This window comes from Zea mays, chromosome 6 (assembly GCF_902167145.1).
Source record: "Zea mays cultivar B73 chromosome 6, Zm-B73-REFERENCE-NAM-5.0, whole genome shotgun sequence".
Taxonomy (NCBI): domain Eukaryota; kingdom Viridiplantae; phylum Streptophyta; class Magnoliopsida; order Poales; family Poaceae; genus Zea; species Zea mays.
Genome location: NC_050101.1, coordinates 8,146,465 through 8,217,623, shown reverse-complemented (window position 1 = coordinate 8,217,623; position 71,159 = coordinate 8,146,465). Strand labels below are relative to the sequence as shown.

The following is a 71,159-nucleotide window of genomic DNA, read 5'->3' as shown; positions in this document are numbered from 1 at the left end:
TAATGATTTGAACGACCATGATGTAAACTATCAGTATCATATTGCCAAGGTCGACCCAATAATAAAGAGCATGCTTCCATAGGAATAACATCGCAATCAGCATAATCAGAATAAGAACCCAGCGAAAAGGGGACACGTACCGAACGTGTTACCTTTATTTTACCACCATCATTAAGCCATTGAATGTGATACGGATGTGGATGTGTGCGAGTGGGCAAGGATAATTTCTCTACCAACGCTGTACTTGCCAAATTGTTGCAGCTGCCACTATCGATGATGATGTGAATCGACCGTTCGTGCACGACGCCCTTGGTATGGAATAGAGTGTGTCGCTGATTTTTTCGGCCTGGGCAACCTGTGTGCTGAGAACACGCTGCACAACAAGACTCTCATACCTATCGGCGTCGATGGGATCAACGTGGACTTCCTCATTTTCTGCATGGTTAGTGGCAATCATAGCATGACTAGTTTCCTCAGAATCACTAGCTGAAGAGTACTCACCATTGTCACGTATAAGCAAGGTACGCTTGTTTGGGCAGTCCCGAATCATATGCCCAAACCCTCTGCAACGATGGCACTGAATATCCCGTGTACGTCCTGTGGAAGAAGCGGCGCCTTTGGCAGGGGCGCCACTGGCTTGGTCGTCCCTGTGCGCGATGTAGTGCTAGGCGTAGAAGGTGCAGGGTTGGAAGGAGTTGAGCTGTGTGTTGGACCCCGGCCTGCAAGAGAGTTAGTATATGTCTTTGATCGTCGTCCCTGCACTTCACGTTCAGCTTTGCAAGCATATTCAAACAATGTGGTTATATCAAAATAATCCTTATAATCAAGTATATCCTGAATTTCCCTATTCAAACCACCACGAAAACGCGCCATAGCAGCATCATCCGACTCAACTAAACCACAACGAAGCATACCCTTTTGTAACTCCTGGTAATATTCCTCAACAGACTGTGAACCTTGTTGAAAACGCTGCATTTTGTTAAGCAAATCACGAGCATAATAGGAAGGAACAAATCTGTGGCGCATGGCAGTTTTTAATTGGGTCCAAGTAATGACACTGTTAATGGGAAATTTTTGTTTATACTCACGCCACCAAATTAAAGCAAAATCAGTAAATTCACTAATGGCAGCCTTCACTTGGCTATTAGCAGGAATATCATGGCATGAAAATTTCTGTTCTACCTCTAATTCCCAATCAAGATATGCAGCAGGATCATATTTACCATTAAAAGATGGAATTTTAAATTTAATCTTAGAAAATAAGTCATTAGGGGGATGACGAACCACACGACGTGCACGACCACGGCGATCTCCATCGTCCTGCTCAGTGTCACCGCCGTATTCCTGCTCCATCTTTATGGTCAATGCATCAAGGCGTGCCAGGATGGTGTCGAGTGTGGTGCGAGTCGCCGTTTGAGCAAGGTCAAGTTGGTTGAAACGTTCGGTCGTCGAAGTGATCGTTGAATCAAGCCGTTCATGCATTGTCCTAATGTCAGCAGCAAGTCCATCAACTTGTCCCCTTACTTCCTGCAACTGGGCATCCACCATGTCGTGTGCTCCTGCCATAGTTAGCGCAAACACCAAAACACCAAAAGGAGAAAAACCAACGACAAAAACATGGGTGTACTGCTCACAAGGCGCTCACACTAGTGCTGTTATCAAGTTCTTATCCGTTCTTACCAAGCCACAGTGGTGAACTACAATCAACAGGTGGAACCGGTGAAAGATTGGATGAGCGATTGCGTGGAGAAACAGAAACTTGCTCGTCGTAGAAATATGTGGAGTTGTGGGTAGGCTGCATTCAAGTCAAGGATTAGCACGATCAAACAATAATGCAAAGTTGAATTATAGTGCAAAACACGAAACTATATTGCTGGCCACAGGTGCAAAGGATGGATGGAACTAGCAGAATGGCAGTACCGTAAATATTGTACTAGTGATGCCAAAAAGGCACTAGTAGAAATCACAGGTGATTTTGTTTTTCTTTTTTGTATGATTTTTTTTGATATTTTTCTCAGCACAAGAAGCAACAAGATAGGAGCTACACGAAGTTTCACCTAAAACAGATATAAGATGTGGTCTATAGAAAATCAGGAAGTTCTCTGAAAAGCGTGCGAGAACTTTGACGAATTTTTTTATTTTCCTGAATTTTTTTGACAATTTTGTCGAACCCCAAACAGACCGTAGGTGAGTTTGGCCGGCCTCAGAATGGTGTCAACAAGCTCCTGTAAAAATTTCAGATTTTTTGGACACCCGAGCGAAAAGTTATGCCCGGTTTACGGAAGGTTCCTCAAGTTATGTTTTAAAAACGACCGGGATGAAACAACCGTATCCTTTCTCCTTCGTTATCTTTTTTTCTGTTTTTTTTACGTAACCGAAGGAGAAAAACAAGGAAGCGGCCGTTGACTCGGTTTGTTTTTTTTCTGTTTTTTTTTCGTAACCGAAGGAGAAAATCAAGGAAACGGCCGTTGACTCGGTTTGTTTTTTCTGTTTTTTTTTTGACGTAACCGAAGGAGAAAAATAAGGAAACAATGTTGACTCAGTTTGTGGCGTGATCAAACGGGAGATGGTGGCGGCGCTAGGGTTTGATTGGTGGAAGAACACAATGCAACCAGCAACAAATGACGCGAAAGCACACAAATTCAACAATGCAGATTATTGAAAGAAAGTGCGAGGCTCAAAAGGGTGCTGGGATAAGATCTAACCTGAATTTTTATGTGGTTTTGTGGACTGTAGGAAAAAAACGCTCGATAAACTCACCGATCAACCTGGAAATCTGATACCAATTGATGAAGCTGAGGTGCCCGATCTTTCGGCGAGTAGAGATAATTCCTATTTGGCGGAAGATGACCCTTGCGATCCGACTACGACGAGCAAGCCCGAGGCGCCAATGCAATCGCTGAACCAACTCCCTGTGGTTACCGACCTTGCTGATGCGAGATCGGCCTGATCACGAAGATCGTTTCCTGTGCGCAATCGAAGAACGAACAAGAAAAAGATGCGAGCAATCTAATCTATTACTCGAGGGTGGAGTTCTGAATACACGAAGACAGCACAGATTTGCGCGTGTTCAAGAGTAGCTAAGGCTAACGTAAAACAAAACTCGAAAATAAAGGAGACGCAGCTCCTGGATAAATAGAGGGGGCGCAGCCCCTAGGGGCGGCCAACCCTAGGTCGTCCACTATGGGCCGCAGTTGGGCTGGTCGTCTATTCTTCTGGGCCCTCATTCTTCAGTAGCATGACGAAGTTAAGATCTCTGGCACGGGCCCGAGTGATTGGCCCAGCTAATGAAGGAAGTGGCGCTTGATGTGGAGGTGCTGCTGGTGTAGTCGTACTCATAGTGATGTCCTCATCAGTCCCTAATTAATTTTGGTGGTTGAATTGCCCAACACAAACAATTGGACTAACTAGTTTGCTCTAAGTGTATAAGTTTGTGGGGGATAGATATCCCCCGGGTCCACTAAAAGAGTAAAAGACCTCACGAAAGGCCCAAGGGCCCAATAAATCGTAAGGTCATTCTTTCGTGGGCCTGGGGAGAGACAACCAGCAAAGCAGATCGACATGAGGCCGGATTGGTGCAAACCCGGACGACCCACAACGTCGAGCGAGCGACCACAACAGAGATCCGACTTTCTCGCGCTGGAGCCCCCATGCAATGGAGCCATGCGAGGATAAGTCGGCAGAACTACAGGGAGATAAACTCAAACAGTTCACTATCTTTTAGCTACACGTTGTTATCATATCCACATGTATTGCCCCACGGTCGAATATATAAGGCCTAGGGGGCACCCCTTCAGAACGATCGACCCTATTACTTAGCCACCCACATCAACTCTCTGCATTCTCTAGTTCAGAGAGCTCTCTTGTAACCTTGTCCACCAAGCATACTCACCAGGACGTAGGGTGTTACGCATCTCTAAGCGGCCCGAACCTGTAACCCTTGTCCACTGTCCCTCGTGCAATCGGCACGAACCATTTTTCTACAGTCGTCGACACCGTCCTACTCCTAAAAACACCTTGAGGGGCAACCCAGGGTGTGCGGTCAGACCCGAAACACCGACAGCTGGCGCGCCAGGTAGGGGGTGTGTCGACGATCCAAGCTAGCTCAATGGCCATCACCTTCTACAGCAAGATCACCCTGCGTCCCGGATCCATATTCTGCTTCGGAACAATCTCATACGTGGCGGATGAAGAAGGAACTCTATACCGCATCGCGGATCCGCCGGAAAAGAAGTCTCCTCCAACGAACTCCGAAAATGCCGGAGAGGCGCAACCTCCAGCTCTCCAGAAAAAGATCGTCTCTGGAAAGTCGGGGGCCGAGGGCCCGCTGACCCGGAGAACTCCACTGTCTACTTCCCCGACAAAAGAATGGACACAGATCGCGAGGAAGAAGGAGACCAAGGGGAAGCAAGTTGTTCTTTCCGTATCTCCGCCCTCAAAGGAGAACGGAAAGAAGGTCGCCACGACAGCAGCACCATTCTACCCCGACGTCCTCTTCATCGGGAGAGTGGAGTCGCCTACCGTCTCCGACGACGAGCCGACCGCACCCGGAGAAGAACCGCCTCAACGAGAATCCCGTCGACGGAGGAACCGGCGCAGGAACATTTGACGACATCACGCGGCCAGAGAACGGGATCCGGAGCAACCCGTCTCACGAGACGAGGTCTCAGAGATAAGAGAAACTCCGGAAGAACGTGTCTTCAGAGAACGAAGGAACTCCCGACGACGTGATCGCCGCCGGGCTCAGGAACAAGCCGAGCAAGATGCAAGGCAACGTCGGGAGAATCCGTTCTTTGGGCGCAACCTGAACCCCGACTTTGCCCGAGCCATGAACACGCCGACCGAAGTCGGAGGAGTATTAGCTCGGATAGCTGATGGACTCTCTCGGACTCCCGACGCCGAGGGCTACCGATGACTGTTCACCCAGGCAGCCAACCATCTTCTGACGCTCGCTCACCCGCCGAACGATCTACGACACGCCATCAACAGTCGCCGAGACGCGCGAAGCTCCATCAATGCTTCGCGTGAACGGCGGCATGAGAACGAGATCCGCCGCCGGGAGGAGTACGACAGGGATCATGGCATCCCAGCTCGGAGCCAGGCCACCAGAACTGAGTCGGCAACGGCCTCAACTGGCGGTACTGCCCGGGAACGGTCGAGGAACCACAACAACTACTCCCCTCCCCGGGACAGGCATCATCCCCGACGACAGGAGGACACCCGCGGAGTGTCTGCTCTTACTCCGCGCCTTAGGGCCATCCAATGGCCTCCCAACTTCAAGGTATCCAATGTCGACAAGTATGAACCTAAGCAGGATCCAGGAGGTTGGCTAGCCGTCTACACCACCGCTGCTCGAGCTGCCGGGGCATCCGAAGACGTGATGACCGCGTATTTACCCATTGTCCTTGGGCAAGACGCGCTGCAATGGCTGCGACATCTACCCCAACACTGCATCGACGACTGGGGCGACTTCAGTCGACGTTTCACCGCCAATTTCCAGTCCCTCTCCGACAAACCGGCGCAACCATGGGACCTCAAATCCATCAAGCGCCGGGGGGACGAAACTCTTCGGTCGTACCTCAAAAGGTTCTAGACCATGAGAAATCGTATCCCCGAGGTCACGGAGGCGGCCGTGACCGAGGACTTCTACAGAGGATCCAATGACTCGGCTTTCGTCCGAGCCATACTGCAGAAGGCGCCGACTACTTCCGAGGAGCTGTTCCGGGAAGCCGATCTCTACATCACCGCCGACGAGCGAGCTCAGGACCTCATCGGAGGAGCAAAGCCTGCACCGGCAGCACCACGACGCGACGCGAACCAGCAACCCAACAAACGCTGGGAGAAGAGGCCTCGCGAAGAAGTGCACGCCGCCGGACCACCTGCCTCTCGTGCCCGAGGAGGACCTCGCGGAGGCGAACGCACGCTGGACGACATCCTCGACGCCCAGTGCCCGTACCACAAAGACATGCGCCACACTCTTCAAAACTGCCGGGACTTCAAGCACTCCGTCGGGCACGGCCGACCCTTCCAACCTCTACCTCCTCCTCCGCCGAGGGGAGGACCAGATGAACCACGACAACCCCACCATCAGGAGGGGGGAGGAGGAGGAGCTTTCCCGCGCGTTGACAGGGAGGTCAACGTCATTTTCGGTGGACACGGGTCGCAGGAGAACAAAAGGCAACAAAAGCTCAACGACCGCCAGATACTGGTGGCGACCACCGGTCCTCCCGCCCCATACCGGTGGTCAGAGCACCCGATCATCTTCACTCGGGAAGATCAATGGCTCAACTTCGACCATCCAGGCAAATACCCGCTCCTCGTCGATCCGGTGATCCGAGAGAGCCGGGTGAAGAAGGTGCTAGTGGACGGGGGAGCAACATCAACGTCACCTTCCCCCGGACGCTCCAAGGCTTGGGAGTTCACCTCAAAGAGCTCCACGAGTCGGACACTCCTTTCTTCGGCATCGTGCCAATGGAAGGGGAATACCCGCTGGGCCACATCTACATGCCGGTCACCTTCGGAACTCCGGAGAACTACAGAACCGAGTTCCTGAGGTTCGAAGTGGCGAACTTCGACTGCGGGTACAACGCCATCATCGGGAGGCCGGGACTGGCCAAATTCATGGCCATCCCTCATTACACGTATATGATACTGAAGATGCCAGTACCGCAAGGAATCATAACCGTGCGCGCCGACTTCCAAGGCGCCGCAGAGTGCTTCCGAGTGGCCATCCAAGCAGCCCTCACCACCAAGCCGTCGACGGTTCCTTCTACACTGGCGAACTCTAAGCCTGAGGAGGACCTTGCAGTACCGACAAACGAAGCTCAGGCCGCGACCTCTATGCGGCCGACTGAAGAAACCAAGAGGATCAACCTGGGGTTCGCTGATGAACGCAAGACTGCCATCATCAGCTCCAGCTTGGACGACAAATAGGAAAGCGCGCTCGTCCAGTTTCTGCAAGATAACCGAGATGTATTCGCATGGCAACCTGCGGATATGTCGGGAGTCCCAAGAGAACTGGCCGAGCACAAACTGAAGGTCTATCCCCAGGCAAGGCCGATTCGACAAAAGCTACGTCGTTTCACGCCCGACAAGAGAGAGGCCATTCGCGCCGAGTTAGCTCGCTTGGTCGCGGCTGGATTTATTAGAGAGGTGTTACACCCCGAGTGGTTAGCCAACCCTGTTCTTGTACTCAAAAAGAATAAAGTGGATTGGCGCATGTGCGTCGACTATACTGATCTCAACAAACACTGTCCGAAGGATCCCTTCGGGCTCCCAAGGATAGATCAGGTGGTGGACTCCACCGCTGGATGTTCTGTGCTGTCTTTCTTGGATTGCTATTCCGGATATCATCAGATTAGTTTGGCGAAGGAAGACGAGGAAAAAACGGCGTTCATCACTCCGTTTGGTGCTTTCTGTTATACCTCCATGCCGTTCGGCCTCAAAAACGCTGGAGCGACTTATCAGAGAGCCATTCAAACATGCTTAGCCGATCACTGGGGCAAGCGTGTGGAGGCCTACGTAGATGATGTGGTAATCAAAACGGAGAATTCGGGAAACTTCATCGAAGACTTACAGCTAGTTTTCAATAGTCTGAGACGATATAGATGGAAGCTTAATCCCGAAAAATGTGTTTTCGGAGTACCAGCAGGAAAGTTGCTCGGGTTTATCGTCAGCCACCGAGGAATTGAGGCTAATCCGGATAAGATTGAAGCTATCATGAAGATGGAAGCACCTCGATCACAAAAGAAGGTTCAGCGACTTACTGGATGTATGGCAGCTCTGAGCAGATTTATATCCAAGCTGGGGGAAAAAGGTTTGCCATTTTACAAGCTACTCAAGAAGGTGGATAAGTTTCAGTGGACTTCAGAAGCACAGGAAGCTCTACATGCACTGAAGAAATTCTTGACAACACCACCAGTACTGAAGCCACCCCGGCGAGCTACGTCAACTCAACCAGCTGAAGATCTGCTACTGTATATCTCTTGCACGACTCACGTGGTAAGCACCGCGTTGGTAGTCGAGCGAGTAGAAGAAGGACATGCCTATCCAGTACTTCTAACTGCCTGCAAGCTACGTCACTACTTTGATGACCACAAAGTCATAGTAGTCACTGGTTTTCCAATAGGGGATATTCTTCACAACAAGGAAGCCATTGGCCGAATAGCCAAGTGGGCTTGCGAGCTGGGATCTCATGACATCGAGTTCCGACCTCACACTGTCATCAAAACTCAAGCACTGGTTGATTTCGTATCAGAGTGGACTGAACAACAAGTACCAGATAACCCAGAGACTGCAGAAGCATGGCGAATGTATTTTGACGGCTCGTTGAAGCTGCAAGGAGCAGGAGCAGGGATTCTCTTCACCGCACCTGGAGGCGAGCACCTCAAGTACGCCCTCCAGTTGCTATTTCCGGCCTCCAACAATGCAGCCGAGTATGAAGCTCTGATCCATGGATTGAACATCGCCATATCATTGGGCATCAAGAGATTGATGGTATACGGAGACTCCCTGGTAGTCATTAGCCAGATAAACAAAGAGTGGGATTGTTCAAGCGATTCAATGGGAAAATACTGCACTGCCGTCCGAAAGCTGGAAGATAAATTTGAGGGTCTAGAATTTCATCATGTAGAAAGAGATCGGAACACAGCAGCCGATGCACTGTCCAAGCTAGGATCCAGTCGAACTCAGGTCCCACCCGGAGTCTTTGTGCAAGAAATTCTACAGCCGAGTATCTCAATGGATCAAACAGAAGAGTGCAACATCATAGATCAACCCGAGTCAGACTCTGATGACTGGAGAAGGCCGATCATCAAGTATATAAAGAATGAAGAAGAACCAGACGACAAGAACTCGGCAGAGCGCATTGCCAGACAGTCGGCTCACTATACACTCATTGGGGAGACATTGTACAGAAGGGGTGCATCAGGCGTCCTCATGAAGTGCATTCTCCCGTCCACTGGGAAGCAACTTCTGGAGGAGGTCCATGCTGGGCAATGTGGAATACATGCAGCCTCCAGAACACTAGTCGGGAAGGTCTTCAGGTCAGGATTCTATTGGCCAACAACAAAGAATGATGCAGCCGAGTTAGTTCAGAGGTGCGAAGCTTGCCAATACTTGTCAAAGCAACAACATCTGCCAGCACAGCAACTGCAGACCATACCAGTAACTTGGCCTTTCGCATGCTGGGGACTGGATATGATTGGACCTTTCAAGAAAGCTCAAGGGGGATACACTCATGTATTGGTAGCGATCGACAAATTCACTAAATGGATAGAGTTCAAGCCCATTGCTTCTTTAACCTCTGCTAAGGCCGTGGAATTCATACAAGACATAATATTCAGATTCGGGATACCAAACAGCATCATAACTGACTTAGGATCCAACTTCACAAGTTCAGAATTCTTTGACTTCTGCGAGCAAAAGAGTATTCAGATCAAGTATGCATCTGTAGCACATCCAAGAGCCAACGGGCAGGTTGAGCGAGCCAACAGGATGATATTGGAGGCACTCAGGAAAAAGGTCTTCGATAAAATAAAAAATTCGCAGGGAAGTGGATAAGGGAATTGCCCTATGTTGTTTGGAGCCTAAGAACCCAACCTAGCCGAGCTCTGCATGGAAACACTCCTTTCTTCATGGTCTATGGGTCAGAGGCAGTGCTACCCGCCGATCTCAAGTTCGGGGCGCCAAGATTAATCTTCGAAAACATAACAGAAGTCGAGGCCACCAGGCTGGAGGACATCGATATACTTGAAGAAGAACGGCTGAATGCGGTAATCCAATCAGCACGGTACCAGCAGACTCTAAGGCGCTATCACGACAAGGCCGTGCGACAGCGATCCTTTTCAGTAGGAGATCTCGTCCTCCGCCAAATTCTAACGAGGGAAGGACGGCACAAGTTGTCGCCCTTATGTGAAGGACCCTTCATAGTAGCAGAAGTCACTCGGCCAGGATCATATCGTCTCACTCGGATGGATAGCACAGAAGTCGGGAACTCCTGGAACATAGAACACCTCAGGAAGTTTTATCCCTAGCTGTATTTCAGAAGCTATCGGGACGACGATGTACTCCGTAAAGTGGAAACATGCCATCAATAAAAAAGGGGTTTTTCAAAGATACTCAGTTTGTTCACAATTGACTTGCTTTCTTACTTAACTCGGGGTGACCACTATGCCCTACTAACGGAGCAATCGGCTTAAGTCGGCAACGACTTAAGGTGGTGCGACATGCTCACACTTACTTAACTCGGGGTGACCACTATGCCCTACTAACGGAGCAATCGGCTTAAGTCGGCAACGACTTAAGGCGGTGCGACATGCTCACGCTTACTTAACTCGGGGTGACCACTATGCCCTACTAACGGAGCAATCGGCTTAAGTCGGCAACGACTTAAGGTGGTGCGACATGCTCACGCTTACTTAACTCGGGGTGACCACTATGCCCTACTAACGGAGCAATCGGCTTAAGTCGGCAACGACTTAAGGCGGTGCGACATGATCACGCTTACTTAACTCGGGGTGACCACTATGCCCTACTAACGGAGCAATCAGTTAAAGTCGGTGGCGACTTAAGCCGGTGCAACACGCTCACGACTACGCAATTCAGGGTGACCACTACGCCCTACTGACAAAAGCAAGCGACTTAAGTCAGCAGCGACTTAAGGCGATCCAACGAGATTACAATTACTCATATAAGGATGACTTCTATACCCTGCAAACAAATTTCATAACCATCGCGCATCATTTTACTACTGCGAATTTACAGACTGATGAATTCTGAAACAATGCGAGAATAACAATGTCGTTTAAGTACTGAAATGACGTCCTCTAACAAATACTCGATCATGCTAACCGCGCGCTCAAAGCACGCAAAATGTTTCTCTATTTCGCAATGTCTTTCTCAGGAGCGACCGATGAGGAAGGGCGACTTGAGGAATCAGGGGCAGCATTCACATCAGCCCTTATGTCTTCAGTAACAACCACGTCGGGTCTCCTCATCAAGATTCGCCCCGCCCGAATAGCCTTGTCCATGGCTCTGTCGCGCTGGGCTCTGAGAGTAACAGAAGTTTCTTCGGCAACCTTGGCAGCCAGTCGAGCAGTTTCTAACTCCTGGACAATGGATTTCTTGGAAGCTCGGAGTTCTTTGATGGTAGCATCCTTTGCTGATATCAACTGCTTGAGGCGGGTCACTTCATCCGCGGATTCCTGTAGCTTACAGCGTTGATTGTCCAACTCTTCCATTGTAAAGCGGTGACTCCTCTCCAAGATGGTCAGCGAGTTGCTAGAATCACGATACAATCTGTCAAGACTGTCACGAGAAGCAGCAAGGATACACTTTTCTTCCTGCGAGCAAAAGTCAACTCCCTCAAAAACCAAGCAAGTAATATGAACACAGCAAGGCAAAAGCACAGTTTTGTAGATCACCTTTTCAGAATTGAGTTGAGCATGGAGAGAAGAACTGAGTGCATTGGCGTCATCCAAGGCAGCGGAGACCTGACCCAGTTCAGTTTGGCTCTGAGAGTACTTCTCCTCAAAGTCAGCACACCGCTGGACCAATTCAGCCTGATCTCGGGAATGTTTTTCCTCAAGAGTCGAAATCTGCCGAGTCATTCCTAGCAGGAGATAATCAAACAAAAAGGGGTCAGAATGTAAAGCAGTCCACAGTGAAGGCAAAGAGAAGCAAAAAAGCACTAACCAGCATTGGTTGCCTCCAATTCAGAGACGCGATGTTGAAGTGACACTGGATTCCAACATGCAAGAGACGAAGCTACTTCTGGGACAGAAGCACCCTGTAGCCTCAGCTGGCTAGCCATCCCGTCCACCAAAGCCTGATGAGGAGAACAGATGAGTGTAATGGCAGCAGTTCATGCAATGTAAAAATCAAGCTAAAATATATCACGGTACCTGGAGGTTGGAAAAGAACGAAGGAATCCCCAAATCAGGAGAGATCAGTTGATAATCAGGCGTAAGGCCACTGAAAGGGAATTAGGCTTACACCTAGTTCCTAAATAATTTTGGTGGTTGAATTGCCCAACACAAATAATTGGACTAACTAGTTTGCTCAAGTGTATAGATTATACAGGTGTAAAAGGTTCACACTCAGCCAATAAAAAGACCAAAAGTTGGATTCAACAAAGGAGCAAAGGGCCAACCGAAGGCACCTCTGGTCTGGCGCACCGGACTGTCCGGTGTGCCACCGGACAGTGTCCGGTGCACCACCGAACACGTCCGGTGCACCAGAGGACTCCAACGCAAACTCGCCACCTTCGGGAATTTCCAGAGGCACTCGCGCTATAATTCACCGGACTGTCCGGTGTACACCGGACAGTGTCCGGTGCGCCATGGAGAAGCGGCCTCAGGAACTCGCCAGCTTCGGGAAACTCCAACGGCTAGTCCGCTAAAATTCACCGGACTGTCCGGTGTGCACCGGACTGTCCGGTGCGACTCCGGAGCAACGGCTATCTCCGCGCCAACGGCTCTCTGCCGCGCATTTAATGCGCGCTCTGCGCGCAGAAGTCAGGCGCGCCCATACTGGCACACCGGACAAGGAACAGTGCATGTCCGGTGTGCACCGGACACCCAGGTGGGCCCACAAGTCAGGAGCTCCAACGGTCAGAATTCAACGGCAGTGATGACGTGGCAGGGGGCACCGGACTGTCCGGTGCGCCATCGAGCAGACAGCCTTCCAACTGCCACTTTTGGTGGGTGGGGCTATAAATACCCCAACCACCCCACCATTCATTGCATCCAAGTTTTCCACTTCTCAACCACTTACAAGAGCTAGGCATTCAATTCTAGACACATACAAAGAGATCAAATCCTCTCCAATTCCACTCAAGGCTTTAGCGATTAGCGAGAGAGATTTGCCGTGTTCTTTTGAGCTCTTGCGCTTGGATTGCTTCTTTTCTTTCTCACTTGTTCTTGAGATCAAAACTCCATTGTAATCAAGGCAAGAGGCACCAACTGTGTGGTGGCCCTTGCGGGGAAGTTTTGTTCCCGGCTTTGACTTGAGAAGAGAAGATCACTCGGTCCGAGGGACCGTTTGAGAGAGGGAAAGGGTTGAAAGAGACCCGGCCTTTGTGGCCTCCTCAACGGCGAGTAGGTTTGCGAGAACCGAACCTCGGTAAAACAAATTCGTGTGTCACACTCTTCATTTGCTTGAGATTTGTTTTGCGCCCTCGCTCGCGGACTCATTTATATTTCTAACGCTAACCCGACTTGTAGTTGTGTTTATATTTGTAAATTTCAGTTTCGCCCTATTCACCCCCCTCTAGGCGACTATCAATTGGTATCAGAGCCCGGTGCTTCATTAGAGCCTAACCGCTCGAAGTGATGTCGGGAGATCACGCCAAGAAGGAGATGGAGACCGGCGAAAAGCCCACTACAAGCCACGGGAGCACTTCATCGGAAGAGTCCCGCACCAAGAGGAAGGAGAAGAAGAAGGACTCCTCCAAACGGAAGGAGAAAAGATCTTCTTCCTCACACTACAAGGAGAAGAAGGAGAAATCTTCTTCCCACAAGTCGCATCGGAAAGGAGACAAGCACAAAAGGATGAGGAAGGTGGTCTACTACGAGACCGACACTTCATCAACATCGACCTCCGGCTCCGATGCGCCCTCCGTAACTTCTAAACGCCAAGAGCGTAAGAAGTTTAGTAAGATCCCCCTACACTATCCCCGCATTTCTAAACATGCACCTTTACTTTCCGTCCCATTAGGCAAACCACCAACTTTTGATGGTGAAGATTATGCTAGATGGAGTGATTTAATGCGATTTCATCTAACCTCACTCCACAAAAGTATATGGGATGTTGTTGAGTTTGGTGCACAGGTACCATCGGTGGGTGATAAAGACTATGATGAGGACGAGGTGGCCCAAATCGAGCACTTCAACTCCCAAGCCACAACCATACTCTTGGCCTCTCTAAATAGAGAGGAATACAACAAGGTGCAAGGGTTGAAGAATGCAAAGGAAATTTGGGACCTCCTCAAGACCGCGCACGAGGGTGATGAACTAACAAAGATCACCAAGCGGGAAACGATCGAGGGGGAGCTCGGTCGCTTTCGACTTCGCCAAGGGGAAGAGCCACAAGACATGTACAACCGGCTCAAGACTTTGGTGAACCAAGTGCGCAACCTCGGGAGCAAGAAGTGGGATGACCACGAGGTGGTTAAGGTTATTCTTAGATCACTCATTTTCCTTAACCCCACTCAAGTTCAATTAATTCGTGGTAATCCTAGATATACTCAAATGACCCCCGAGGAAGTTATCGGGAATTTTGTGAGCTTTGAATGTATGATCAAGGGCTCCAAGAAGATCAACGAGCTTGATAAACCCTCCACGTCTGAAGCACAACCGGTGGCATTTAAGGCGACGGAGGAGAAGAAGGAGGAGTCTACACCGAGTAGACAACCAATTGACGCCTCCAAGCTCGACAATGAGGAGATGGCTTTAATCATCAAAAGCTTTCGCCAAATCCTCAAGCAACGGAAGGGGAAGGATTACAAATCCCGTTCCAAGAAGGTTTGCTACAAGTGTGGTAAGCCCGGTCACTTTATTGCAAAATGTCCATTATCAAGTGACAGTGACAGGGATAACGACAAGAAGGGCAAGAGGAAAGAAAAGAAGAAGTACTACAAAAGGAAGGGCGGCGATGCCCATGTTTGTCGGGAATGGGATTCCAACGAAAGCTCAAGCGACTCCTCCGACGACGAGGACGCCGCCAACATCGCCGTCACCATGGGACTTCTCTTCCCCAACGTTGGCCACAAGTGCCTCATGGCAAAGGACGGCAAAAGGAAGAAGGTAAAATCAAGATCCTACACTAAATATGAAACCTCTAGTGATGAAGATGCTAGTGATGAGGAAGATAACTTGCGTATCCTTTTTGCCAACCTTAACATGGAACAAAAAGAAAAACTAAATGAATTGATTAATGCTATTCATGAAAAAGATGACCTTTTGGATTCCCAAGAGGATTTTCTAATTAAAGAAAACAAGAAGCATGTTAAGGTTAAGAATGCTTATGCTCTAGAAGTAGAAAAATGTGAAAAATTATCTAGTGAGCTAAGCACTTGCCGTGAGATGATTGACAACCTTAGGAATGAAAATGCTAGTTTAAATGCCAAGGTTGATTCACATGTTTGCAATGTTTCAATTCCCAACCCTAGAGATAATAATGATGATTTGCTTGCTAGGATTGAAGAATTAAACATTTCTCTTGCTAGCCTTAGAATTGAGAATGAAAAATTGCTTGCTAAGGCCAAAGATTTTGATGTTTGCAATGCTACTATTTCCGACCTTAGAACTAAGAATGACATGTTACATGCTAAGGTCGTAGAATTAAAATCTTGCAAACCCTCTACATCTACCATTGAGCATGTCACTATTTGTACTAGATGTAGAGATGTTGATGTTAATGCTATTCATGATCATATGGCTTTAATTAAACAACAAAATGATCATATAGCAAAATTAGATGCTAAAATTGCCGAGCACAACTTAGAAAATGAGAAATTTAAATTTGCACGTAGCATGCTTTACAATGGGAGACGCCCGGGCATCAAGGATGGCATTGGCTTCCAAAGGGGAGACAATGTCAAAATTAGTGCCCCTCCTAAAAAATTGTCAAACTTTGTTAAGGGCAAGGCTCCCATGCCTCAGGATAACGAGGGTTACATTTTATACCCTGCCGATTATCCCGAGAGCAAAATTAGGAAAATTCATTCTAGGAAGTCTCACTCTGGCCCTAACCATGCTTTTATGTATAAGAGTGAGACATCTAGCTCTAGGCAATCAACCCGTGCTAAGTTGCCTAAGAAGAAAATTCCTAATGCATCAAATGAACATGCCATTTCATTTAAGACTTTTGATGCATCTTATGTTTTAACTAACAAATTCGGCAAGGTAGTTGCCAAATATGTTGGGGGCAAGCACAAGGGATCAAAGACTTGTGTTTGGGTACCCAAAGTTCTTGTGTCTAATGCCAAAGGACCCAAAACCATTTGGGTACCTAAAGTCAAGAACTAAACTTGTTTTATAGGTTTATGCATCCGGGGGCTCAAGTTGGATACTCGACAGCGGGTGCACAAACCACATGACAGGGGAGAAGAAGATGTTCTCCTCATATGAGAAAAACCAAGATCCCCAAAGAGCGATCACATTCGGGGATGGAAATCAAGGTTTGGTCAAAGGTTTGGGTAAAATTGCTATTTCACCTGACCATTCCATTTCCAATGTTTTTCTTGTTGATTCATTAGATTACAATTTGCTTTCCGTATCCCAATTATGTCAAATGGGCTACAACTGTCTATTTACTGATGTAGGTGTTACTGTCTTTAGAAGAAGTGATGATTCAATAGCATTTAAGGGAGTGTTAGAGGGTCAGCTATACTTGGTAGACTTTGATAGAGCTGAACTCGACACTTGCTTGGTTGCTAAGACTAACTTGGGTTGGCTCTGGCACCGCCGACTAGCCCATGTTGGAATGAAGAATCTTCATAAGCTTCTAAAGGGAGAACACATTTTAGGATTAACAAATGTTCATTTTGAGAAAGACAGGATTTGTAGCGCATGCCAAGCTGGGAAGCAAGTTGGAACCCAACATCCACACAAGAACATCATGACGACCGACAGGCCGCTTGAGCTACTCCACATGGATCTATTCGGCCCGATTGCTTACATAAGCATCGGCGGGAGTAAGTATTGTCTTGTAATAGTGGATGATTATTCTCGCTTCACTTGGGTGTTCTTTTTGCAGGAAAAATCTCATACCCAAGAAACCTTAAAGGGATTCTTGAGATGGGCTCAAAATGAGTTCGGCTTAAGGATCAAGAAAATTAGAAGCGACAACGGGACGGAGTTCAAGAACTCTCAAATTGAAGGCTTCCTTGAGGAGGAGGGCATCAAGCATGAGTTTTCTTCTCCATACACCCCTCAACAAAATGGTGTAGTAGAGAGGAAGAATCGAACTCTATTGGACATGGCAAGAACCATGCTTGATGAGTACAAGACTTCGGATCGGTTTTGGGCCGAGGCGGTCAACACCGCTTGCTACGCCATCAACCGGTTGTATCTACACCGAATCCTCAAGAAGACATCCTATGAACTCCTAACCGGTAAAAAGCCAAATATTTCATATTTTAGAGTTTTTGGTAGCAAATGCTTTATTCTTGTTAAGAGAGGTAGAAAATCTAAATTTGCTCCTAAAACTATAGAAGGCTTTTTACTAGGATATGACTCAAACACAAGGGCATATAGAGTCTTTAACAAGTCCTCAGGACTTGTTGAAGTTTCTTGTGACGTTGTGTTTGACGAGACTAACGGCTCTCAAGTAGAGCAAGTTGATCTTGATGAGATAGGTGAAGAACAGGCTCCATGCATAGTGCTAAGGAACATGTCCATTGGGGATGTGTGTCCTAAGGAATCCGAAGAGCCTCCACATGCACAAGATCAACCATCCTCCTCCACGCTAGCATCTCCACCGACTCAAAATGAGGATGAAGCTCAAGTTGATGAAGTAGAAGATCAAGCAAATGAGCCACTTCAAGATGACGGCAATGATCAAGGGAGAGATGCAAATGATCAAGACAAGGAGGATGAAGAGCAAAGATCGCCACACCCAAGAGTTCATCAAGCAATCCAACGAGATCACCCCGTCGACACCATCCTCGGCGACATTCATAAGGGGGTAACTACTAGATCTCGTATTGCACATTTTTGTGAACATTACTCGTTTGTTTCCTCTATTGAGCCACACAGGGTAGAGGAAGCACTACAAGATTCGGATTGGGTGGTGGCAATGCAAGAGGAGCTCAACAACTTCACTAGAAATGAGGTATGGCATTTGGTTCCACGTCCTAATCAAAATGTTGTAGGAACCAAATGGGTCTTCCGCAACAAGCAAGATGAGCATGGTGTGGTGACAAGGAACAAAGCACGACTTGTGGCCAAGGGATACTCCCAAGTCGAAGGTTTGGATTTCGGTGAAACCTATGCACCCGTAGCTAGGCTTGAATCAATTCGTATATTATTGGCCTATGCTACTTACCATGGCTTCAAGCTCTATCAAATGGACGTGAAGAGTGCCTTCCTCAATGGACCAATCAAGGAAGAAGTCTATGTTGAGCAACCTCCCGGCTTTGAAGACAGTGAGTATCCTAACCATGTCTATAAGCTCTCTAAGGCGCTTTATGGGCTCAAGCAAGCCCCAAGAGCATGGTATGAATGCCTTAGAGATTTCCTTATTACAAATGGCTTCAAAGTCGGAAAGGCCGATCCTACTTTGTTCACTAAAACTCTTGCAAATGATTTGTTTGTATGCCAAATTTATGTTGATGATATTATATTTGGGTCTACTAACGAATCTACATGTGAGGAATTTAGTAGGATTATGACAAAGAAATTCGAGATGTCTATGATGGGGGAGTTGAAATATTTCTTAGGATTCCAAGTGAAGCAACTCCAAGAGGGCACCTTCATTAGCCAAACGAAGTACACTCAAGACATTCTAAACAAGTTTGGGATGAAGGATGCCAAACCCATCAAGACACCCATGGGAACCAATGGGCATCTCGACCTCGACACGGGAGGTAAGTCCGTGGATCAAAAGGTATACCGGTCAATGATAGGTTCTTTACTCTATTTATGTGCATCTCGACCGGATATTATGCTTTCTGTATGCATGTGTGCAAGATTCCAAGCGGACCCTAAGGAAGCTCACCTTACGGCCGTGAAACGAATCTTGAGATATTTGGCTTATACTCCTAAGTTTGGGCTTTGGTATCCTAGGGGATCCACATTTGATTTGATTGGTTATTCGGATGCTGATTGGGCGGGGTGCAAAATCAATAGGAAGAGCACATCGGGGACTTGCCAGTTCTTGGGAAGATCCTTGGTGTCTTGGGCTTCAAAGAAGCAAAATTCGGTCGCTCTTTCCACCGCCGAAGCCGAGTACATTGCCGCAGGCCATTGTTGCGCGCAATTGCTTTGGATGAGGCAAACCCTGCGGGACTACGGTTACAAATTAACCAAAGTCCCTTTGCTATGTGATAATGAGAGTGCAATCAAAATGGCCGACAATCCCGTCGAGCATAGCCGCACTAAGCACATAGCCATTCGGTATCATTTTCTTAGGGATCACCAACAAAAGGGAGATATCGAGATTTCTTACATTAATACTAAAGATCAATTAGCCGATATCTTTACCAAGCCTCTTGATGAACAATCTTTTAACAAACTTAGGCATGAGCTCAATATTCTTGATTCTAGGAACTTCTTTTGTTAATTGCACACATAGCTCATTTATATACCTTTGATCATACCCCTTCATATGCTATGACTAATGTGTTTTCAAGTCCATTTCAAACCAAGTCATAGGTGTATTGAAAGGGAATCGGAGTCTTCGGCGAAGACAAAGGCTTCCACTCCGTAACTCACCCTTCACCGTCACTCCGAGCAACTCTCCATACTTGGGGGAGAAAGCATGAGCACCACACAAAAGGACTCCATCTTTGGTATAATCTTAACTCATTTATTTATGACCAAAGGGGAAGATAGCACTTTAAGGGCTCTAATGATTCCGTTTTTGGCGATTCATGCCAAAAAGGGGGAGAAATGAGCCCAAAGCAAAAGGACCGCATCACCACCAATTTCAAAAACTTAGTATTGAATATTTTTCAATTGGTATTCTATTGTGTTCAAAAAGGGGGAGAAAGTAGTATTTCAAAAATCTATCAAAACCCTCTTGAACACTAAGAGGAGGATCTCTTTTAGGGGGAGTTTGTGTTTAGTCAAAGGAAAAGCATTTGCAACAGGGGGAGAAAATTTCAAATCTTGAAAATGCTTTGCAACTCTTATTCATTTACCTTTGACTATTTGCCAAAGAACTTTGAAAAGAATTTACAAAAGAATTTTGCAAAAACAAAACATGTGGTGCAAGCGTGGTCCAAAATATTATATAAGAAAGAAACAATCCATGCATATCTTGTAAGTATTAATATTGGCTCAAATTCCAAGCAACCTTTGCACTTACATTATGCAAACTAGTTCAATTATGCACTTCTATATTTGCTTTGGTTTGTGTTGGCATCAATCACCAAAAAGGGGGAGATTGAAAGGGAATTAGGCTTACACCTAGTTCCTAAATAATTTTGGTGGTTGAATTGCCCAACACAAATAATTGGACTAACTAGTTTGCTCAAGTGTATAGATTATACAGGTGGAAAAGGTTCACACTCAGCCAATAAAAAGACCAAAAGTTGGATTCAACAAAGGAGCAAAGGGCCAACCGAAGGCACCTCTGGTCTGGCGCACCGGACTGTCCGGTGCACCACCGGACACGTCCGGTGCACCAGAGGACTCCAACGCAAACTCGCCACCTTCGGGAATTTCCAGAGGCACTCGCGCTATAATTCACCGGACTGTCCGGTGTACACCGGACAGTGTCCGGTGCGCCATGGAGAAGCGGCCTCAGGAACTCGCCAGCTTCGGGAAACTCCAACGGCTAGTCCGCTAAAATTCACCGGACTGTCCGGTGTGCACCGGACTGTCCGGTGCGACTCCGGAGCAACGACTATCTCCGCGCCAACGGCTCTCTGCCGCGCATTTAATGCGCGCTCTGCGCGCGCAGAAGTCAGGCGCGCCCATACTGGCACACCGGACAAGGAACAGTGCATGTCTGGTGTGCACCGGACACCCAGGTGGGCCCACAAGTCAGGAGCTCCAACGGTCAGAATTCAACGACAGTGATGACGTGGCAGGGGGCACCGGACTGTCCGGTGTGCACCGGACTGTCCGGTGCGCCATCGAGCAGACAGCCTTCCAACGGCCACTTTTGGTGGGTGGGGCTATAAATACCCCAACCACCCCACCATTCATTGCATCCAAGTTTTCCACTTCTCAACCACTTACAAGAGCTAGGCATTCAATTCTAGACACATACAAAGAGATCAAATCCTCTCCAATTCCACTCAAGGCTTTAGCGATTAGCGAGAGAGATTTGCCGTGTTCTTTTGAGCTCTTGCGCTTGGATTGCTTCTTTTCTTTCTCACTTGTTCTTGAGATCAAAACTCCATTGTAATCAAGGCAAGAGGCACCAATTGTGTGGTGGCCCTTGCGGGGAAGTTTTGTTCCCGGCTTTGACTTGAGAAGAGAAGATCACTCGGTCCGAGGGACCGTTTGAGAGAGGGAAAGGGTTGAAAGAGACCCGGCCTTTGTGGCCTCCTCAACGGGGAGTAGGTTTGCGAGAACCGAACCTCGGTAAAACAAATCCGTGTGTCACACTCTTCATTTGCTTGAGATTTGTTTTGCGCCCTCGCTCGCGGACTCATTTATATTTCTAACGCTAACCCGGCTTGTAGTTGTGTTTATATTTGTAAATTTCAGTTTCGCCCTATTCACCCCCCTCTAAGCGACTATCAGCCACCACCCGAAGCAGCTTGCAACGAACCAGCAGGAATCAGCTCGGTGCCTTCAACAGAGCCAAATACTCGGTCAGCGGGGACGCTGCCCTCTAAAGCGACTCCCTGGTCCAAGGTTTGGGCTACCACCATACAGCCAGAGTGTGGAGGAGATCCCACATGAACGTCCATGGAAGTACAGGAGGGAGACCCCGCTCTGGCACCCTCGGGGGCTGGGTCATAGTTTGCACTGCCCACTTGAGCCGGATCATCCCCGGCAGCACCCTCGGGGGCTGGGCAGTGGCTTACACTCCAGGCCAAGTCATCCCCGGCGACATCCTCGGGGGTTGGGCATGTGTCAACACCATCCTTGGGGTCCAAGTTCTCTGCAGTAGCCACCTCTAAGGTTGACGGGCCCTCAGCTACTTCCATAGGACCAGGACGATCCAAGTCAGTCTCCCAACCCTCGAGATCGCGCTCTAAGGTCGACGAGGCACGTGATGACCTCAATCCAGCATCAGGCACGTCAGCGCAAACCTCCATTGCACCATCATCCACCAGCTCCGATAACAAATCCTCTGGGACCATATCCTCAAGAGTCTGATCAAAGTTGGCCAGGGACAGTTCCTGCAAACCAATGAGGGCAGACAAAGCAGGAGAGGGAACTCCACTACTTTCGTCGCTCGCGATGAGCTGCCGACTGTTTTTCCGAGTCAAAGGAATTTCATCTTCTTCCTCCTCATCATCCACATTGGCAACACAAGCAGCACCCCCATTGGAATCAGCAACAGATGGAGCACCCACATTAGGATCAGCAGCGGATTGGGTACACCGATTGGGGTCGGCATCAATAAATCCAGTCGCAGGCACTTCTTCAGTAGCAGGAACCGAGGTACCAGCGTCCCGATCCAAACTGGATACTCGCCGGAGGTGTCTTCTTTTCTTCTTCTGCTCATCAGCAGAAGGATCAGGCTGATTGGCTCGGCAAGGGCGCCTCGGGCGAGTACTGACAGGCTTCTGAGTATCCAAAGTTGTATCAGCCTCTGGGAGGGGCGCCACTACCAACGCCCCAGCAGGAGCAGCGTCGGAAGAATCCTCAGCCAGCAAATCAAGCATAACACTTATCTCTGCATCACTAGGGTTCAAGGGCACCTCAAAATGGACCTGTCGTTCATCATCAGGAATCTCCCCAAGCGAAGCAACCAAGGCACTAACTTCATCAGCAGAGGGTCGCACTCTAAGGCCCAAACTGCCATTAGTGACAGGTGGATTCGACACAAAAAGGGTGAAGGCTTTGGGAGGAGGCAGGTTCCAGGCCGAGTATGCCACTGGAGCACCAACATTTGACACTTTGCCCCTAAGGATCATCTCTAGTCGGCTCACCAAGTCTGCAGAGGGAATTCTTCTGTTGGTAACCCGAGTTGAGTCGGCTAGCCCTCTATACAGATAAGCTGGGTATGCCCTGTCTTTCAATGGCTGAATATTCTTGAAAACAAAATCAGTAACCACGACTTCAGCAGTCAGACCCCTCTCTTTCAGCAGTCCAACTTCAGCTAGCAACACACCGGCCTCAGCTACCTCCTGATCTGTGGGAGACTCGGTCCAGCTTGGGGTGCGAACGTCCGGCTGTCTTCCCGACCGGGAGGGGAGAGAATTCCCATAATTCTCAACTATGAACCACTCCAAGCGCCATCCCTTGATACTGTCCTTGAGAGGGATCTCGAGATATTCAGTCTTCCTCCCGCGGCGCATCTCCAAGCTGGCACCCCCAACCAACTGATGTTGTCCCCCGGCCATCCCAGGGCGACAATGATACAAGTATTTCCACAGACTGAAATGCGGCAGCACGCCAAGAAAGGCCTCACATAAATGAACGAAAATGGAGATTTGCAGGATTGAATTGGGGTTCAAATGGGTCAAGTTAAGATGGTAGAAATCAAGGAGGCCGCGGAAAAAGGGAGAAATGGGAAGGCCAAGGCCGCGGAGAAGGAAAGGGGCGTAAACAACAGACTCATGGGTATCCTCAGTCGGAACAGTAAACCCATGGCAAATCCGCCAAGAACAGAGTTCCCGCGGAGGAAGAACCCCGATGGATACGAGGTGGAGAAGTTCAGGCTCAGAAATGACGGACATGTGGTTACCTGCGAAAGGCAACTGGTTGTTGGGGTCGATTGGAGGAATCACCACAGCAGATGAACTCGAGGTCTTCCTCTTGGGCGCCATCTCGATTCAACCAGCGAGCGGAGTGGGAGGCGAATAGCAGAGAGGATTCGGAAGCGAGAAAGCAAGAACTAGGGCACGAAAAGCAAAGGCGGCTAAAAGCGCAGCACTTATGGGATATTCTCGAGCCAGATACCGTTTCAAAAAGTGCCCAGTCAGCACCCGGCGGTTATTCCTAAAACCCCGGCGTGCCACGTGGTCATCCGGCAGTTATCTCCAGAACACCGGTGCGCCACCTCATCACTCGGCTATCATCCTCAAAGTGGCTCGCGTGGCCTGCTATCACTCGGCGTTGCCTCCAAAACACCGATTTCGTGTTCAGTCGCTCGGCATTACCTCTAAAATGCCGACGTCGCCTTCCAATCACTCGGCGTTGCCTCTAAAACGCTGATATAGTGTTCAGTTGCTTGGCGTTGCCTCTAAAAACGCCGACGTCGCCCTTCAGTCGCTCGGCATTACCGCTAAAATGCTGACGTCGCTTTCCAATCACTCGGTGTTGCCTCTAAAACGCTGATATAGTGTTTAGTTGCTCGGCGTTGCCTCTAAAACGCCGACATCGCCCTTCAGTCGCTCGGTGTTACCTCTAAAACGCCGACGTCGCCCTCCAGTCGCTCGGCGTTACCTCTAAAACGCTGATACCGTGTTCAGTCGCTCGGCATTACCTCTAAAATGCTGACGTCGCTTTCCAATCACTCGGGGTTGCCTCTAAAACGCTGATATAGTGTTCAGTTGCTCGGCGTTGCCTCCGCAACGCCGACGTCGCCCTTCAGTCGCTCGGTGTTACCTCTAAAATGCTGATGTCGCCCTCTGAGTTTGTCTCAAGTCGCCTGACAGTTATCTCTAAGACTCCGATATTGTGTTCGGTCACTCGATAGTTACCTCTAAAGCACCAACACCGTCTACAAGTTACTCGACAGCTATTTCTGAAAGCATCAGTTTGATCCCCAAGTTATTCATTTACTGTCTCAAAGGAATCAGCTTCACAAATGAGCAGGACAATCATAAAGGAGAAGCCAACATCATTTTTTCATTAGAAGGAAGATAACATACTTACAAATCAACTCTTTATGAGTTGATACTTCCCTACTACTACTACATTACATTACATTACTACTACTACTACTACTACATTACATTACTACTACTACTACATTACACTATACTACTCTACACTACTACTACATTATTCTAACTATACTATACTAATATCTAAAAGACCAGTGGCATCTAGCCACTGGCCCTGTTGCTGCCGCCGCCGCTGCCGCCCCTGGTGCTGCCCCTGCTGCTGCCGCCCCGGTTGCTGCCCCTGCTGCCGCCGCCGTCGCCGTCCCTGCCGCTGCCGTCACCGTCCTTGCTACCGCCCCTGCCGCCCCTGCCGCTTTCGTCACCGTCGTCGTCGTCGTCGTCCTCGCCGCCGCCGTCCGAGTCCTCCTCATCCGAGGAGTACTCCGACTCATCCGAGCCCTCGAGCCCGGAGCGCTCGACGGCCCGGATGTACGTCCAGACCTCCGCCGCAAGCCCCTGGGAGTCGTCCGAGTCATCAGACGACTCACGCAGGAGGATGGGAGCCGGAGACCCCTCAGATTCAGAGGAGAACTCCTCCTCTGAGTACTCCGAGTCACCAAACTCCTCCGATGGAGGAGTTGGCTCACGCTTGCGCTTGTTGTTCTTGCCCATGGTGGAAGCAGAAGGGAGAGAAGAAAGGGAAGCAACAGAGAACATCGAGAGATGTGAAAAAGCCAGAGAGATAACGACGTTATTTATAAGAGGAGAAGGCAACCGCTCACCTCCAACCGTGGTCACTGAACAGTCGCAAAGCATTCAATAAGTACTTCAACCCGTCTGAAGACACGTCAGGCGGCTGACGCCGTTTCACGCAACACAACACCCATTGGGACTCCAGTCAACAGCGCGGAGGATATGATTACACTCGCCGTCACATCACATTACTACTCAGAAACAGCCGGCTAAAACACTCAGCGTACAAAGCCGTCCCTTACCCACACCCATTGGGGGGGACGCCCAGGAATTATCAGTATATTTTTCAAAACGGTCACATCTGTGCAGGGCACACAGTGAATACCTCAAGACAAAAATGAGATATCAGTAAGGATCATAGGAAAGCCAAATATAGCCAGTGAAGTACAAAATATGGTCGACAGAAGCGACGTGAAGACTAGACAGAGAACGTCCATCAAACGTCCAATCAGTCGCAGAGCAAATAAATTGCACTACCTAGCAATATATGGATGGATTGCGAACTCGGCTGCTAAAGACAAAATATATGCTGACCTCTGAAGCAAAATATTGATGACATAATGCTGACCTCCAAAGCATAATGCGAATAGCTTCGTGCCAATTTCTACAAACAGAAAGGATAATTTTCGGCAAAGAGACACAAAAGAAAGACCTTCGAATGGATTATCCTCAAAAATCCATTTGAAGGTCGGGGGCTACACCCATTGGGTGCACCTCCGGTGCACCCCATGGATTATCATTTCAAGCCAAGATAAGGCCGACTTCTAAGGCGTAAGATAAGATTAAAAGGCCAGCCCTCAACCAAAACGCAGGAGCACAAATGGAAATAATTTCTGGGGAAGACCTTCGAGTAGATTATTTTCTAAAATCTACTCGAAGCTCGGGGGCTACACCCATTGGGTGCACCTCCGGTGCACCCAATGAAGTTCAGAATCCTACAAATTGAAATGCCGACCTCTAAGGCACAAGCGCGAAACAAGGCTTCGGTCTACGAGTGATCAAAGTAGGAGAAGACAACAAGAAGTCATTTTCATCAAATCACCTGCAAGCTGGACCTGGGATCTTTGGACTGATTACCTCTAAATTAACCCAAAGATCGGGGGCTTGTGGGGGATAGATATCCCCCGGGTCCACTAAAAGAGTAAAAGACCTCACAAAAGGCCCAAGGGTCCTTGCGGGAAGTTTGATTCTCAAGTGATTTGAGAAGAGAAGCTCACTCGGTCCGAGGGACCGTTTGAGAGAGGGAAGGGTTGAAAGAGACCCGGCCTTTGTGGCCTCCTCAATGGGGAGTAGGTTTGCGAGAACCGAACCTCGGTAAAACAAATCCGCGTGTCACACTCCTCATTTGCTTGCGATTTGTTTTGCACCCTCTCTCGCGGACTCGTTTTTATTTCTAACGCTAACACGGCTTGTAGTTGTGTTTATATTTGTAAATTTCAGTTTCGCCCTATTCACCCCCCCTCTAGGCGACTATCACCTACCCCTAGCTAGCTCAGGTTATGGGGAACAAGACCGGCGTCCCATCTGGCTCGTCCCGGTAAACAAGTAATGATGGCACCCCGCGTGCTCCCATGACGACGGCGGTTCTCAGCCCCCTACGGAAGCAAGGAGACGTCAGCAAGGTCCCGTCAGCCCCGACAGTTGTGCTTCTATAGGGCTCAAGTGCTCCTCCGACGGCCACGACATCACATGCACAGGGCACTAGCACCTCTCCGACGGCCACGTCGGCATGTACATAGGGCTCTGGCTCCTCTCTGCCGGACACGTTAGCATATTGCTACACCCTCCATTGTACACCTGGACCCTCTCCTTACATCTATAAAAGGAAGGTCCAGTGCCCTCGTACGAGAAGGTGGCCGCGCGGGAGGACGGGCTGACGGACAGGCTCTCTCCCTCTCTCGTGAACGCTTATAACCTTCTACTGCAAGCGCATCCGCCCTGGGCGCAGGATAACACGAGCCGCGGTTCCCTTTTCCCACCTTGTGTTCCATCTCGCGCCGACCCATCTGGGCTGGGACACGCAACAACAATTTACTCGTCGGTCCAGGGACCCCCCGGGGTCGAAACGCCGACACAATAGTAGTAATTCGTCACTTTATAGATCCTGAGCCACATGGACAACTTTATCTTCCTCCGCACGTAATTCTAATGATACTTAGATTCTCTACAAAGCCATATTCTCTCCACAGCTAGATTCTCGGAAAAGCTGGTCAGAAAAAAGCTGAACCAAACAGGCGCTAAGATGGACGACGCGCCGGTGTCATTAGCGTCGCTATGCCGCGTGCGCCGTCCATCTTAAACAAGCATGAAAAGTCAAGGATAGGACGTGCAATACCAAAACACGTATAGTTGCCGTGATTCAACAAAAATAATATAAAATGGTATAATTCTAACCTAAGAAGAAGTTTAATGACAAGGTTACTAACTACAAAAGTTCAATGGTATATATCAAAATCAGAAAAATTATAATGACACACAATTAAGGAGGTGTATTTTAGGGATTATAATATGTCCAAATTATATAATTCAATGAACTAACTAATTGTTGGATTATATAATGTGGACATATTATAATCCCAATCAAACATCCCTAATTAATACAGATAAAAAGTTCAATGCATATATTGAAACCAGACAACTAATTAACTCTTGATACGATTACTGGCCCCACCACGTTCATCATGGAGAGATTTCTGCTATTATGAAACATGACACGATCGGCTTCGACGAAATAAAAGCCTAGGAGAGGGTTTCGATCATTTGGAAATCTACACAACATGCAAACACCGATATGGACTCGATCACCGCATCACTGCTTGGATGTCACGCCGTCAGCTACCTGTTACCTTTGCTGCTTCCTGTGGTAGACGGCGAGCAGCTTGTAGTACGTCCAGCGTCGCTTCCCACCGGTTGCCTCCAGCAACACCACAGAGTTGGCGTGGAAGCCGCCATTGCCGAACGCCTCGAACACGATGGGATCCGTAGCCACGGTGGGCTCAGCGTCGCCGTCGAGCCGATCAAACGCGAACGTGAGGTTCCGCACGAGGCGGCGCTCGAGGTAGGCGTCGATGAGTAGTACTCAGACGCCGCCGGCCTCACGCTGCTGCTCCAGGTCAGCGCCGTCCCGAGGCTGCAGATCAGGAGGTGCGGTGCGTGGATCAGCGTCGACCCCATCCCCGGAGCGCTGGTGGCCAACGTCGGCGACGTCGTCAAGGTGCTCACCAACGGCAGGTACGCGCTGATGTACATGACCATTGGCGTCGAGGACTACGTCCGCCTGGCGCTGTCTATTAAGCTCCAAGAAAAGAACGCCATGGGAGTGTGGACATCTTCTTATTCATAATAAATAGTAGATGACAAAATCATCATCACTTGCCTGGGAGTACATACTAGCGAGCATGAGCTTTTCAGAATCCGCCGCGTCCGAATTGATGGAAAGCTTACTCTTTCCCTGGGGAAACTGAGAGATGTCGGTACCCGAAATGACGCTACATCCATGGCTGCTTTCACTTGGACCCGGAGCGCCGGGGAGCATGCAACGACCGGAGCAGCCATGGCTGCAAGAGGGGATCAGCTAGCTCGCGCACGACGAGGACGAATCGGTGGCTCTTAGACGGGGCACGACAGCGGGACGCCTAAGCGGAGTCTGCGCACGCGTTTAGACCTGGCAAGCGGGGGACGGAGCAAGACGACGGGCAACGGCGGCACAAGGACTGACGGTGCTGAGGACAACTATGGTAGATAGACAGACTAATCCTCACGGGGGAGGATTAATCTGTCAAACATGGCTGATGCGTTGAACGAGTCTATATACTAACGTTTATGTGGCGTGTTTCGTAATAGCAAAAATCTCCGTCCATCAGGGAGGTCGGTCTTGCAGTTGGAGTTGGGCACATTCGCCTCTATCGGGCGGGCACATTCCCTCCGTCCCGTGACTTCCGAGTTATTTGAGATTGTAACAATCTCGTCGCGCGGCTTCGCTACTTTATTACTCCGCAGCTGCGCATCGCCATTTTAGTATTCTGAAGCTCACAACCGCGCCATATTGGGATAGTTAATGCCCCGCGCTTTATTAACGTCTGTTATGTTGCTCTTTCTGCAGGTTGTATTCACCTTCGTACTAATCTACCCCTAGCCGGACTTCGATTGTTCTTGCGAGAGAACTCCGACGCGGCTGCGGCCATAACTGCGCGGCTACTGGAGCTCGCGGCCGACAACGACTCCACGGCGCTCGGGGACCTCCTCGCGGCGCGGAGCCTATGACCCCGCTCATGGTCGCCTCCGCGGAGCCTCACCGTCGTCCCTCTCCACCGCGCTCCACCTCGCAGCCGCCGGCGGCGCCTCCGCTGCGCCGGCTGCGGTATCCCGTCTCCTAGCTCCTCGGAGGGCGCAAGGAGTGGCCGCCGGATCCCTCCCTCCCCGACATCAAGAACGGTGCCTACGCCTCCAACGACTTCCGTATGTACTCCTTCAAGGTGCGCGCGTGCTCGCGCGCCTACTCCCACGACTGGACGGAGTGCCCCTTCATCCACCCCGGCGAGAACGTGCGGCAGCGGGACCCGCGCAAGTTCCTGCAAGAAAGAAGCCCACTGGCCTCCAACGCCAAGATCAAAATCGATGACATGGATACAGGACGACGTGCTGCCACCAATTTCGTCAAGAAGTGCCTGCGTTGCGGTGAAGTTGGTGAACTGGAGCACGAGCGAGTGGTCAGAGAAAGTCTTGTACGCCGCGATGATGGCAGCCGCCGTGATGGCCTTCGGCGAGCGCGAGGAGGGCCTCCTTGAGGTAGGAGGCGGAGCGGAGGAACGGCTTCCCGAGCGGGGGAAGCTGGTGATTGAGCCGCGCCAATATCGCTCGCACGCCAATGGAATTGCCAGCTTCAGCGGCCTTTGCCGCCGCCGCCAGCTCGTCCAGCAACTGCTGCTGCGCCGCCTCCGCAGCCGTCCTCTTCATCGCCCCGTGGGGCAGTGGCGGCGAAGGCTGGAGCTGGAATGGAGCAGGACCATTTAGTGGTGGAAAGGCATGACCTTGCCCCGTCGGCGGCGGCGGCAGAAGCCGAGTTCGGGCTGGTGGTGCACGGGAAGCGGCGGTCCTGACTGATCCAAGTCGCCGGCGGCCCCAATGAACCAGTTCGAGAACGTCTGGTCCTGCGCCGCCGCAGCGGCGTTGCCGAGCATGGCGTCCTAGCTGTCGGCGACCACGACCCCCATGTCGAGGCCGGTGGGAATCGGCGGCAGCTCACAGCCGCCGGCCTAGTCCTCCTTCCCGCCGCCGCTTCCAGCTCACAACCGTCGGGTCGCCAGCCTCTCTGCGGTCGGCAAGGGGAAAGACGCTCGTGCCGTCCAATCTTGACGATCTGTTCTCGACGGAGATGGCGGGCGCCGCGCAGACCAGGGCGGCTCTGCTTTCTCGCCGACGCGTAAGGCCGCCATGCTGAACCAGTTCCAGGAGCAGCAGAGCTTGCTGTCTCCTCGGGCCACGGTTGTCCCTGAGCCGGTGTCTCCGATGAGCTCCAGGTTGCTCTCGGCCCTTGCGCAAAGGGAGAAGATGCAGCAGCTAACGCTGAGAAGTATGAGCTCTCGTGACCTGGGCTTGGCCGCCTCAAGCGATCCTCGTCCTTTGAGCTCCGGAGTGGCGCCAACGTGGTTAAAGCAGGGATAAAATTGACTTTTACCATACCTAATGGAAGGTAACAGATCGCCGGGCATTAACTGTCCCAATATAGCGCGGCTGTGAGCTCCAGAATACCAAAATGGCGATGCGCAGCTGCGGAGTAATAAAGTGGCGAAGCCGCGCGACGAGAATGTTACAATCTCAAATAACTCCGTGACTTCCACCTTCCTTACCCTTCGTATGGTGGGGGCCCACCTCGCCGCCCCCACCCCCCGCTGCCCTTCTCTCTTCCCCGTCTCCGACTCCACACACCTCCCCTTTCCACTCGCCGCCGGCGATCCCGAACCGGGAGCAGCGCACATGGCAGGCCGGGACGAGAGGTGGGGGGCGCGGGGCGGCCCGGGGGACACGCACGCGTCGACGAGCCGCGCACCCGCGGGCACCGCCGGGGAGTCGGAGGGCGCGTCGCCGGACTCGCTGCGGAACACGCCCTCCAACATCGCGCGGCTGGAGGACGCGATCGGGCACTGCGCGGCGCGGCGCAAATACCTTGCGCACACCAAGAGCCCCTCCGACGGCAAGGACGTCCGCTGGTACTTCTGCAATCTCCCCCTCGCCGACAAAGGTGCGCCACCCCCCGTCTATCCTCTTCTCCTCCCCCCTCCCCCCTCCCCCTGTCGCCTGCGCTGTGCGTGTTTGACACTTTGACAAAAACTAGTTACTATTTTGAGCTAACAACTCATGTATGAGTTTCAAAAGGACCTGTCCCGGAACCTGCAAATTGGGGGCTGCAATTTTAGCCCCATGTGACCTCTGTCTGCCTTGTTAGAAATTAGAAGCATTATAATTGAACAGTAGCAGAGAATGGCGTGGACAGTTTCAGCACACCTACTATTACTGGAGATTTGTAGTGAATTCATCGGTCTCCACATTGTCGATGCTTCAGGCTAAGTTTTACTGATTCGATTGTCGATGCAGTGCTCTCTTCGTCCGTACCGCGGACAGAGATAGTGGGGAAAGGAGACTATTTCCGGTTCAGCGAGAGGGACTCTCTGGCACTGGAGGCGTCTTTCTTGGAGGTTACCATCTCAACACGTAAATGTTTAGTTAGAAATCTACACCATCTTTAATATTAGTTCTACAACCATTGAAGTACAATCTATCTGAAAACTGATAAAATAGTAGGGTATTTGATTCTTCATGGTGATTTTTTGTTTAATTTTGTGCGTTTATCTACAGTAGTCCATGTTGGCAGTGGCACATTTGTTATTGTAGATTTGTTTTGCTCACTTTTTTAACATATCTGATACAGTATGAGGAGGATTGCATCCGTTGTTAATAACTTTGTTAAAGTTCATGTTATTGGGTTACTGTTTGTAGAGGGAGGAAGTGCTGCTTGCATACTGGTGGCGTGAGTATGCTGAATGCAGTGCAGGACCGAGAGGATCCTTGGTTGAAAGTGATGATTCTGCATATCTTTATAAGGTGGAGGAAGAACGGGTTGGGGTTCCTGTGAAAGGTGGACTATATGAGGTCTGTAATCTCTTCTCTAGTACGCTCTATCATAACCGGAATGAATCGTGTATGGATTATTGAGAAGCATTCTACCCATTATCATTGATTACTCTCAGTATGCTATCTAGTGAGTTGGTCTTTTCGCAACAACCTACTGTTCTGCAGGTTGATTTGATGAGGCGGCATTGCTTCCCTGTGTACTGGAACGGTGAAAACAGGCGTGTCTTGAGAGGCCACTGGTTCGCTCGCAAAGGTGGTGTTGATTGGATTCCCTTGCGAGAGGATGTTTCTGAACAACTTGAGTTAGCATATAATTGTCAGGTACAAACCTTTTGTGGAGTGTTCTTTAGTGACATTTGGCCAAGACCATCAGCAAGCATTTTCTGGATTGCCAGCCAATTCACCATAACTGTTAAGGATTTTTCGACAGTCATTTGCTTTAGGAATGATAACCAAGCTTGCCTCACTAGATCTAAATATTTTAAAATTAATCCAACGGGCTGAGCATTAACCTTGAATTGTTTAAAGAATCTTTGGGTACTTGATTTGTGCTACATGGGATAACAAAACTGTGATGAGAACATAACTCTGAGCCTCTGAACCGTGGGCATCATGATTGTGATGGAAAATGAAATAGCTACATATGACGGGATGTTACCTACACTGCATAAAGCCATGAACATTTCTTCCTAGTCATCTTGCACTGTTAGTTTAGTACCTATACTCATACTACCTTCTCTGTTTTTTAGCTCAGAAAACAGCTGAACACCCTATTGTTGTCAAAACTAGGTCTGGCATCGTCGAAAATTTCAACCTTCAGGCCTATTTGCAGCAAGGGTTGACCTCCAAGGAAGTACACTGGTATGTAATGCTGATAAAGCTTTCTCAGAAAGTGAAGTTTGATAATTTGGAGTTAAGCTAAAAAAAGTTGTGCAGGATTTGCATGCTCTTTTTACTGGAGAGGATGATACTTGGGAAGCTTGGCTTGTCTTTGATACGGGTCCTAAGCTTGGTAGTAACACAATCAAATTAAGGCGCGGATTTTCTCCTTCTGAATCTGCAAGTACAAAGCCTTCACAGGTAACCTACCATGTTGCTGTTTTTTAGTGTCATTATCTATCCAGTGTTTCCAGAATTTGCAAGCTGATCCTTTACTTTTATTTATTTTTATTCTAAAAGGAAACTGAAATCTTGATATTTGGTCCATTATTTGCTGCTAATTTGTTCTTTATTTTGTAAGCCTAAAATGTTAACATCTCTCTGGATTGCAATTTAGCTATAGGATCAGGTTCAGAGTCAACAGCATCATGATGACTGTTTATATCCTGTTAACATGTAATGTCATCTGGTGCTCTGAGATGAATTTATATACAGTTAGCAAGAGTGAATTTTCTGTAATGCAGAGATGAAAGTCAGAGTCAACAGCATCATGATGACTGTTTATATCCTGTTAACATGTAATGTCATCTGGTGCTCTGAGATGAATTTATATACAGTTAGCAAGAGTGAATTTTCTGTAATGCAGAGATGAAAGTCACTATCTCACATCTCACTAGCCTAGCATTTTGCTGCCTGCGAGTTTTGTCATACCTGTGGTTTTGCATCTTTCATTCAGCAAGAAAAAACATTAGCAAAACAAATCAGCTAGTCCAGAAAAAACTGCTTAATTCTATATTTTCTGTCTTAAATTTTGAAATGCACTCCTATTTTTTGGTTTGTCAACTTGGATCATATCAAAGCCTGTAAGTATGAATCTGGAATCAGAATAATTACCTTTCACGGTTTCACCATCTTACTGTAGATGTACTCTACAATCAATTCTTGTTTAATGTATGACTGCCATCTGATTCTGTACCAGGATGAGTTGCGTCAGACAAAAGAAGAGGAAATGGATGATTACTGCTCTCAGGTATTTACTAGGCATAGTGACGTTTTGTTTCTCCATATCAAGTAGTCTTAATTTGGAAGTGAGGCTGGGGTGTTCTGTGAATTATGTGCCCCCAGGAAAAGGATTTAGGTATACATAATTTTTACGTGTTTCAGAGTATCCCCCCCACCCCAAATTGTATTCTGAAGTTAATTCCCTTACTGACAGGCTGGTAGCAACATTTTTGTTAAATATACCATTAGTTGGCATGATTTGACCTTTTGTACCCAAAAAGACACAAGACCACTTGCGATGCTCCAAGTCTCCAACATGTGGAAATAATTAGGTGTTCGCCTAGGATAAAATCTGATATGTGTGACTAACCTTGGATTAGGCGAGATAATGGCCCCCTCGGGTACTGTAGCATATATATAAGCATACTGTTTGGTTCAGCTTTTTTCTGACCAGCTTTTCTGAAAATCTGGCTGTGGGGAGAATCTGGCTGTGGGAAGAATCTGAGTATCATTACGATTACGTGTGGAGGAAGATAAAGTTGTTCATATGGCTCAAGATCTAGAAAGTGACGGGTTCCTACTATTACAACGACTCAACCGATTATGTGTTTATGTTGATTTTGGATGGTTTTTGCCCCAACGAATTTTATAGAAGCTGGCTGAAAAGCTGAGCGTTTGGCAGTCCGCAGCAGCTTTTGGTGGCCAGAAGCTGCCAGAAGCCGAAACAAACAGGGCCGCTTCTGGCCACCAAAAGCTGCTGCGGACTGCCAAACGCTCAGCTTTTCAGCCAGCTTCTATAAAATTCGTTGGGGCAAAAACCATCCAAAATCAACATAAACACATAATCGGTTGAGTCGTTGTAATAGTAGGAACCCGTCACTTTCTAAATCATGAGCCCTATGAACAACTTTATCTTCCTCCACACGTAATCGTAATGATACTCAGATTCTCCCCACAGCCAGATTCTCTCCACAGCCAGATTTTCAGAAAAGCTGGTCAGAAAAAAGTTGAACCAAACAGACCCAATATAATAATATATGGGCCTTAACACCCCCTGTCAAACTCAAGGCGGAAGTGGAGGATTTGAAGCATTGAGTTTGAGTAGATGAAACTGATGTTGTGCCCTAGTTTGTGCTTTTGTGAAGAAATCTGCAAGCTGTAATTCTGAGGGCACATATTGAAGATCAATGGTCTTCTGATGACAATGATATCTAGTGAATGAGACATCAACACCAATGTGTTTTGTGAGTTCACGCTTCACTGGATCATGACAGATTTGTATAGTTCCAGTGTTGTCACAGCGAAGAAGTGTAGGCGAGTCACAAGAAACACCTAGATTAGCCAAGAGCCAACGAATCCAGATAATCTCAGCAGTAGTAGTAGCCAGGGCTCGAAGTTCTGCTTCAGTACTAGATCTAGATACAGCAGCTTGCTTCTTGGATTTCCAAGCAACAGGGGATGATCCAAGAAGAATACAGTAACCAGTGATGGAGCGACGATCTGTAGGATCACTGGCCCAGGTAGCATCAGAGTAAGCATGAAGCTGAAGTGGAGAATTTGAGTCATAAAATAAACATTGTGTTTTTGTCCCCCGTAAATATCTAAGCACACGAAGTAAGTGCCCATAATGAACTGATGTAGGAGCAGAGACAAACTGACTCAAGATCTGTACCGCATGAGCAATATCTGGCCTGGTGACAGTAAGGTAAACTAAGCTGCCAACAAGATGTCTATATCGAGATGGATCCTCCAAAGGTGTCCCATCAGTCGGACGAAGAGATAAGTGAAGATCCATAGGCGTGGCGACAGTGCGAGTATCACTAAGACCAGAACGATCAAGAAGGTCTTGTATGTACTTGGCCTGAGAAAGATAAATACCATTTCGAGTCTGCAAAACTTCAATGCCCAAAAAATAACTGAGTGCCCCCAAGTCAGACATTTGAAATTCCTTACTCAGGTACGCCTTCACATGAGCAATATGGTCTGGATCATTGCCTGTAATCAACATGTCATCAACATATAGTAAGAGCAACGTGCGGCCTCGTGAAGACACATGAATGAACAATGCAGGATCATGATCACTAGAATAGAAACCACAAGCCTTGATGACAGAAACAAATCTCTCAAACCAAGCACGAGGAGCTTGTTTGAGACCATACAAGGCTCGACGGAGACGACAGACATGCCCTGAGGGAACATCTATCCCAGGAGGTGGATGCATATAGACTTCCTCATGTAGATCACCGTGAAGAAACGCATTTTTGACATCCATCTGAGAGATAGTCCAAGAAGATGAGGCTACAACAACAAGTAAGGCTCGAACAGTAGTCAGATGGGCCACAGGTGCAAAAGTCTCATCATAGTCAACACCCTGAGTCTGTTGAAAACCTCTGGCCACAAGACGAGCTTTATATCGCTCAATAGACCCATCAGATTTGGTTTTAACTTTGAAGACCCATTTGCACGTGATAGGTACAACACCAGCAGGTAACGGAACAACATCCCATGTACATGTGCGATGAAGGGCATTTAATTCATCAGTCATAGCATGCTGCCACTCAGGTATACCAGAAGCCTCTTTATAAGATGATGGTTCAGCAATGACTGCACCGGCACGGGAAAACCCATAACGGTCTGGAGCTGCAATAGTGTCACGGTCACGAAGATGATACCCCTGATTAAAAACAACATGAGAGTCATCATTGTTAGTACAAGGATCAGCAACAGGATCATCATCAGGACTGGCCGTGGGATTAGAGCGAGGACGGCGAATGTAAGTCTGAGTAACAGGTGGTTTGGAAGAGTAAGACTGAGATGGTGTGGAAGTGGAAGGTGGTGTGATGGGAATAAGAGCATCTGGTGTAGAAACAGTAGGTGGTAATACTGATGAAGTTTCAGAAATGGGAGGAAGGCTCATGAAGGCGGTAGACTCTGTGGAATGAAAAGAAGAATGAGTGGAAGAGTTGTAAAAGAAGGGTCGGTTTTCATTAAAGCTCACATCTCGAGAAATACGCATGCGACGAGAAGATGAATCATAACACCGATAGCCTTTATGTTCAGGGCTGTATCCAAGAAAAACACACTCAACAGATTGAGCAGTCAATTTAGTACGTTCACGAGGGGATAATAGAACATAACACGTACATCCAAAAACTCGAAGGTGGTCATATCGTGGAGTTCCGAAAAGGACTTCACCAGGTGTTTTGCCAGAGAGTTTGGATGACGGTTGTCTATTGATTAGGTAAACCGCAGTAGAAACTGCTTCACCAAAAAAATGTGAAGGAACAAAAGAAGATATCAACAAAGTGCGAGCAGTTTCTATAATGTGACGGTGTTTGCGTTCAGCCACACCGTTCTGTGCATGAGCACCAGGGCAAGAAAGCTGAGCAAGAGTGCCCTCTGAAGTCAAAAACTGGCGAAAATTATCAGATAAATATTCACCACCAGAATCAGAACGAAAGGTTTTAATATGAGTGGAAAATTGAGTGTGAATCATGCGAGCAAAGGTTTTATAAATAGAAATCAGCTCAGAGCGGTGTTTCATGAAATAAATCCAAGTGTAGCGAGAATGATCATCAATAAAAAATGACATAGTATTTATATCCACCTTTTGACACAAAAGGTGCAGGACCCCAAATATCAGAGTGAACCAAATCAAAGGGTTCAACAGAATGAGAATCACTAGTAAAATATGGAAGTTGTATTTGTTTTCCAAGATGACAACCCTTACAATGAAAATTAGACTCAACCGAAGTATGACCTAAGCAACCTGACTTTATTAGAGTAGACAATCTAGAGCCACACAAATGACCTAGACGATGATGCCACTGGGTAAAAGACGCAACAGAAGCAAGGGTAGCTGAAAGGACATGTGCTGGAGATGTAGCCAAGGAAGAAAGCCGCAAGGAGTCCAAGATGTAGAGGCGAGGAGCTGCTCTACGGCGACGGCCAGTCCCAATCACTTCCCCTGTGCGGAGGTCCTGTACAAAACAAGATGAGTCATCAAATCCGACAAAGCAATTATGATCCGTAATTTGACCTACTGAAAGAAGATCCATAGATAGCTCAGGGACAAAGAAAATATTAGGTACTGTAAAGTGAGGATCAGAAAGAGAACCCTTATGAGTAATGTGGCATACAGTACCATCAGCTGTCTGCACTGAAGCACCATCTGTGACAGGTGTAGTAGTAGCCAACTTTGACTGATCAGACGTGACATGAAAGGAGGCTCCTGAATCAAGTACCCAGGCCGACTCTGAAGTAGAAGCGGACGAAGTGGCAGCAACGACAACTGAACCTCTAGTAGATGGTCCTGGACCACGACCACGAGCAGCACGTCGTGCACGGAAATCAGTCAACTTCTCAGGAAACTTGACAAAGCAAAGCTCAGATCGATGATTGGTCTTGCCACAATGATCACAAGGCTTAAAAATATTCTTAGGTTTCTGGGCAGCAGCCAAACACACTGTGAGGATTACCACCATTAGAGGAAAGAGAGTTAAGACGAGTCTCTTCAGCAAGTAAATCAGACAACGCCTTAGCCATTGTGAGAGTGTCAGAACCCTGAAGTAAACGAGCACGAAGAGAATCAAACTCGGCCCGAACACCCATAACAAATCTGTAAGTGAAGAACTTCTCAATAAACTTATGAGCCGGACATGGATCAGCAGTACAAGCAGGCACCATTGATGTCAAAGCACTCATCAGGCGATCAAAGGCTGAGTAGTACTCATCAATACTCATATCATTTTGCTCAATAACATGTGTCTGCTGCATAAGAGTGTGTAATAGAGCACCACTATCCTGAACAAAACGCTCCTTCAAATGAGACCAGATGGATTTAGCAGTTTTGAATTTAGACAAACTCATAATCATAGACGGTTTGACGCTGTTCACCATAGCAGCCATCACTTTACCATCATTAAGCTGCCATGTTTTGATATCAGCAGCATTGCGACGATCATCAGCAAGAACAGGTGCCGCATCAGTCAAATGGAAGAGTAATCCATGTCCCCGGAGTGCATTCTCAACACAGAAAGCCCACTCCGGATAATTTTGACCATCGAGAGTGATATTGACCACAATAGCATTTGTCGTCATATTGAATTCAATGGAAATAAGTGAAACCAAACAAACCAGAGGAGCCGCAACTGACAGCAGCCCGACTTGGACGACTTGACGAAGATCCTGGGCAGCGGAAACCGAGATGGACAGCAGCTGTCACCCTGCTGCAGATAATCAAGGCCACCTCAACTCTGCCCGCAATGGCAGCCACCTGCGCAGAGACAGCAACGGCGCAGATCTGCAGCCCTGCCCGCAAGACGAGGTGACTGCGATGGTGACGAGGGACAGCGGGACGGCAGACACAGCAGGATCTGACAGCAGGCGGATCTGCGCACTCCCTGGACGTCGGATCTGCGCAGAGCAGGCCGTGCGCAGGGACGGCGGGCGGATCTGCGCAAATCTGCGATTGGCGCAGGGACAACAGGTGGACCGGGCGCGGCAGACAGACGGCGGATCCGGCGGACGGTCAGCTGACAGTAGGTCGACGGGGCGCGGCAGAGGGCGGATCCGGCGGACGGCGGGATGCGCAGGTCGACGGCGCGGAGAGAGCGGATCCGGCGGGATGCGCAGGTCGACGGCGCGGACGGCGCGGATGTGCGCGAATCAGGACGGCGGATGCGCAGGGACGGTGAATCCTCGACGAAGCGGCGGCCAGGAAAAGGCCGCGACGGCGGCCGGGAAAAGGGGCCCGCGGCCGCGACGGCGGGCGGGAGTGGAAGGACCGCGACAGCAGCCGGAGAAGAGGAAGGAGCTGGCCGCGAGGACAGCACAGCGACGGCGCGACGACGACGAAAAATTGGATCAGGGTGGGCTTAGACGTAAACCCTAACCCTAACCTCCTCTGATACCATGTGACTAACCTTGGATTAGGCGAGATAATGGCCCCCTCGGGTACTGTAGCATATATATAAGCAGACAATAATATATGGGCCTTATGGGCCTTAACAATATGAACATTAAAAGATGAGGGAGAAGAAGTGATTGTGTACATGAAGAAACAAGCTTGGCTCAGACCTAGAACCACAAAACAAACATCAGGGGGAAGATGGTGCCCTCATAATTGGTTAGCTCATTTGTCTGCTGACCTTGTAAGGTACCATAGGCATTATATACGGGCACTATTCATTGGGTCTTTAATTTTTTTTGCCCTTGCTCACCTCTTAGACATCACTTTGGACATTTTTCGCATCGGGATTGGCCTGATTGCAAATGACTGCATGTACAAAACTGTATAGTTCAATGGAACACTTTTTCTATTTCTTGAATGCTTAGCCCTAACTACCAATCTTACACTAAATGTTGCCACATTAATGGATATCAGAGGATCATTGTGTTGAAAATATTCCCATAAGATTTACATGGTTTTGTATGCAGCAAAATACTTTGAAGTGATAATAGATTTTGCTATTGCTCCTTAATAGGTTCCAGTTGGTCATCTGGTATTCATGGTTCATGGCATTGGACAGAGGCTGGAGAAAGCTAATCTTGTTGATGATGTTGTTGATTTCCGCCGAGTAACTGCTAACCTAGCTGAAAGATACTTAACTTCTTATCAAAGAAGTACCCAGAGGGTTCTATTTATTCCCTGTCAGGTAAAAACCTCAGTTAACCCCGCCAAGTTTTTTCCCCTCTCGAATACGCAGGAGAGCTGCACATTTTTTCTTTTCTTATAAGAGTACCCTTGTTCAGAAAACACCACTCGATCTACTCGTCTGTCTGTCACACACCCAACAGAACCCTAGCAATATGAGTGTGCTAATAAAGAATTCTGGACTCAGGCATCTTAAGATAAGGGTTAACATGCAGTCAATAGTTAATCTCATTATGGGCTACTTTGTTATATATTCTAACAAAATGGGTCTAGCACTTGACAGTATCACTTCTTCATTTTGTCTATGGTTTTACATGAACTGAAAGACAAGATATGCATGACTGGCTGTTATCATTCACAGGCATTTCGATCTATATATGTATATATATACTTAGTCGTACATTGCTACCACTAAGTGTAAACAAATAACATTTGTTTAGCTGTTGCTTATTTACATATTTATGTTGTTACGAGTAACAAATTACCAAGTTGTTTTTTTTCCAATAGTCATGATATGTCATATGGTTATATCTCCATTTGTTGATTTTTTTTTCTAATAATGATGCTCATTATCGTAGTGGAGGAAGGGCTTGAAACTCAGTGGTGAAAGTACGGTTGAGAAACTCACTTTGGATGGAGTTAAAGGTCTTCGAGTCGCATTAGGTGCCACAGTTCATGATGTCCTATATTATATGAGTCCTATCTACTGTCAGCATATTATTGACTCGGTAATTTACTATATTACTGCATTAGCATCTGTTCTTTTTTGGTGGAAAGTCATTCATTTTGTTTCGTGGCTTAAGAATCAAATCTGATTAGTCCAAGCAACTGTTGGTGACACTATGTCCCTGTTTGTTTCCTTCCAGGATTATATAATCTAGCTTATGGATTATCATAATCTAGGTATCTAGATTACATAATCCACATAATAATATGTGTTGTTTGTTTAGCTCTCAACTTATTTAAGCTGGATTATATAATGTAGAGGGTAAACAAACATGGCCTATGTCTTTGAACTCCATCTTACAGCTCCAGTTATCCTCCTCCTGTGTACATTAGAAAATATGAATATTCCCATGCTATTTTTTGTGCTGTATTACCTGATTGATAGAAAGTATTGTTGGACTCCGCACAACAAATTAGTGACTTGAACTTATGACAGGTCTCTAACCAGTTGAACAAGCTGTACATGAAATTTCTGAAGAGAAATCCTGGTTACAGTGGAAAGGTTTGCGGTTCAATAGTTCTATGACCCGTTCACAATGTTCTTTATAATTTGCTGTTATGCTGATAATTAGACAAGAAATCTTTTGCCTTATTCTATTTTACAGGTTTCATTGTATGGCCACTCATTAGGAAGTGTTCTGTCGTATGATATACTTTGTCATCAAGAATCCCTTTTGGCCCCATTTCCAACAGAGTATCTGAACATGGAAACATCTGATCGAAGTCAAGGAGCAAAGTCAGCCAATGAAGTTGCTCTGCATGATTCAGGTGCAAAGGATCATGATACTTATACTCTAGGGCATTCTTGTACTGGTAATGAAAACAGTGCCGTTGATGAAGGTAGCACCAGAACTGACATGTCACATATGGACAGCATTGTCCCATCATGTGTGCTCGAGGATTCATTAAATAACCCAGAAACTGGTGTGCCACGTGGGGCAGTTGTTGCTGAGCAAAATGAAAAAGAAAATAGGATTGAGAATCATCAGACGGTGTATACTGAGGAAGGAACAACTTCAGGTGTAAGCACAAAAGATGCTGAAGCATCACACATTTCAAGATCTGCTGAGGATGTCCATGAAGAGGTCCTTGACAAAGAAAAAATGATCATTTCACTAGAAGAAGAGGTGTGAATACATGAAGTTTATCTGATACAATATGTGCTATCTTTGAATCATCTAACTTCATTAGAAGGTCGTCAATTTGTGATGCCTTGAAAGTAATTATTAACATAACCATATATTTAGTTAACAATAAAATAAATGCATTATAATAATACTGAAACACTACTTGCTGAGAATACTCAACAGCTCACTTCAAAGCCCAAAACTAAAACTCGGGGAGGGAATGACCACCCTCCTGGTATCTTATTAAGAGACCGAAATAATGGTCCCGGCCGAGAAAATTTCTGAACCCTGCCCCTCATCACTAACGGGCCGGCCTCAACCGTCCACTCCGCAACAACCCAACCGGAGGGTGGCGCATAAGACATCGTTATCCGAGAGCGGATGGACATATCGAGAATATTTTTTTAACCAAGCCTGAAAATTCAGGGGAATCGAACCCGGGATTTGGAGGTGCTACTCGGAAGCCTTTAACCACTAGGCTAGAAGCCCTTTCGCTCAAAGGCCAAAACTAACGGTGTTATATTGAAGCAAGGCACATAGAGCAAGTTAAAATGACATAACAAATTGATTCCTATACTCTCCTTTATTCAGGTGAAACGTCTTAAAGCTAAACTAGATCAGCTTGAACAGCATAAGCATCTAGTGACTGAGAGCACCAGTGGTGTTGAGTATCATGGAGGTAAGTAGTTGCTTTTGATCCAATCCAAGGCATCTTGTAGAAGGCTTCTACTGTGTTCCTTTTGATGTATTTATTCAAATTTTTATGTACATTACTATATTTGTGGTAGGCAAAAATGGCAATCATGCCTTGAACTTTGGCGAACTTTTCACTGCACAAGGAAGTATAAACCAGCCCTACTCACCACAAATCAAATACACAAAACTAAACTTTAAGGTGGTATCGCCCTAGTTATTCTGAGTATTGTCACTGTTTTTTTCACTTGAATTTATGTCATTATTGCAATATTTTTGGATATTCAGGTTGACACATTCTTTGCTGTTGGATCTCCCCTGGGTGTCTTCCTTTCCCTGCGTAATGTCCGTATTGGTATTGGTATGCAACCTTCAACTGATAACAATTCATGTTTATAAGGGTTATTTATTGTTGGAACTTCATTAAGCCCTACGTGCCCTCCTGCTTTACAGCAGTGTTGATGTTTCTGTCTTGTCTTTTTTGGTTTTACAAATTTAAATGATGCTCTCCTTCGGTTTAGATTATATAGCGCCTCATCACCTTTTGAACTACCTGCTCATAAGGATTCATCCATGAGTAGCTTGAAGAAGCCCTTCGTTGCATGGTAGCCTGAACAATAACCTGTGGAATTGCTGAAAAAATGTTCCTATGCATCATCAAGGATGATGTTGATAGTGGCACATGTTTCAAGCTACTGTTAGCTTTTCTTTATGTACAGCGACTTACAAGAGTTCCTGGCAACTGGCGGGGTGCTTCCTTATTTCCAGTTGTTCCATGTCTTCTTTGTCTTATATCATTCCATGATTTGTATCTGAATTTTATACCATGTTCTACAGGCAAAGGGCGAGATTATTGGAAAGATAAGAACATAATTGAAGAGATGCCATGCTGCCGGCAGATGTTCAATATTTTTCATCCTTTTGATCCTGTAGCATACAGGTTTGTAGCTTCCTTACAGTTTTGTTTTCTTATGTTTGGAGAGTTTGTAAAACATATACCACAGCGGAACTAAACAATGACAACCTGATATGTAAAGATGTGCTTAACCTTTTTTTCTTGCACTGGAAGACAGTGTACTTATCTGTCGCATAGTGAGGAATATGTCATATGAATCTAGGTGGGCTTTTATACAGAGTTGAACCACTTGTATGTGAAGATTATCAAAAGAAGCGTCCTGTAATTGTTCCCTACCATAGAGGCGGAAAGAGGATACATGTTGGAGTGCAGGTGGGTTCTTCATCATTTTAACTGTCTGTTCCTAGCAGAGAATGCTATGTTTTTACTCAACCGATATTTGGTTGATATATCATGTAGGAGTTCACAGAAGATATTTCTGCACGTTCTCAAGCCATTGCCTGTCAATTGAAGTCACTGAAGGTAAGTTCTTCACTTCTGCAGGGGTTATGTGAATTTAGTGCGGGCTGTTAACAAACAGTGATGTGATTCTCGTGGTTTTAATATATTAAACAGTATGTGTTATGCTTGTGAATGATCTAGAAGTGAACACTGTTAATATAGCCTTAGTAAATATGTAATTTCACCCCTTCATTTTTTAATCTTCTATAGGTCAAAGCAGTAGCTGCTTTGCTAGCATTGAGCAGAAATGACACAGAAGGTATATATGTTTATTTATCTTTTGTATACACTGTAAATTTACATTGTAAATTACGTGGAAAGAAAGAGATCCAATTCTGACAGAATGATGATCTTTATTGATCTAGAGGATGGTGAGAGTGCTAATGAGGAAGGAAGATCGTATGGTTCCATTATGATGGAAAGGTTGACCGGCTCACCAGATGGTCGAATTGATCATGTGCTTCAGGTGATAAAATTTCGCTCCATTATGTTCTTAATTTTTTTGCTTGGCTGTTCCTGCATGCTTTTACGTTCAGTGAGTAAATTTTTTATCCTAGAAATCTTAAATACCAATTGTATTTTTGCAGGAGAAAACATTTCAGCATTCATACCTATCTGCTCTGGGAGCTCATACGTGAGTTTTAAAAGCCTTTCCTGTTGATTTAATCGAGTTTCAGATTGTCACTGACCTGTGGATATCCTGTAGCAACTATTGGCGAGATCATGACACTGCTCTCTTCATTCTCAAACATTTGTATCGTGATATACCTGAGGATCCTCCAAGCGATGTCGTTGAAAGGATGCATATTAAACTGTTTTATGAGAGAGATCCGGTTGAGGAAGAAACGCCCGTGACATTTTCGGACCATGCAGCAATTAAGGAGTTCTGCAGAAAGGTGAGAGCCTACTCAACAAAAATGGAGGATGATGCCAACTGCTAAGCCTCTTGATGGTACGTGTGCATGGTTATCGTTCTTATTTCCTTTCGTTGCATGCTTAGTTTGGTTAGTTGTTAATAACATCCTCACCTGGTTTATCTGAACTTCAAATCCTAGTTAATCAGCAAATATTCGATTCTAAAAACAAACAAATTGTGTGTGTGGTGTTGGGGGTGGGATCTTTCGCTTCATTGGAACGAACACTAAAACGTTCCTTTTTTTCCCCAGGTGTCATTTCCTGATGGAAACCATGTTACATCCCCACGTTCCTCGCCAAGAAGGAAGATGCAGGCATGGGAAGGGAGAACGATTCCACAAAATCGTGATCCCAGGATAAGAATCCTAAGAAATGTAGTTCCACGCTTGACACCAGAATCAGGACACTTGAGAAACGTTGTACAGAGTCGGTTCCCCATGTTGCTTCACTTGTTCCCGTCGTCAATGCAGTGCTGTACAGAGAACGTCCTGCTGTACCTTTCTGTATATGTAATCTTGCGTGCTGTGCATACAGAATATGATGGATTTAGTTTCAAACGACAGCTTACAGCGACACCAGGCTGAAACGAAGGGACTCGTGAGAGAAAATCCATAATAATTTAGAGACATTAATAACACAGAACACCTAGCTTTCAAATGTTGTGATGTCACAAAGCTTCGGTTCTATAAGCCAAACCGTAATTTTTTTTAAAAAAATGCCATGCCTTTTCAGAACTCCAAAAAAGATGTACATTTTTAACAAAACTATGGTTTTGGAAACTAGGTTTGTTATATCCAAACACCCGGCAGATATCAAAAAACCACGAAGTATTTTACAAGAACACGTAGCGTTTATCCAATACTTCAAAAATACTTTGCGTCCAAATGTGGCCTTATTTGGTAGCTGGTACTACAGATCAAATAAATAACTTGTACAACCATCGAACCATCATAATTCCACAGGCCACAGCTAATAGAATATACATACAGGACAAAATCAGTGAATATGCAAGTTGCTACCAACGGATAAGCTGTACAAAAAATCCTCAAAAACGAAAAAGAGAAGAAAAAAAAACATACCATCTCAACAGACAACACTCACCGCCCACAACACTTACATGAGATGAGCAATAACAATCTCAATCTATAAACAGAGCACAGGGCACTGCATAATTCCAGCCAACGCATTTACCAGCGCCAATCAGTAACAGTCAACAGGACCCAATCACGATGATGGGCATAAAAGGTGACGCTTTAATGTACACTACAACACAAGGGGGAAAATCATCTCCTTGCTGAATTCCCATGTCTTTGGCTCCGGAAGTAGCTCAGAAGCGCTTGTGCCTGCACAACAAATAGTGAATCAGAGTTCATCAAATCAGCATTACCAAAGTGTCTGCTGCATTTTCTAAACGTAAGAAATATAGTTTGTGGGAAGCTGCGAACCTTCTCTCTCGCACGCGGTGTTCCCGACTGTGAAAGGGCGACTAGAGGGGGCACTGCGCCCTCTTGAAGAACTATACTGCAAAATCTGTTGCTGTTTGTACAGAGCTGAAGCAACGCGGCCGCAGCATTCTCCTTCCCTCTTGCAGAGCCCAACTCAACAACTTCAACAAGGGCTGGAATGCCACGTGCCTGCCCAATCGCATTCCTTCCTTCTGGTATCGTAGCAAGGTTTGCCAACACAGCCACAGCTTTGTCGACCATTCCAGCAGCAGGATCCATAAGCTCAACCAGATGCTGTACAGCATCAGCTTGCACGATGCGAGCTTTATTCTCATGAAGAATCGACAGGTTAAACAATGCTGTAGCTGCGTCTTTCTTTCCTCGAGGGGTGCCATTTCCTAGCAAGTCTACTAGAGGCTTGATGGCACCAGATCGTCCAATCCTCACTTTATTTTCTTCAACAACCGAGAGACTGAATAGAGTAGCTGCTGAATTCTCTTTAGCTTCAGGGTTCCCAGTCTCAAGGACATGAATGAGAGGGTCGACAGCATCAGCATTTGCAATAGCAATTTTATTGTTGTCATTGATCGACAAATTCAAAAGAGCTGTCACAGCATGTTCTTGGGTTTTGGCATCTGGTGAATGAAGAAGACCAACCAGCACGTTTACAGCCCCACAGTTTGCAATGACAATCCTATTCTCCATGTTGTGCTTAGCTAGAGAACGAAGATCTGATGCTGCTGATCTCTGAACATCTATGGAATCACTTTTCAAATCATCAATCAGCTTCCGAACCTGATTCTCAATGGCAGAGAGATCACTCCGTGTATCCATCGTTGATGAAGATATAATTCTGGGGAAACCCCTATCTGATGGTTGCCGCCTTATAAATTGTCTAGTACCCAATCTTGCAGGAATTAAGTGTTCCCTTTGAGGAACAGAAGAGGCTACGGGCGCAGCACCGCCATCTGTAACCTCTCCAGATGCATCACTACTGTAATTTGTCCTATCGCTTGGAACCCTTGTCACCCCATTGTCACATTCCCCATCAAGTTGACCACTATTTGGGAGACTACCATTCAATGAAGAGCTAGCCAAGTTGTCCTGCAGATTCCTATCTAAATTAGAAGATTGAAATGCTTCATCAGTAGAATGTTCTGACATTTGTCCAATCGAACCAGCACGCTTTGCTTCCATACTAGACTCTCTTGTTTCAGAACCTGCGAGAGATAACCTCGAAACATCTGGTGCAGAACCATTTGCATTTTCTGAAGTTTGACTCGTCGATACCTCATGACCAGGACGGTTTGCATGCACATGAGAATTCTGATTGGCCAAACTACGAGGAGAAGATGCGCCATTTAAGTTTCTCAAGTGCACATCAGCTTCTGGGGACCCAGGAATATTAGACCTTGACACAAGAGTAGGATGTAGAGGGCTGCCACCTGCAGCACTCAAATCCTGAAGGGAGGAGGCAGCAGAAGGAAAGTTCAACTTCAGTGATTTTATAGGATCAGGGAGCCTAATGTCATGTGATTCACACCAGTTAGCTATCAGAGCCTTCACAGTATAATTAGGTATTAAATTGGAGTGGCCAAGTCTTTGCCGTGTTTTTGGGCAGATAGTAAAACCCTCATCAAGCCATAACTTGATATAAACCCGCTCATAGGTCTGTCCAGACGCTACAATAACAGGATCAGACATCAGCTCCAAGGAAAGGGGACAGCAAAAATCAGGAGGAATAGGGACACCATTGATGCTAAGCTGTTGTTTTTCCCTGAGAAGATGATCATGCATATAGTTGACCAGTGGAATCATCTGCTCGGCTAGCTCCAGTTCTTCACGATTCTCACTTCGTAGTGCCCTTGTTCTGAGATTCTCAAGGGAAACAGCTTCCATGTACAATTCCATGTTTGTTGACAAGCTCAACAAACTTGATAGTTTCAACAGATTCTCAGAACTCACTGCACCTGTCTCTGCAAGCTCCATGGCAACCTCCTTAACCAGATCAAACAGGTGCTCATAATTTATGTCCTGGAGTTTCTACAGAAGAATAGAAAGTCACAGATGAGTTGGATTGAGTGCGGAAGAAAAATTAGGGTCACAAACAAAAATCTATATCTATATCTTAACACCACCAGCCTTAAATAACAACTGCAAGCTATCCAGACCATCCTCCACTAGCTTTCAATCATAACATGCAAGCTGTCCACATCATCCTCACTAGATGACATCACCCACTAAATCTCAATCTCTACATGCAAGCTATCCACGCCATCCCCCAACTAACTGCAATTACTATTTCAATCTATAAAAAAATGCAAGGCATCCATACGATGTTATTTATTTTGATGTTCCATCATCTTATAATCCGATCTAAGACTCTTACTTTTTTATTGTATTCTTTCATAAATGCAACAGCTTTATTTATAAAGAAGCCCACCACCGGGATATCCTTCTAGTAATAATAGAAAAGAATCACTTTTAATTACCTCAATACATGTGCATGCACGAGCAGTCAGAGAAGGCAATAGCGAATGAACCAGCTGGCACAACTGAAGGGAACATCCCTGAATATCTGATATTACTGACTCAATTTGCCAACCCTGTTTAAAGTAATAATATCATTACCAAATCAGAAATGCAGGAATAGCTTTCAATATTTATGGCACTCGCTAAACAGTGTTAGATAAATAGCTAAAGTTTGCAATATACAAAGAAATAATATGCCAAAGTTGGGGGCAAATCCATGAACATGAAACATTCCAAAATCATATTACACCTACACCAACAGAGAAAAAAGGGCTCCATGTGTAATGGTGTAAACATCAAGGAATATCCAGTTAAAAGGACATGTATACTGTGCACTGTGAGTAAAACTGAACCAATACCAATTCATACAAGTTCCCTTGTACATGAACACATGGTTTCAAATCGTCCGATTAATCGCGGTTAATCGTCCTAGTCAGTCAGATGAAGTCGATTAGGGGCTCCGACCCGATTAGGTAGTCTGGTCGTCCGAGTAATCATCGTCTAATCACGACTAATCGGTCGATTAGGTATTTACTGCGACCAGAAATTGTGAACAAGGAAAGCCAGCACCGGGTGCAAACTTGGCGCCTCGTTTTCCTTTCTGGCGCCTTATTTATTGGGGCTAATAAAGGAACCATTTAGCTGATTGGCTGGCTTTCCAAATCTGCTTTCCTGTTTTGATCTCTCCCTCTCTATCTCTTCTCCTTCATAGACGACCGGCTGCTGATCCATCGTTCCTGGGCTCCTGGCGACTCCTCAGTCCTCCTCCCTAAGAAAACATCCGGCAGTTGCTCCTCCTCCTTGACCAACTTCGGTGGCTAATCCCTGATCAAGAAGACAAGCACTGCCTGCTCCTCTAGTCCTTGACCAACTTCGGCGACTCCTTCACTCCTCCCTGACCAACTCCAGCGGGCGACTCCTCTGTGATCATCTGAAGGTAACGTGATCCCTGTCCTGGATAAAGCATGTAGTACCTAACTATATATATTTATATATGTCCTGATTAGTACATGACGTTTAGGACGCCTAGGTGGATGACCTGTCACCGATTAATCGGCCTGGTCGATTACTCACCTAATCGGTCACCATCAATGACATGGCGACCAGGCGACTTGAAAACCATGCATGAACACTTTATGTTTATAACCTTATGATGGCTTCACCATTTTATTTCTGTATATAGGCCCTGTTTGCGAAAGGGCCTCTAGCGTAATGGTTAAGGCTTCCGAGTAGCACCTCTAGGTCCCGGGTTCGATTCCCCTCGAGGGCAAATTTCAGGCTTGATTAAAAAAATCCGCTCGTTGTGCCCCGCCCGCTCTCGGGTTACGTCCTGCGCGCCACCCTCCCGGCTAGGCCGTTGTAGAGTAGACGGTTACGGCCCTCTAGTGATGGGGGCCCAGGGTTCGGGGATTTTCTCGACCAAGACCATGTTTCGGTCTCTTAATATAATACCGGGAGGGCGGACTTTCCCTCCCCGGCCGAGTTTTTTTATATAAGCCCTGTTTGGGAGAGCTCAATTCCCTAGTTCTTCAGCTCTGCTCCTTGAATATCTGATGGAGTGAATGAGTGATTTCATTGGATTCCTAGGAGGGAGCAGGGTGGTGAGCTGATGAGAATCGATTCTCTGCTGGTTCCCACCAGAATATAACAAGGAGCAGGACAAAGTTTTTTAGCTCCTAGTGTAAATGGAGTAGTGATTCTCTCCTGCTCGCCAGATGAATACAACAAGGATCAGTTGTCTTTGATGGTTGGAATTCAAATATAGCGCTAATCCTTAGTTGGGCAAAAGAGGAGATGCATCGATGGGAAATAGCGGAGGCAAAAGGCATTTCTTACCTGGCAGCCCCCTTAGCTGAGCCCTAGGGACTTCCCTGGCAGTGTGTGGGGGGTTTTTTTTGTTTTCCGAGATGGATTCCTTCCTATATGCGTGTTTCTGGCCCCCGTAAGTGGTCTTTTGTATTGGGCCTTCCTTTAGACCCTGTTTTTTTTTCTTAATATAATGAGGCGCAGATCTCCTTAATCGTTTGACCTTTTCTTGTGTCCATTTTAGATCTTGCTGGTCCTTGTGGGTTTTATCTCTTTTATGTGTTTCCCCGTTTCGTTGTTTTCGGTTCTCCTTTGCCTTTGTTTCCCTTTTCTGTTCTTTGGGGGTTGAGCTCTGAGGTTTTCATACGGGGTTTCATCTCTAGCCTACCCCAACGTGCTTGGGACAAAAAAGGCTTTGTTGTTGTTGTTGTTGTAATGAGGCGCAGATCTCCTGCGCGTTTTCGAGAAAAAAAAAGAGTGTTTGGCTGGTTGGGAGTGATTCTCTTTGGAGAAGTTGAAGCCAGCTCTTCCAAACAGCCCCATACTACGTGCTATGTATTTACATGGTGCTTAAGTTGAACAAGTATGCTAGCTAGGTAAACCATATTATTAACTGATAAAAATGTCAAATGCACATTTATCTTATTTAAGCAAGTCTAGTTAGAACATCTTGGCTGTTTACCAATAACCAAGGTCAATCCCAGGCACACTTCAAAGGCTATTGTACAGAAGATTGATAGTTTTAATTAACAGAAGATGTGACCAGCCATAATTAATGTTAGCCTAAAGGTTGAATATATGACTCTTCAAAATGCTTCAATTACTATAAATATCTATGCTAGCAACAGGAGCTAAATAGTTACAATGTTTCAAGGGCCCAGAGTACAACTTATTAAGATGATAGTGACATAGCATCAGCCTGATGCCTTATCTTGTTAGTGTAAATGACTAAATGCTAAACAACAAGGAAAAAAGAGGGAGAGTAAGGTTAAATAGTGATACTAACATATAAAGCAAAATATTTGTATCTTGCAGGTGCCTTTATGATTCAGAGTTTTCACATAAATGAATCAAAAGAGAATCAGCTTCCTAGTAAGAATTGGAAATGATACAGCGCTGTTAAAAACGACAGACTGGCTTTCCTTGAGCGGCATAAGTTTAAAACATAATATATGGGAAGTGGCGTGAACAAGTGAAAAGTGGCTATATTGACTCGTATTTTGTATGCACTTACAAAACATATTTTGCCGGTTGTCTGGTGCCAGTTTCCAATAAGACCTGAAGCTTCATTGACAGCGGTGTCAAGATCTCTTAGGACCTCATTAAGTTGCTCTTCGGGAGACTTGCAAAGATCTTCAAGAAGGGGATTCACGATGCTTGAGATATCATATACATTTTTGCAATACTTCTGAACAGGCTTGGGTCTCACAGTAGAGACATCAGATGTTAAGGCGCCAAGACAGGTGATACTGTTGAGCAGAGTGCTTGGAGAGAGATTATCCATCAACACTGTTGAAGAACACATACATGTGAGGGCGAGGCTACGTGAACTCAAAATTACTGAAAATGAAAGAACATTCATATATGTTGTCTGTAGCCTCATTAAAAATATACAATATGTTCTCACTAGGCACATACTATTATGGGTGCATACTTATCGGTAGTAGACCCAATATATCTGGTTTGCTAAGCTATAATCCATTTCCACCTGCATCGTGACATCCCTTTTTGATCCACAATAATGTAGAATATGCATATCCGCCAATCTAGATGTTGACTGATAGCGTGTGTGATGTGCATAAAAATGACAACAAAAAAATTGTAGGCTCTGTGTGTGCTGACTCTGAACATAGAAAGGTAAGGGTGTGAATGAAGAATAAACAGAGAATGTTTGTCCTAACTTTATGTTTTAGTGATCCCAGTTAGCTTTCCTTTTCCTGATTCATCAGCGTGCCGTAAAGGTCGAAATGGCCATTACGGTTCCACGGTATGCTGGAGACAACACTGTGTACCGTTACGCGCGAATGCAACAGAATCTAGGCCGGGACGAAGCCGGGGCATAGGTAACCGACAACGATTGAATTGAGCAGCAGATGTCATGAGTACGGCAGCTAGCGCGAGTAATAACGGCTCCGAAAGGAGTGGGGTGGGGGGACATGTGGCGTATGCAGTATTGCAATTGCAGGAAGCAACGGTCAGCAGCGGTGTTGCTGCAGTGGCGGCAAGGGCCAAAGCAGTAGCTGAATTGGTCGTGATAATAAGCTAATAGTTTTAAATGCTAACATCATAGTTAACCTAGGATTTGAATACGAGGCGTAGGGAAGGAAGGTTTTGAGCAGCTAAGTACTCGTACGTCCCTACCTTCCTCGCTAAGAACATGGCATCTCAGTGATGGAGGCAGGCGGGAAGCAAAGCAACCTATTTGGACGCGGGGGGAGCGCGCCAAATGCTGGGCCGCGGCTGGAACGGCGCTGGGCGGGGCTCCGGCCCCGTGCTGAGGCGAAGGGAGGGCGCGGGAATGGGGTTTGCTGGGGGGAGATTCTGGGCCGGGGCGCGGACCTCTAGGGGACCGGTAGGGTGGACGGAAGGAGCGAGCGGGAGGAAGCAAAAGCATGGGGGGAGAGGGACGGAGGGAAGCGATGATCCGCGCGGGTGACGGCGAAGTAACCCTAGCGAGCGAGCGAGCGGGCGGGCGGGATTGAGGGGGAGCGGGGTTTGAGGAGCGGGGAGAGGAGGGGAGGGTGGAGACTCACCTGACCTGACCTGGAGTCGTGTGTCGGCGACGGCGGTGGGGACGGAGGAGATCCGGGGGCGGATGGACGGCGGTGGGCCTGGTCGGAGGGATCCCTTTCCCCTCTCTGTCTGTCTGTCTGTCTCTCCTCTCGTCCGGCGACGCGCAGCGGAGGCGACAGGCGAGGAGCTGACGATGAGACTCGACTACGCGAAGGCGAGGGCGAGAAGAGGAGAGAGAAGGGGGAGAACTCGTCGCCGAGGACGAGGAGAGCCAGAGGGTGGTGGAGTGGTTGGGCTCGGCAGGCACGGCACGGGTTTGGTGGGCCTGGCCTGCTTCGTTGCACTGGATTGGTCCAGGCAAACAAGCGAGAAAGAGAGAGAGGGACAGGGTGGCAGCCACCCAACCAAACCAAACCCAAGCAATGACGCGGTCGCCGGTCGGGGTGGAGCCTTGTTCGCCGTCGCCGACGACTGTTCCGTTCCGTCGACTAGGAACGTTGACCTGTGCGTCAAAGCAATAGTAGTATAGTTTGTTTGCTGGGCCAACAAGTATAAGGCCGAGTCGGCCTTCGATGGAGTTGCGCCGGCCCGCCACGCCCACACCAACCAGACGACCCCAGCCGTCTGTCTGCTGGCTGAAGTTGACGGCCGGTAGCTAGCTAGCAATTAAGCCAGAGTTGGGCAGCTAGCTAGCTTGGATCCTGGAGTGCTGCCGCATCGTATCGCATCGCATGCAACAGGAAACAACTAGCTGTTGGCGTATCCTGCTTCTGCAAGATGAGACGCGAACGGTGCTTTGTCTGATGGGTCAAGGTCGTTCCGTGTACCGGGAAGACGAAGACGACGACGGGTGACTGTGGCGGCCTGCCACGCGCACCAATGCAAGCAACGAGAAGAAGAAGAAGAAGAAGACGAGGACGAGTGGACGACGACTCGGTCTGGGTGAGGGCAGGGTCAGAGTAGTCTCCTGTTTGCAGCTGCGTGCGAATGGTCCTTCGTGGCCCTGACCGACGACTGACTACACTACGTCGACGCGGCAGGCATGCGACTGCCGACTTCGACTGCGACTGCGTTTGGGAGCAGAGCAGGAGCAGCAGCTGATTGCTTGATTCATTCAATCATCCGACAACGTTTATAGTCATCATCATCAGAGCATGATGCATGGCATGGCATCTGATACGATTCGCAGGCAGGGGAGACAGCCAAGCCAATGCATGGATAATGCAAGAATCCTATATATATTTCCATGCATGCATGTGCCCGCCAACGATGCATGCATTGCATTCCACGTCGACCGGATGCATTGCTGGACGCGCGCGTGATGAAGGCGGCGCAAAACAATGCCGCCGCAAAAGCGGCGGCGCCCGGCCCCACTCCACCGTCGCGGACGCGGTGGCGCCGTCACATGACGACGCCCACGCACCTAGGCAAAACGCATCCACCGCCTCGGCGGCACGTGCTCGCCTCGCCGTCCACAGCCACGCGGCCACGCCCCCCCTCTAGCCTCGCGTCCGCCGGCGGTCGACGCTCGCCGTCCACGGCCACGCCTCCCCCGCGCGCTCACCAATACCATGAGCATGAGGATCGGCTGCACCTGCTTGCCCCGAGGCCGGTCCAGCAGCGGTCAAGTGGAGCCGCACAAAAGCACTCACGCGCGGGGCACCGCCTGTACAAACTCCGATGCTGCCCCCACTCTCTTCGTTCCTCTTCCTCCTTGTGCCCAAGCCGGCCTTGTTGCATTCACAAAGGTCTGCTTACATGGAAATGGCTGAGAGCCAGATCGTAGTGTGTGTAATATCCTATGTTTTCTTGCCACCCACCGATATGTTTGCCTTATGCCATCTATGTAGAGTGTATTCTTTATGAGCCAGAGATTATGCCTCTCATCCGAGCTTCAAGTTATACTCTCTTCATTTCTTTTTAGTTGTCGTTGGATAGTGCAATAACTATTTGGGTCTAAACAAGCTATAATCCAGTCTTCTAAACCCTTGGATCGAAGTCGAACCCTATATATAGTTACAATACAGCCCTCATGTGAACATTCTGAAACATTACTTGGCTCTTCCATTCTCTAGAGAGTTACTTCACTTCCCCCCTTCTACAATGGCAAGGAAGGAGTAAGGTTACAACAGTCTAACCTTAGATCTCACAAGTTAAGACCTAACTAATTTCATTTTCATCATATCATGGGACATTGTTGGGACGTCCTTCTTGCCATACCTGCCGCAAAGGGTACATATATGTATCACATCCATTGTTATTTGGGTTTGAGCTATTGGGTATGATGTAGTTGATAGACCCTTTTTGTACTTGATAATACTTCAATATACACTAATATACGGACGCGTGGCTATAGAGTTCATACATGGCATGCGTGATGATGTGTCATATATAGTGGTATCAAGTACCACGTTGTCTAATTGGTGTCAACAACTTACAAATGTGGTATATCTTAAGAGTTAACCGATAAGCTAGCATTATGGTTTGAAATAAGCTTAAAAAGACATTGTATGGTTTAAGACTCGGTCGGAGTGTTGGGACCTCGATGCCCATGAAAATGAGATCCTATCATATCATCATCCATGTTGTCGTGTGATATTATACCTCGATGTCATTAGTCATGATGCCGACGTCGGGATCGAAAATAAAATTGGTTTTTCCTAGAAAGTTTTACGAAGAAAAACCAAAATACAAGAAATATAGGCACACCAACCTTTTTAAATTTCTACATTATTACAAGCTCGTTGGTAGTACAATCATCTAAATTAACATGTAGGGGAGGAAGTAGAGGGGCTGCCGAAGCGCCCGACCACAGATTAAAAGTAGTAGGAAAAGGTTTTCAGACTAGTGTCCAAATATCTCACTTCGCTCATCACGCATAAATATAATAAAAGATTAAATGTCTCTATCCGATACAAGCACCACGACATCGTCCTTATCGTAGTCCGTGTCATAATCCTAGTTGGCCTGTGCTACCCTCTAGTCATCATCTCATCGTTGTCTGTCTGAGGGTTGCCTTCCATCTCCTCCATGGCACAACCACGACCGACAAACACCAGCGTACGTCATGGCTAATTAGTTAGGTTGCCCACTACATGGTCTGTTGCTAGACCACCAGCACCACAAATGGTAGACTTAGTAGCCCTTCTTTAAATCATTCGTGCGGAGAGTCAAATTGAGGACTTAAAAAGTGTTACCTAAACGACCTTACTAATTACCCGTTCACCATCAATAAGATATTGAAACAAAATATTCAAAAAATCCAACCTGAAATACATTTAACTTTCTTCCTCGACTCCTCGAGCACATTTTAGTTACCAGAATACTGGGTGGATAGCACGCTAGCGTTGACGGTTTGGCGCTGATCAAATCCAACGGGTCAGCGGCGGTAACAGATGGACATCCAGCGACGAATACAAGCACCTTCTACTATACGGCACATAGCTGAAAACGGCTAAGGCACCTGCGCCACGCGCCACCGGCGAGCGGGCCCCACACCCCGGACCGTTCCACACCACTTGCACCAGGCACCAAGCCCTGCCCCACCCAGTACGCCAATGCCTGGGAAGCAAAGCGAAGCGCGTGACGAGCCGCGAATTCTCCACGCCGCGTGGGCCCACCGTACATACGGGGACACGTTGCTGGCCCACAGTCACTCGCGCTCGCCGCACGCAGCACGCCGCCGGCCCAAACGGACGCAGCCCGCTTCCTTCCCACGCGCTCGTCCTCGGGCCAGGTCCAATCCCAGAGCCTTTTCCCCCCTTTCCTCGCGGAGTGTACTCGCGGGCCCCACGGTCCGCCACCCCACCCCACCCCGGGCCAGCGCCTGCGCGCGGGCCCCGCCCGCGTTTCTGACCGTTTCGCCCCTGCCCCGGGGCCTCTTTTTTTTTTTCCCTTCTCGGGGCTCCTCCCTTCCCCTTCCTCCTCGCCGCCCGCGGCGACCTCACCGAGAAAGAGAAATCTCGCTCGCGGTCGCGGCCAAACGGCGGGGTCGCCCTCGCCTCTGCCTCCGATAAATACACGCGCTCGCTCCCCCTCCTCCCTCGAGCCCAGTCGCGTCGAGTCGACGCTCACTCTCTCTCTCCACGTCCTTCCCTCTCCACATCCAGCTGCGTATCCACCAATCGACAGCGACCTCCTCCTCCACGCGCTCCGCTCCCCCTCCCTCCCTTTCCCTTCCCTTCCCTCTCCCTCCCTCCCTCCTTAGCCGTTAAGCGTCCTCCCCTCCGCACCGCGCGGCGAGGCTCGTCGGCGCCGTCGAGGCCCAGCTGCCCCTCCCTACAGGAAGCGCCCGTCCGACGCCGCGAGCACGCGCGCCTCCTCCGCTCCCGATCTCTCCACGCGTGCCGGAGATCGGCCGCGGCGGGCTCCCGATCCCGCCCGATCTACCCCCGCGCTCCCGGCCGAGATGTGGGGCGGCGACTCCAACGCCAAGCAGATGCTCAAGTCCCGGGGCGGCACGGGCGTCGTCGGGGGGTTACCCGCGGCCGGGGACGAGGAGTCGGACTACTTCCCGCCCACCCCGCGCAAGGACTACTGGTGGTCCACGGGCCTCCTCAAGCTCGTCACCGCCACCGTCATCTTCATGGGCGGCGTCGTGCTCGGCCTCTCCGTCAGCGGCAGCGTCGCGCGCTACTACTACAACGCCTCCCACGCCGAGCTCTTCTTCCCGGCCACCACCTACGGCTGCGACCCGCGGGACCGGGACTGCGGCATGGGCCTCGCCTTCAGGGCCTTCGTCCACCCGCCCCGCCTCGCGCACTCCATGACCGACGACGAGCTCTTCTGGCGGGCCTCCCTCGTGCCTAGGGCCGAGGAGTTCCCGTTCCAGCGGGTGCCCAAGGTCGCCTTCCTCTTCATGGCGCGCGGCCCCATCCCCTTCGCGCCGCTCTGGGACAAGTTCTTCCGCGGACACCAGGGGCTCTACTCCGTCTACGTCCACACCGTGCCGGACTACAAGCTCAATGTGTCCAAGAGCTCCGCCTTCTACGGCAGACAGATCCCCAGCGAGGTATTATCGCCTCTGCCTCCTTCCTTTTGCTTCTACATTCGTACAATGAATTAATCACCGTCCAAAAAGAAAAACTAAAATGATAGTATTGATTCATCCATTCCCTTGTCCTGTTGTCACCCTGGCATGAATCTTCGCTAGCAAGTAGTAGTCGCACATTGCAATCCATCAGCTTGGGAATTTGCATCGCATTATTGCTGCCTTTGTGCAAAAGAAGGGAAAAAAATCTGGTTGAGTGGCAGATAGCTGGTGCCTTGGTGGCCGCTTGTCATGCTAGTTGGTGGCTGCCATGTGCCTGACTTGATTGAGATACGCTGTGTGCAAAATGGCTGAGGATTTGCTCTAGTACGGGAGTGGGAGAGAATATGCGTGTTTGCTTGTCCCAATGCTAGGTTGGTAAACTACTTAATTTGTTCAACAACTAGTGGCGCTCACGAATTTCAGATAGGTGGTGATGAGATTCTTGCTTGACAAATGTTCCACTTTTATTAATCATTTTTTACTAAAAACAATAGTAAAAAGCCAGAACAAGTTCGCGCTGACCTGCAATCATGAATTATTACTTTCCCCTATTCTTTTTGGGCTAAAGTAGTGCTTTTCCAGTTTCACTGTAATTCACTGTAATGTAATGTAGTGCATTCCTTCTTTGTTTCACATCACAACTCCCGCACCTTATCGTGTGCTTGCAGTTGATGCTCCTTATTGATGGATACCTTTGTTCCACCACGTTCTAATATTTGATTTCTTTCAAATGCAGGAGGTGTCCTGGGGATCAATTACCTTGGTGGACGCTGAGAAGCGCCTGCTGGCCAATGCCTTGCTGGATTTCTCGAATGAGCGCTTCGTGCTGCTCTCAGAGAGCTGCATTCCCGTGTTCAACTTCCCGACGGTCTACGAGTACCTCATCAATTCGGCGCACAGTTTCGTCGAGTCCTACAACATCGACACCCCTCAGTGTGCTGGCCGGTACAACCGTCGCATGGCTCCCCACATCATGGCAGATCAATGGAGGAAAGGGTCAGAGTGGTTTGAGCTTAACCGCGAGCTGGCTGTCCAGATAGTAGCGGACTACAAGTACTACTCCATCTTCAGGAAGCACTGCAGGCCATCCTGTTATCCAGACGAGCATTACATACCGACTTATCTTCATCTGTTCCATGGGCCACTCAACGCCAACAGGACTATCACATGGGTTGATTGGTCAAGAGGAGGCCCGCACCCAGCAAGTTATGGTGCCACAGACATCACAGAAGACTTCATCCAGGCCATCAGGAATAATGGTACGCAGTGCTTTTACAACTCGAAGCCCACCTCTGTCTGCTACCTCTTCGCGAGGAAGTTCGCTCCTAATGCTTTGCCACGGCTGATGAACCTCACCTCGACCGTGCTGGACTTCTGAGCCGATTCTCACCATGCGGGCGGGCGGGCGTCGTTGTCAGCATCTCGCTACTGAGGTATATCTATGGATGCATGTGCCGGTCGGGAACTAGAGCTTCTATACCCTGCTAGATTGGAGTCTGCGACATGTGTCTCACAATAGATGAATGATCAGAGGTGGGTTTTGGTGTATGCGCCTCTCGCGGATGATGACGCAGTGTGGGACAGTGAAAACAGCCTTTTCACTCGCCCTGAAGATGATCTCCGCGAGTGATCGACAGATGGCGCCGCCTACGGAGATGACGTTTCTTTCACCTCCCATTCTTTTTTAATATATCATAGTCATATGATAGAGGATGTCTTCTCTTCTTCTTCTTCCTCCTCCCTATCTATCTCTACTGTATTGACTCGGTCAGATACTAATTTCTGTGAATATAACTTATCCATCATTGCTTTACTTCAAATCTGGCGCTGCCAGATGCCTCCATATGCTTGGTAGTCTGTCTCTCTAAACCTTCAAGCAACAGGTTGGCATTTGTTGTTCTGTCGATGATGCTGATGCACAAGTATACGGGCAAGGCAAGCTAGCTAGGGATGCAGGCAGCAGAATATGCCATATTCTTGCAGACAGTGCACATCATGTACAATTGTGGCTGTCAGTCTTTTCCGGCAAGGGGTAAAAAGTAGGCTCCTTTCTTGAAAGGCACACATGAGCATGCCTATACCATGCTGTTGGGTTTAGATTCTTGATCAGTTCAAACATGGGGGATCCTGTGTTTTATTCTTGCTTTTTTATCAGTTGAAACAGATAGCCACGAACATGCTTGATTGCCTTCATTTGACAGATGAACCAATATTCTAAGATTGGCTGGTGAACATGGGGGACATGATTTAGGCTGGTGGAGCCTTGTCATGCCCTGGTGTTTGTAATGTATAAAACCCACGAGCAAAGGTCCCTGGACCATGGTATTATAGTGGGTGGGTCCCTTTGTGCTCTGTATCTAATCTAGCCTTAGTCTAATCCAGGCATTAGTTTATGTGCTGCTACCTGTTTGTTTACTTCCACATATATATGGTTGCAGTGCAGCTAGATGCCTTAGGGCTTGTTTGTTTTGCTCTCAATCCATGTGGATTGGGTTAGATTGAGTGGATTTAAATCTCACACAAGTCAAAATATTTTATAGTTTTTTTTTCAATTTCATACTATTCATATTGGATAGAAATAACCGAACAATGCCTTAGGAAAAATCTGGTGTGTTCTTTCTTGTGTGTGTGAGAGAGTTCTGCTGATGCTGTAGTGGTGTTTTTTGATTCGTGACGAAGAGAGGTGTGGTGTGTCTCTGAGATTGGGTGGAAGCGACCTGTTTGTGGTGCTTGGTGCCGTCCAAGCAAAGGCGATTTGATTCTGTTGTGACCTGGCGCGCTCTGGACTAGAAATAAGAAGTATGGGACTTGAAAGTAATGCGTCCTGAACTTTGGATCTGTGTGTGTGAATTGGTTGGGGAAAAGAAAGGTCTTGGACTAGAAACAAGAAGGGATGAAAGTGATGCGCCATGAGTTACGGATTTCTGCCTCTGTGAATTGGTTGAGAGAAAATGAGAGAGGGGGTAAATGGTTCACCTTTAGGCCTAGTTTGAGTACTCTATTAATGAGTGAGATTGGAATGTGTTGAGATGTGTTGATAGAGTATTTGATCTATTGAGGATTTACACCATCTCTAATCACTCCAAAACACTCTAATCCCAAAGTATCGAAACTAGGCCTTAGCGTGGATTTGGTAACCAGGGATCACAGGAGATTGAGAGGAATTTAGTTCATTTTCCCCTCAATTCTCTCCTATCTCCTGTGATCTTCTTATTACTAAATCAACCCTTAGCGCTGGTTTGGCAACGAGAGAATTGGAAAGGATCGATAGGGAGGAATCTTCTCTTATTCTCTGGTCACGAAATTAGATCTTATCGTTCTTGCGAATGATTTTCTTGGGAAAAGAATCCCATCTTTCTTTTTCTAGCCATCTAACATAAATCAACTGTCTATGAAAACTATTTTAGCAGTAGTGTACCATAGAACATCTCGCAAATTTTACACAAAAATAATCGTGAAACATACTATTTATAATATGTGAACATCTACAAATCTCTAATCTCTATCTCTAATATATTAAATCACCACTTTCTATGGTTCTAAGGTTCCACCGTCGTTGTTTTCCTCACATTTAAATGAGGATTCGAACCAGGATTGTTAGCTCTAAATCTATATTCGCATCCACTTAGCTAATATGACACACATATATTTATATTTTTTTATCTCTACTACTTATTAAGGCGGTAAGAGTAGCCTGCCGTTCTGCCTTTTTTCATTTCCTGTTTTGCCCTCATCCCTGTCCGGCAGTAAAAAATGAAATATGTAAGAATTGTGAATCGAACTCAAGACCTATTGCTAGATTAGATACACAATATCTACCACACCACGTCTTATTTTGTTGTTATAGTAGAAGATATGAGAGTTATTAAAAGTAAGGTATGGCTGATGCCACACTAAGCCATAATGGCTCCTCCGCCGCTGCTGTCCGGCAAACCATCACATTCTGTGACGCGGGACGTCGAGCAACTCCTGACTTGGGGCGCTCCGGTCCAATGTGACAAAATCCCCCATTCCCATTCCTATCGTGCAAGCCATCACACACTCCGGACGTTGGGCCCACATTGCAGACTACGGGCGCCCACGTGACAGCCACCCTTAGTTTTGCACACACCGGACCCACGTCTGCTCGCGCAAAAAGTTGCCTCAATTTGACACTGGCAGGAGCATTTGACCACGATTGCTTTCTCTAAGAAGGAAGGCTTATAAGCTGGTAGAAGCTATGTTGGCTGGCCGGTATGGTCATAAAAATGTGTAAGCCGTGACGACGACATAGGTCGCGTGGGCTGTGTTTCTTTGGTGCGGCCCAAGTAGCTGCCAGGAGGTCACACGCTTCTTACCCTGACCCAGCTTGGCTTTAGGGCCAGTCTCCCTTCTCTGCCCAGCGAGCCCTCGCCCTCTAGCTCTTCCTGCTAGCGTCGTCTCCGTCCCGTGCTCTCCTGTTCATCGTCAATCTCAGCCATCTCAGGAGCACCCGCTCACTCCCAGACGCCCGCGCAAAGGAATCCCCCACAATCTCCCTCCAAACTGCCCACTCCCTCCACGATCTCCCCTCTAGCTCATGATCCCTCCGCCCGCCCCCACCCCCCGCCTGCCACGCCCACGGGCGCAACAAGCCAACAACCCACACTCGGCCCCGCTACCTCGATCCGTCACCATAAATCTGCTACCTCCTCCTCGAGTCCTGCTTGATCGCCCCATGCTCGACCGGTCGACTGGACGGAAGGGCAGCCCTGACCGTCCTCGAGTCCTGCTTGATCGCCCCTTGCTCGACCGGTCGACCGGACAGAAGGGCAGCCCTGACCGTGACCACAGCGCGATGTGAGACGAGTGAGGGCGGTGGCGGGGGTTGCAACCAACGACGGAGAGCCACACAAAGAAGCCCGTCGGCGATGTTTTCCTCAAGGTTCGCTCGCTCATTCCTTCCTTCCTTGTGCTATTGGCGTGTGATCCTAGCTAGCGCTCTCTTGATTTCATCCTTATCCACGTGAATCCTGGATCACACTGCATGCAAATCGGATTACTGGAAGGCCAGACCAGCTGCTCGCATTCACTGGTGCACGGTGTGGGAGCTGAGAGCTCCGTTCCTATGGCCGGGCCCCACCTCTCTTGGGCCCTTGTGCAGATACGCAGAGGTAGTGTCCCCTAATTTGTTTGTCATGTCCCCTAATTTGTTTGTCAGAGCTACTTGAGGATGTCAATGAGGTATGGCTCCGCTGGTTCACCAGTATTCAGTAATTACAAGGCATTATGAGTTATCATGCTCCCTCCCGCTAAGCTAGCTAAATGTGGTTATCAGGTCTCAATAAGTATTCATTTTTAAAAGTATAAATTGTTATAGCCATACATGCAAGTATTTATTTTGGAAATAACCAAAGGTTCTGAACCTGCATTGTGCTAACTCGTAAATCATTCCTAAAATGCGATTCTTTTTTTTCATTCAGAGTTCGGTTGGACAAATTAAGATGGATTGAGATCTTACTTGTTAAGGTAGAAGAAAAAGCACCACCACTTAATCCTATACTTTAAACGGTGATAGAAGCAGTTGCGGTCTTCGATATCTTAGTGTGTTACTTGGTGATAGCAGTAGCTGCGATCTCTAATATTCTAGGGCATGTTTGCCTCCATCTTCTAAACTTAGAGATCTAAAAGCTTTAGAATGTTTTAGCTTTCTTTTGATGTCCAAATCTCTAACGTAAGGTGGGCTAAAGGTTAAAGCCAACTTTAGACCACCTGATGCATATAAGGAAGAAGGGTCCACATGCACCATTCTCTGTGGCATAGCAAAATCGAGCTCGATGTCCTTGAAGATTGATCGAGATAATATTAGTCAGTACTGAATTTAATTTTAATGACAAGTTTGTAATGGGTAGGATAATAAGGGATATGTTACAGGTTGTTGGTTTCTTGGATGAATATGCTGCTGCATAGGGTTAGGCCTGAAAGGAGAAACAGAACAGGATTGGTTTTTGTAGCTCTCCTCCCCTCATCTCTCCATGGGATTGGAATATATATAACTTTGTGAGTTTATATGGAAAGCAATAGATATTGTTTATTTCCTCTCTTCTCTTCTCTTCTCTCCTCTCCTCTCCTCTCTATGCCATATTACTGCTTTTAAACTATGGCGACACTGCTAGAGGCACTATTATATGTCAAGTTCATATATTAAGAATTTGAACTCTGGCCTATTGATGATGATAATTGTTCATTGTCTGAAATTCCTTTATTTGACCTCTATATATGTCTGAAATTCCTAAACAACATTATGTCCATGTTTGTGTGTTAATATTTTTTGGTCATTATGTCATGAGTTTGTATTAATAATCTGAATACTAAAGCATGTGTGTGGGGGATAGATATCCCCCGGGTCCACTAAAAGAGTAAAAGACCTCACGAAAGGCCCAAGGGCCCAGTAAATCGTAAGGTCATTCTTTCGTGGGCCTGGGGAGAGACAACCAGCAAAGCAGATCGACATGAGGCCAGATTGGTGCAAACCCGGACGGCCCACAATGTCGAGCGAGTGACCGCAACAGAGATCCGACTTTCCCGCGCTGGAGCCCCCATGCAACGGAGCCATGCGAGGATAAGTCGACAGAGCTACATGAAGATAAACTCAAGCAGTTCACTATCTTTTAGCTACTCGTTGTTATCATATCCATATGTATTGCCCCACGGTCGAGTATATAAGGCCTAGGGGGCACCCCTTCAGAACGATCGGCCCTATTACTTAGCCACCACATCAACTCTCTGCATTCTCAATTCAGAGAGCTCTCTTGTAACCCCGTTCACCAAGCATACTCACCAGGACGTAGGGTGTTACGCATCTCTAAGCGGCCCGAACCTGTAAACCTTATCCACTATTCCCCATGCAATCGACACGAACCATTTTGCTACAGTTGTCGACACCGTCCTACTCCTAAAAACACCTTGAGGGGCAACCCCGGGTGTGCGGTCGGACCCAAAACACCGACAGCTGGCGCGCCAGGTAGGGGGTGTGTCGACGATCCAAGATAGCTCAATGGCCGTCACCTTCTACAGCAAGATCACCCTGCGTCCCGGATCCATGTTCTGCTTCGGAACAATCTCATCCGTGGCGGATGAAGAGGGAACTCTACACCGCATTGCGGATCCACCGGAAAAGAAGTCTCCTCCAACAAACTCCGAAAATGCCGGAGAAGCGCGACCTCCAGCTCTCCGGAAAAAGATCGCTTCCGGAAAGTCGGGGGCCGAGGGCCCGGTGACCCGGAGAACTCCACTGTCTACTTCCCCGACAAAAGAATGGACACAGATCGCGAGGAAGAAGGAGACCAAGGAGAAGCAAGTTGTTCTTTCCGTTCCTCCGCCCTCAAAGGAGAACGGAAAGAAGGTCGCCACGATAGCCGCACCATTCTACCCCGACGTCCTCTTCATCGGGAGAGTGGAGTCGCCTACCGTCTTCGACGACGAGCCGACCGCACCCGGAGAAGAACCGCCTCAACGAGAATCCCGCCGACGGAGGAACCGTCGCAGGAACGTTCGACGACATCACGCGGCCGGAGAACGGGATCCGGAGCAACCTGTCTCGCGAGACGAGGTCTCGGAGATAGGAGAAACTCCGGAAGAGCGCGTCCTCAGAGAACGAAGGAACTCCCGACGACGTGATCGCCGCCGGGCTCAGGAACAAGCCGAGCAGGATGCAAGGCAACGTCGGGAGAATCCATTCTTCGGGCGCAACCTGAACCCTGACTTTGCCCGAGCCATGAACACGCCGAGCGAAGTCGGAGGAGTATTGGCTCGGATAGCTGATGGACTCCCTCGGACTCCCGACGCCGAGGGCTACCGACGACTGTTCACCCAGGCAGCCAACCATCTTCTACCGCTCGCTCACCCGCCGAACGATTTACGACACGCCATCAACAGTCGCCGAGACGCGCGAAGCTCCATCAACGCTTCGCGTGAACGGCGGCATGAGAACGAGATCCGCCGCCGGGAGGAGTACGACAGGGATCATGGCATCCCAGCTCGGAGCCAGGCCACCAGAACTGAGTCGGCAACGGCCTCAACTGGCGGCACTACCCGGGGACGGTCGAGGAACCACAACAACTACTCCCCTCCCCGGGATAGGCATCATCCCCGACGACAGGAGGACACCTGCGGAGTGTCTGCTCTTACTCCGCGCCTTAGGGCCACTCAATGGCCTCCGAACTTCAAGGTATCCAATGTCGACAAATATGAACCTAAGCAGGATCCAGGGGGTTGGCTAGCCGTCTACACCACCGCTGCTCGAGTTGCCGGGGCGTCTGAAGACGTGATGACCGCGTATTTACCCATTGTCCTTGGGCAAGACGCACTGCAATGGCTGCGACATCTACCCCGACACTGCATCGACGACTGGGGCGACTTCAGTCGACGCTTCACCGCCAACTTCCAGTCCCTCTCCGACAAACCGGCGCAACCATGGGACCTCAAATCCATCAAGCGCCGGGGGACGAGACTCTTCGGTCGTACCTCAAAAGGTTCCAGACCATGAGAAATCGTATCCCCGAGGTCACGGAGGCGGCCGTGATCGAGGACTTCTACAGAGGATCCAATGACTCGGCCTTCGTCCGAGCCATACTACAGAAGGCGCCGACTACCTCCGAGGAGCTGTTCCGGGAAGCCGACCTCTACATCACCGCCGACGAGCGGGCCCAGGACCTCATCGGAGGAACAAAGCCCGCACCGACAGCACCACGACGCGACGCGAACCAGCAACCCGACAAACGATGGGAGAAGAGGCCTCGCGAAGAAGTACACGCCGCCGGACCACCTGCCTCTCGCGCCCGAGGAGGACCTCGTGGAGGCGAACGCACACTGGACGACATCCTCGACGCCCAGTGCCCGTACCACAAGGACATGCGCCACACTCTTCGTAACTGCCGGGACTTCAAGCACTCCGTCGGGCACGGTCGACCTTTCCAACCTCTACCTCCTCCTCCGTCGAGGGGAGGACCAGATGAACCACGACAACCCCATCAGCAGGAGGAGGGAGGAGGAGGAGCCTTCCCGCGCGTTGACAGGGAGGTCAATGTCATTTTCGGCGGACATGGGTCGCAGGAGAACAAAAGGCAACAAAAGCTCAATGACCGCCAGATACTGGTGGCGACCACCGGTCCTCCCGCCCCATACCGGTGGTCGGAGCACCCGATCACTTTCACTCGGGAGGATCAATGGCTCAACTTTGACCATCCAGGCAAATACCCACTCCTCGTCGATCCGGTGATCCGAGAAAGCCAGGTAAAGAAGGTGCTAGTGGACGGGGGGAGCAGCATCAACGTCACCTTCCCCCGGACACTCCAAGGCTTGGGAGTTCACCTCAAAGAGCTCCACGAGTCGGACACTCCTTTCTTCGGCATCGTGCCGACGGAAGGGGAATACCCGCTGGGCCACATCTACATGCCAGTCACCTTCGGAACTCCGGAGAACTACAGAACCGAGTTCCTGAGGTTCGAAGTGGCGAACTTCGACTGCGGGTACAACGCCATCATCGGGAGGCCGGGACTGGCCAAATTCATGGCCATCCCCCATTACACGTACATGATACTAAAGATGCCAGGACCGCAAGGAATCATGACTGTGCGCGCCGACTTCCAAGGCGCCGCAGAATGTTTCCGAGTGGCCATCCAAGCAGCCCTCACCACCAAGCCGTCGGCGGTTCCTTCAACACTGGCGAACTCTAAGCCTGAGGAGGACCTTGCAGTACCGGTGAACGAAGCTCAGGCCGCGACCTCTATGCGGCCGACTGAAGAAACCAAGAGGATCAACCTGGGGTTCGCTGATGAATGCAAGACTGCCGTCATCAGCTCCAGCTTGGACGACAAATAGGAAAGCGCGCTCGTCCAGTTTCTGCAAGACAACCGAGATGTATTCGCATGGCAACCTGCGGATATGCCGGGAGTCCCAAGAGAACTGGCCGAGCACAAACTGAAGGTCTATCCCCAGGCAAGGCCGATTCGGCAAAAACTACGTCGTTTCACGCCCGACAAGAGAGAGGTCATTCGCGCCGAGTTAGCTCGCTTGGTCGCGGCTGGATTTATTAGGGAGGTGTTACACCCCGAGTGGTTGGCCAACCCGGTTCTTGTACTCAAAAAGAATAAAGTGGATTGGCGCATGTGCGTCGACTATACTGATCTCAACAAACACTGTGCAAAGGATCCCTTCGGGCTCCCAAGGATAGATCAGGTGGTGGACTCCACCGCTGGGTGTTCTGTGCTGTCTTTCTTGGATTGCTATTCTGGATATCATCAGATTAGTTTGGCGAAGGAAGATGAGGAAAAAACAGCATTCATCACTCCGTTTGGTGCTTTCTGTTATACCTCCATGTCGTTCGGCCTCAAAAACACTGGAGCGACTTATCAGAGAGCCATCCAAACGTGCTTAGCCGATCACTGGGGCAAGCGTGTGGAGGCCTACGTAGACGATGTGGTAATCAAAACGAAGAATTCGAAAAACTTCATCGAAGACTTACAGCTGGTTTTCAACAGTCTGAGACGGTATAGATGGAAGCTTAATCCTGAAAAATGTGTTTTTGGGGTACCAGCTGGAAAGTTACTCGGGTTTATCGTCAGCCACCGAGGAATTGAGGCTAATCCGGATAAGATTGAAGCTATCATGAAGATGGAAGCGCCTCGATCACAAAAGAAGGTTCAGCGACTTACTGGATGTATGGCAGCTCTGAGCAGATTTATATCCAGGCTGGGGGAAAAAGGTTTGCCGTTTTACAAGCTACTCAAGAAGGTGGATAAGTTTCAGTGGACTTTAGAAGCACAGGAAGCTCTAGATGCACTAAAGAAATTCTTGACAACACCACCAGTACTGAAGCCACCCCGACGAGCTACGTCAACTCAACCAGCTGAAGATCTGCTACTGTATATCTCTTGCACGACTCACGTGGTAAGCACCGCGTTGGTAGTCGAGCGAGTAGAAGAAGGACATGCCTATCCAGTACAACATCCTGTTTACTTCATCAGTGAAGTTCTAGGCCCCTCAAAGAAAAAGTATCCTCAAGTTTAGAAGCTATTATACGCAGTACTTCTAACTGCCCGCAAGCTGCGTCACTACTTTGATGACCACAAAGTCATAGTAGTCACTGGTTTTCCAATAGGGGATATTCTTCACAACAAGGAAGCCATTGGCCGAATAGCCAAGTGGGCTTGCGAGTTGGGATCTCATGACATCGAGTTCCGACCTCGCACTGCCATCAAAACTCAAGCACTGGTTGATTTCGTATCAGAGTGGACTGAACAGCAAGTACCAGATAATCCAGAGACTGCAGAAGTATGGCGAATGTATTTCGATGGCTCGCTGAAGCTACAGGAAGCAGGAGCAGGAATTCTCTTCACCGCACCTGGAGGCGAGCACCTCAAATACGCCCTCCAGTTGCTATTTCCGGCCTCCAACAATGCAGCCGAGTGTGAAGCTCTGATCCATGGATTGAACATCGCCATCTCATTGGGCATCAAGATATTGATGGTATACGGAGACTCGCTGGTAGTCATCAGCCAGATAAACAAGGAGTGGGATTGTTCAAGTGATTCAATGGGAAAATACTGTGCTGCCGTCCGAAAGCTAGAAGATAAATTTGAGGGTCTGGAATTCCATCATGTAGAGAGAGATCGGAACACAGCAGCCGATGAACTATCCAAGCTGGGATCCAGTCGAACTCAGGTCCCACCCGGAGTCTTTGTGCAAGAAATACTACAGCCGAGTACCTCAATGGATCAAACAGAAGAATAC

The 71,159-nt window shown here is 48.1% G+C and overlaps 3 protein-coding genes across 8 annotated transcripts; 2 read left to right on the top strand and 1 right to left on the bottom strand.

The window, feature by feature from the left end:
- The first annotated feature begins 30,425 nt into the window (after positions 1 to 30,425).
- Positions 30,426 to 46,450, top strand: LOC100381486 (uncharacterized). Of its 5 annotated transcripts, XM_020539042.3 has the most exons (23): positions 30,426 to 31,616; positions 31,970 to 32,070; positions 32,372 to 32,524; positions 32,672 to 32,827; positions 33,296 to 33,367; positions 33,443 to 33,586; positions 34,365 to 34,415; positions 40,873 to 41,043; positions 41,621 to 41,770; positions 42,205 to 42,270; positions 42,374 to 42,536; positions 42,609 to 42,895; positions 43,487 to 43,574; positions 43,684 to 43,790; positions 43,877 to 43,949; positions 44,426 to 44,528; positions 44,723 to 44,816; positions 44,904 to 44,966; positions 45,156 to 45,204; positions 45,311 to 45,411; positions 45,533 to 45,579; positions 45,652 to 45,897; positions 46,112 to 46,433. In XM_020539042.3, exons 1-22 carry the CDS (start codon positions 31,232 to 31,234, stop codon positions 45,884 to 45,886), a joined length of 2,859 nt encoding a protein of 952 aa, XP_020394631.1. In that variant the 5' UTR covers positions 30,426 to 31,231; the 3' UTR covers positions 45,887 to 45,897; positions 46,112 to 46,433. The 5 variants fall into 5 exon arrangements, 3 of the variants coding, with proteins under 3 accessions (XP_020394631.1, NP_001335603.1, XP_035815551.1); XR_002748527.2 differs by having other exon boundaries at positions 42,374 to 42,895; positions 44,707 to 44,816; XR_002748526.2 differs by having other exon boundaries at positions 42,374 to 42,895; positions 44,662 to 44,816.
- Positions 46,451 to 46,747: 297 nt separating this feature from the next.
- LOC100501378 (U-box domain-containing protein 4) lies at positions 46,748 to 54,804 on the bottom strand. 2 transcript variants are annotated; one of them, XM_008650141.4, is made up of 5 exons: positions 54,397 to 54,804; positions 52,878 to 53,152; positions 49,798 to 49,911; positions 47,306 to 49,348; positions 46,748 to 47,203 (listed from the first exon to the last, which is right to left on the bottom strand). In XM_008650141.4, exons 2-5 carry the CDS (start codon positions 53,145 to 53,147, stop codon positions 47,144 to 47,146), a joined length of 2,487 nt encoding a protein of 828 aa, XP_008648363.1. In that variant the 5' UTR covers positions 53,148 to 53,152; positions 54,397 to 54,804; the 3' UTR covers positions 46,748 to 47,143. The 2 variants fall into 2 exon arrangements, with proteins under 2 accessions (XP_008648363.1, XP_008648364.1); XM_008650142.4 differs by having other exon boundaries at positions 54,402 to 54,788.
- Positions 54,805 to 58,290: 3,486 nt separating this feature from the next.
- LOC100275738 (uncharacterized) lies at positions 58,291 to 61,220 on the top strand. The gene is made up of 2 exons (NM_001149750.2): positions 58,291 to 59,387; positions 60,145 to 61,220. The coding sequence occupies exons 1-2, from the start codon at positions 58,785 to 58,787 to the stop codon at positions 60,784 to 60,786; spliced, it is 1,245 nt and encodes a 414-aa protein (NP_001143222.1). The 5' UTR covers positions 58,291 to 58,784; the 3' UTR covers positions 60,787 to 61,220.
- The last annotated feature ends 9,939 nt before the right edge of the window (positions 61,221 to 71,159 follow it).

Excerpts from the sequence above, each read along its gene's own strand:
- LOC100275738 (NM_001149750.2), top strand. The coding sequence starts at position 58,785 with ATGTGGGGCGGCGACTCCAACGCCAAGCAGATGCTCAAGTCCCGGGGC. Across the intron at positions 59,388-60,144 it reads GCAGACAGATCCCCAGCGAG|GAGGTGTCCTGGGGATCAAT; the intron begins GTATTATCGCCT and ends TTTCAAATGCAG.
- LOC100501378 (XM_008650141.4), bottom strand. The coding sequence starts at position 53,147 with ATGGATAATCTCTCTCCAAGCACTCTGCTCAACAGTATCACCTGTCTT. Across the intron at positions 49,912-52,877 it reads CAACCGGCAAAATATGTTTT|GGTTGGCAAATTGAGTCAGT; the intron begins GTAAGTGCATAC and ends TACTTTAAACAG. Across the intron at positions 47,204-47,305 it reads CACCGCGTGCGAGAGAGAAG|GCACAAGCGCTTCTGAGCTA; the intron begins GTTCGCAGCTTC and ends TTTGTTGTGCAG.
- LOC100381486 (XM_020539042.3), top strand. The coding sequence starts at position 31,232 with ATGGTGGGGGCCCACCTCGCCGCCCCCACCCCCCGCTGCCCTTCTCTC. Across the intron at positions 32,071-32,371 it reads TGGAGGCGTCTTTCTTGGAG|AGGGAGGAAGTGCTGCTTGC; the intron begins GTTACCATCTCA and ends TACTGTTTGTAG. Across the intron at positions 44,529-44,722 it reads TTTGATCCTGTAGCATACAG|AGTTGAACCACTTGTATGTG; the intron begins GTTTGTAGCTTC and ends GCTTTTATACAG.